Source organism: Nicotiana tabacum, chromosome 22, assembly GCF_000715075.1.
Source record: "Nicotiana tabacum cultivar K326 chromosome 22, ASM71507v2, whole genome shotgun sequence".
In the NCBI taxonomy this organism is placed as follows: domain Eukaryota; kingdom Viridiplantae; phylum Streptophyta; class Magnoliopsida; order Solanales; family Solanaceae; genus Nicotiana; species Nicotiana tabacum.
In genome coordinates, this window is record NC_134101.1 from 8,423,647 (window position 1) to 8,488,894 (window position 65,248).

At 34.5% G+C, this 65,248-nt stretch overlaps 6 protein-coding genes across 7 annotated transcripts; 5 read left to right on the forward strand and 1 right to left on the reverse strand.

Annotated features, from left to right (window-relative positions):
- The first annotated feature begins 8,388 nt into the window (after positions 1–8,388).
- On the forward strand, positions 8,389–13,700 carry LOC107822067 (serine carboxypeptidase-like 20). Its single transcript, XM_016648560.2, has 14 exons — positions 8,389–8,687; positions 8,796–8,941; positions 9,730–9,806; positions 9,904–10,026; positions 10,229–10,331; positions 10,411–10,448; positions 10,524–10,625; positions 10,755–10,835; positions 10,932–11,174; positions 11,929–11,994; positions 12,101–12,222; positions 12,988–13,101; positions 13,207–13,252; positions 13,432–13,700. The coding sequence occupies exons 1-14, from the start codon at positions 8,533–8,535 to the stop codon at positions 13,513–13,515; spliced, it is 1,500 nt and encodes a 499-aa protein (XP_016504046.1). The 5' UTR covers positions 8,389–8,532; the 3' UTR covers positions 13,516–13,700.
- Positions 13,701–32,089: 18,389 nt separating this feature from the next.
- LOC107768928 (uncharacterized) lies at positions 32,090–36,038 on the forward strand. Its single transcript, XM_016588100.2, has 2 exons — positions 32,090–32,644; positions 35,706–36,038. Exon 1 carries the CDS (start codon positions 32,147–32,149, stop codon positions 32,639–32,641), a length of 495 nt encoding a protein of 164 aa, XP_016443586.1. The 5' UTR covers positions 32,090–32,146; the 3' UTR covers positions 32,642–32,644; positions 35,706–36,038.
- Positions 36,039–37,313: 1,275 nt separating this feature from the next.
- Positions 37,314–42,228, forward strand: LOC107768930 (putative CRM domain-containing protein At3g25440, chloroplastic). 2 transcript variants are annotated; one of them, XM_075243587.1, is made up of 4 exons: positions 37,314–38,902; positions 39,056–39,383; positions 40,543–40,950; positions 41,059–42,228. In XM_075243587.1, the coding sequence occupies exons 1-4, from the start codon at positions 38,784–38,786 to the stop codon at positions 41,596–41,598; spliced, it is 1,395 nt and encodes a 464-aa protein (XP_075099688.1). In that variant the 5' UTR covers positions 37,314–38,783; the 3' UTR covers positions 41,599–42,228. The 2 variants fall into 2 exon arrangements, with proteins under 2 accessions (XP_075099688.1, XP_075099689.1); XM_075243588.1 differs by having other exon boundaries at positions 39,059–39,383.
- LOC107768927 (calmodulin-like protein 3) lies at positions 37,584–38,048 on the forward strand. Its single transcript, XM_075242680.1, has one exon. The coding sequence runs from the start codon at positions 37,584–37,586 to the stop codon at positions 38,046–38,048; it is 465 nt and encodes a 154-aa protein (XP_075098781.1).
- A 3,335-nt stretch (positions 42,229–45,563) lies between the features above and the next one.
- Positions 45,564–50,262, forward strand: LOC107768926 (putative 3-beta-hydroxysteroid-Delta(8),Delta(7)-isomerase). The gene is made up of 5 exons (XM_016588097.2): positions 45,564–45,689; positions 47,568–47,753; positions 48,810–48,956; positions 49,065–49,173; positions 49,834–50,262. The coding sequence occupies exons 2-5, from the start codon at positions 47,606–47,608 to the stop codon at positions 50,093–50,095; spliced, it is 666 nt and encodes a 221-aa protein (XP_016443583.1). The 5' UTR covers positions 45,564–45,689; positions 47,568–47,605; the 3' UTR covers positions 50,096–50,262.
- Positions 50,263–51,761: 1,499 nt separating this feature from the next.
- On the reverse strand, positions 51,762–55,150 carry LOC107768925 (photosystem I reaction center subunit XI, chloroplastic-like). The gene is made up of 3 exons (XM_016588096.2): positions 54,906–55,150; positions 52,709–52,934; positions 51,762–52,098 (listed from the first exon to the last, which is right to left on the reverse strand). The coding sequence occupies exons 1-3, from the start codon at positions 55,077–55,079 to the stop codon at positions 51,833–51,835; spliced, it is 666 nt and encodes a 221-aa protein (XP_016443582.1). The 5' UTR covers positions 55,080–55,150; the 3' UTR covers positions 51,762–51,832.
- Between the last annotated feature and the right edge of the window lie 10,098 nt (positions 55,151–65,248).

A 65,248-nucleotide genomic window follows, 5' to 3' on the forward strand; every position in this document is an offset into this window, starting at 1 on the left:
CCATCCAGAGCTTCCCTTCAGCCTTTATTAGTAGCCTTCTTAGCGCTTTTGTATTCTTCAAAGGCTTCTCCGTATTTTGAAAATTTTGAAAAAATGAGATGGAAAATCTTCAAAAGAAAATAAAATAAAGTTGATAAAATTTTCAAAAAATATCTCAAACAATCAATAAAAACTCGAAAACTAAGCTTTCAAAGTCAACCTTAAAACTCCAAACAAATGCCACAAATATTTTAGCGGTCCTCCAGAAAAATAACAATCAAAGTTCAGTTTATTAGGTTTGTTGTAGTTCCTACTTGGAAGTTGTATCAGGTAACAAATTAGCCTAAAAACAGGAGGAAAACATTGGTAGTTCAAATCCTGATGACCTATTGGAAACAAACAAATTTGTCGCCCTTTCGTTTTATTTTGAATATGTTTTGTTCTACTTTTTGAGTGTCTGTATTTGGTTCTGGAAAATGTTTTTAAGATTACCGTCAGAAAATATATGTTGTATTTTGATTTTTTTGTTTAGTATAAAAAATAAAGCAAAATAAAACCTATTTAGATAAGAAAATAAATCAATTGTGCGAGAAAACAAAATATTTTATTTTCGGAAACAGTCTCTCTGCCCTTTCCGGGTAGGGATAAAACTGCGTACATCCTACCCTCCCCAAACTCTACTTGTGTGATTACACTGAGTTATTGTTGTTGTCAAAAAAAGCAAGCATTTGGCTAACTATATATCGTGGGTAGGGATATACATAGGTCGGGATGGTTCGAATTTTCTAATTACCAAACCAAACCAATTGTATCAGGTTATTAAATCTAAATACCAAACCAAACCAACAAAAGTCGGATTTTTTAATTTCGGATTTTTGGGATTTTCGGGTTTTTTCACTTTTTTTTCATAATTCTTCATAGCACAAAACGTAAAATTTGTGCTCCAAATATTTCTTTAATCCTAGTAAGACAGAATTATATAAGGTATTTTTCAATAAAATAACATGAATATGAGATGAGTCATGACATTGTACTAAAATATTCAACAATAAAGATAATAAAATCGCATAAAATAAATATTATTAATAAGCCATAATGAAAACAAACATAATTTAAAATTACGACTAATAAGTACTATTATTTACATGACTAACCACTAAAAGAAAAATAAGTTATACATTTTATCTAAACCATGAAAAAACTAAAAAATAGATATTCAACACTATTTTCATTCATAGTACAATTGAATTGAATGTTTTTATTAGCATTAGTATTGATTTGATTTTAGTTTAGGATTTATTTGAGTTACTAACATTTATGGATTATAAAACTTATTGGAGCATCCAAAAATTATAAATTCAAGTTTGAAATAATATGTTAAAAGATAAAACTATGAAAAAGCTTAAGAAATATTTATAAATTACACGACAATAAATATTTTTATGTTTTAAATATATTTAAAACTTCTATACATATAATTTTGGGTTGGGTTGGGTTGACTTTTTTTAGTTAAAATCAAACCAAATTAAATATGGTCGGGTTTTTTTCAACACCAAACCAAATCATAATTGAATTTTTTTTCTCGTTTTGACTCGGATTATCGGGTTGACCCGGTTTATCAATTTTATTTGTACACCTAGGTATAAGTTAATGGTGGAAATTATTGTTGACAAAAGATAGTATATTCTCTGAAAAATAATTTGTGGGATTTCGTAATTTAAAGGTCCCACAATATTAGAAGAAGCATAAAATAAAGCTGCAGCAACAATGGTTTCTGGACCAAGTTCGAGGAATAGGTTTATTTATTGTGAATTTGCGATATGCATTTTATTTATTGGTTGGGTTTCATTGCAAACAGTTATGACGGTAGAATTCCTCCCTTCTTAATTAGAAGTTTGAGCTTTGAAAATAAAAGAAATTATAAGAACATTTCTTTCTTTAATAAATTTTATGCGGACAAATCCAAATAATCGGGGCCCTAATATGGACATCAAAATACAACAACAATAAATCTAGTATAATTTCACCAATGAATCTGAGAAGGATATTATATATATAGTTTTACCCTTACCTTACGAAATTAAAAAAAAAATACATGATATCGAAATATAAATAAGAAAAAGTTGGGTCCTCTTTATTCTTTTTTATTTATTTATGTGATAACCCAATTGGTGGCTTTTACATCATCTTTCTGTTGTGCCATGCCTATTCCTCATATGCACTGTCTATCTTTTGGACCAATTTGTATTTGACATAGATTGATGTGCAACCTAAGTCAATCAATGAGATTCATCTACCAAATATACACGTTATTCACGACTACAAATCTTTTGGAGATATTTTGGGTTTCTCTTCAACTTCAAGTACGGGGACTTGGACTAAAGAATACTCGTCAAAAGAGCCACAACATGTGATAGTCATTTTTCTTAATGATAATTGAAAAATAGCCACTATTTATTTTACGAGTTCATGCGTATAAATTTCCAGCATATTATGTTGGCACTCCAGAACATTATAAAATACATGTAAATATTTTATTCAGATTTTATTTTTACCTGAAAAAATGACTAAATTTTGATTACTTTTGAAACTAGGGCTAACTTTCAATTATCATTTGTAAATATAACTATTTTTGAATTTCTTCCGGAGTACTCCGTAGTTATTAAGACCAGTCAAAAACAGAGACAACCGTCAAAACCAGTCCCGTTTAGGGGACATGCAGTGTGATTTTTTTTTTGGTCAAATGAATATATTTGAAAAAACATATTTCTTCCATAATGAATTGCTCAAGATCGAGCGCGAAAAGCATATAAAGCTAGCATCCGATTCACCATATCATCTCACTCGATTCCAAAAAAAAAAAAATGCTATTTTTGATTATCCGAAGTCGTCCCCGACCGAGACGTAGATGGCTTGGTCTTACTAAGACAAGTGAAGTCGGGGCTCCCTTTGTTCGGTGTCCGGGGAAGAGAAACGTGATTTTAAATTAGAGAATGGTTGAAAAATTAAATAATACTAAAATTAAACAAAGTGGTTGGTGAAATGATTAATTTTATTTCCTTTTTTTGTTTCCATCATAATGGTCCTACAGCGTGAGATGGTTCAGATTTTTGTCCAAACTGAACTTCAAAACGGGAGACAAAAGTAGAAAGATGAGACTTGTTATTGTGAAACTTTGTGATTAATACTAAAATGCAAATGGTTAATTCTAAGTACCAATACTAAAAGTACCAAAGTTGTTATGGAAAAATCGTCATCATTAGATTTTAATTATTCAAACAAACAAACGTCCCATCCTAAAATAACTTATGGTCCTTTGATTTGTTTAAAGTAGAATGTTTTTCTATAAAAACATATTCTTGTGTTTTGATTGTTACGTGCGGATATTGTGTCAAATAAATTTATTCAATATGTGACACAATTTCAAATTTGTTTTTACGTATTTAACATAATAAAAAATGAAAAGTCACTTAATACTTTCTCGCGGTATATCATTAATGTTTTAACTAGTAGAGTATTAATTATGTAAGACGTTTAATATAATATAAAGGATAATTTGTACTAATACTTTTATCATTAAGATTATTAGATTCTTTTTTCAATTGGGGTATAAAAGACAAATAATATGAAACAAAAAAATACATAACAAGCACATGAATAAATCATACATCAATTCTTTTTCACCAAAGTCATTACATTGTGATTTACATTCTGACAATTTGACAATTAAGTGTCTTCTTGAGATATAAACATAACTAATCGACTGTAATGCATTATACATGACCAAAACATAACCAATTGACTATAATGCATTATACATGACACATACTACAATTTAGCTGACTAAGCTGAATATCATAAACTTCAAAATATTTTGCTTAGTGGAATTGTTACAGGAAATAAAAAACAATAAAAAGAAACACATTGATGTTGTATGTACAGTCACCCCTTCATTAGACTTCCAATAAGTTTATAATCTAAAGAGCAAAATGAGTTTTTTCTTCCTTTAAAAAAAGGGATCGCACATATGAGCTTTTTTGGACGAAGTCTTGAACTAGAGGTAAAGTTGTATGTGACTTATAAATTACATGTTTGAGTCGTAAAAGTAGTTACAAATGCTCGCATTATGATAGACTATTTATATCATATCCTTTGGAGCGCATTCCTTCCTCGAATTTTACATAAATGCGAGATGCTTTGTGCACTAGGCTGCCCTATTTTATCGTACATGCTAGCTTTTCAATGTTCTGATATACCATAAAACAAATATTTCATTCCTTTCAATGTATGTGACAAAATTTAACTCGAAACGAAATTTAAGAAATATTCAAGGGAGAGTGTTATAAATAGAGTTGTATTTAAGGTGAATGTTTATATTTTAGAGAGATCTTAGGGTTTGTTACTTGGTGGCTAAATCACTTTTTCCCTATAAATAGAGGGGTTCTATAATCTATATCATTGTAATTCATCCCAATCAATAAAATTTCTCTCTTTCTACTTTTCTCTGCAATACTCCTTCTTCTTTTATTGTTTTATAACACGTTATCAACATGAGACTCCAACCAACTGAGTAGAGGCTTTGGGATACGTGCATGGTACTCAATTAATATACAATATTGAGCATAATGATTGTCAATTGTTTCATGAACTTCCCTCATGAATAAATTCTGGATTTAAGGTTAGTATTTTACCTTATTTTTCTCTTTTAAATTCTTGACATTCTATAATTTAATTTTAAATACAAGTAAAAATAATAAATTTTGAATATAACTCTAATGGAGTTTGTAAGAAATTATAACCTCCCGAAGTGGTAAAATTTTTATGTCTTGCCATGATCAAATTCATGTATGATTGTGAGCACAAGAAGTGGAAACTCGTCCCATTGAATTTGCTTCATTCTCATTCCCTTAAGAAAATGTGATAGCAATACATGATAAGTCTAAAAGAAGACAAAATTATTACCGTAAATGTATCAATGGATGTGGACGTGGCAATAGATAAAATTATAATCGTCATAATTGTGATAATGAGAACAATAAGGATTCTCAAAATAATCCTTCACTCTGTGAAAGTGATGTTTGTCATAGATTTGACATGGTATTTGTAAAGTACATATAAATGATTATGGTCCATTTATGATGTGAATGTGATAACATGTGATTTATGAATACATATTCATTCTTGGAAGAATATGAACGAGCTAGTAATAGTGAATATACTACACTCATCTATAGAAGGAGGTTTGAGATGAAATTAAAAAATAATTTCATTATTATGGCATGAATGGTCACTGATCACTTGCCTATTGTGAATATGCCAAAATATTATGGCAATGTGATTATTACATGACAAAAGTAACAGAAGCAATATATTTTGCCTATAATGATTTTGGTCATGGCCATAATGGTATAACTTTCTCTTTGAAAGATATATTTATCATATGGATGTTGATGAATATGTTATAGTACAAAATTAATTGAGAGCTTTGGAAGAGCCAATTATATTATTTCGGAGAAATAAATTGATTATCAATAGTGTATTGTGTTATAGTAAGTATCAAAGAAACTTATTTAGTTTTTAAAGTTTTCGCGAAAGTGGTTGGTTATGTTGAGATTATAAATAAAAGAAAGATTTAATATCTTCTATTACTAGAACTTGTAGCGGGGTAATATGTATGTGAAAAATTACCCGCTTTATTCTCCCATTTGTACTACACAAATAAAAGAATAACACAGTAAAGTAGAAGTTTATTGATATAAAAATCCATATCATAATAAACTTGGAGTTTTATTGGTAATTGCACACGTCATGGAGTAAACCTGAAATTTATCAATATTGATAATTTATCCGGCTGATATAATTGATTTAGCCATGTTAATTTAAGTATGATGTGCACAAATAAAAGAGAATTCATATAGGTAAATAATAAAGAAGTAGAAAGTTCTTTACGAATTCTCTTACATTGCTTGTTCTCGTTAATTAATAGACCAACTAAAATTGGGATTGAATCCCGTGAAAACTAAAAATATCAAAGGTGAATATGGACCAATTCACATGTCATATATACCACATAAGATGCATATGTGAGATAGTTATATGTGTGATTATTATTAACCCGCAACCTGATGTTTGCGAGGTAAATTGCTCAATAGAGCATAATTTTCAGATTTTCTATTCAAGACAGTTTATCTTGATAAGTTGATTTATATCATATTTGGTTTAGCAAAATTATTTATTGAGTGCCTCCACTTAATATCTAAACTGTTGCTTATGAGAATAAATTATCTATATAAGTTGATATACGTTATATACGAAAATATATTACATTCTTTCCTCATAAGTAGTTCAGGGTCATGAACCAAATAATTCCATCTTATTATTATAGATGTGCGGTGTATATTTTGATTAACAACGTAACGCACAAAGGTGGATTTTTAAAGTTGTGGAAGCAAGTTAGTTTTCTAATATGAGGGGGAGACATGATAAATGATTGAGAAAAAATTGCGTGGAATGAATTATCATTTGTATATCTAGATCCTCGAATAAGATAATATGAACTTGAAGTTCATAAAAAGATAATTCATTTGCAAAGCGTGCCAAACGTATTTGCTGTTCCAAAGAAAGTAACTATACTCTCACTGCAAATTTTTCTATTGAAATAAGTCCTAGAAGGACAAAATCTTTGGTAAACTTAAAGCGTATAGACAAATCGGTTTCAAATAAAATTCTTGATAAAAAAGATGAGCAAATGAACAAAATGATCATAACAATGAGGCAAGTGATCTAGAAGATCACATGACATAACACTTCATAAAATCTCGGGAGAGGTTGAGGTACATGAAAATATGAATGAAGTGATCTCTATGTTATGTCTTTATGAAAAAAAAGAGGTTAGAACCGATATAAAATGTTCGCCGACTACATCTATGATAGCGCCAAGTATAGATGAGGATCTTAAGTCTGTCGAATACAAACAAAAAATATTGGCCAAATGGAAGTGACACAATTCGAATATAATTGTTTTCATACGAAGGACATATAGTTCAAACACTTGAAAGTATAAAGTCAACCGAGTGTGCAATCACTTTTATCTATCTTATATGTCTAGCATGACATGAAAACTTGATATGCATCTAAACTCTATTATATGGCTTATATGACAATCTCTGAAAGATTTAAATCGCTTAAAGCATATATAATTGTTGGTCATGAAGTACCACATCCTAAGTACAATTTGTGCACATATGTATCTTGCTATAACTATAAGCATGATAATGTGATAGCGAGAATTTTTACCTTTATAGAGATATTGAAAAGATCATTCCACGACATTATATAAAGACATTACATATTTACCAAGAATGATGATTTCAAGGTGTAACGTATTCATTCAAATCAATATGGCTGATTTGTTTATCAAATATCTACCAACGATCTTTTAAAGATAGTGCACAAGATTGGAATGCGAAAGCTCAAAGACGTGAATTGATTGCCTAATCAGGGGGAGTTAACACGCGTTGTACTCTTTTTTCCTTACAAGGAATTTTGTCTCAATGGATTTTCCTTGCAAGGTTTTTAACGAGGCAACAAAAAAGCATATTGTTAGATATGTGTACTCTTTTTCCTTCACAAAAATATTTTTTCCTCTTGGTTTTATTTTAGTTAAGCTTTTAACGAGGCACATTATTTGTTGAATAGACAATCAAGGGGAAGTGTTATAAATAGAATTGTATTTAAGGTGAATGTTTATATTTTAAAGAGATCTTAGAGTTTGTTAATTGGTGGCGAAGTCATTTTTTCCCTATAAATAGAGAGGTTCTATACCATTATAATTTATCGCAATCAATAAAATTTCTCTCAATATTTTTATGGACTAATTCGACAAGAGTGAGTTGATCTAGTGGTGAGCACCCTCCACTTTCAACCAAGAGGTTGTGAGTTCGAGTCACCCCAAGAGTAAGGTGGGGAGTTTTTGGAGAGAGGGAGCCGAGGGTCTATAAGAAACAAACTCTCTATCCCAGGGTAGAAGTAAGGTCTGCGTACCCACTAGTAGAATTATACTGGATTGTTGTTGTTGTTACTTTTTATGAAATACTCCTCTTCTTTTATTGTTTTATAATTTATAATAAGGAGTAATTTTCGGAATATTTGGTTCTTGATATATCATGAGATATATGTAGCTGTAAAAAAGGAAGTTCTCTCAACAACAATGATTGAATACCAGAGCATCTTTCATTAATAAATTCATACCAACAACCAAAAGACTTCAAATTATTTTCAGTACTCAATTTAGTAATTAAAAAAAAAACCACTGAACTATATAACAATCAGATAATAACTAATTTCCTATATAAACTGACTTTACTATATGTTGAAAAGTAAAAAGTACCTTATCTTCTCTCCTAATCTTGCCTTATAAGCAATGAAAGGATCAAATAGATTAATAAGTAGTTATGATTGTACAGTACATTTTATCAAAGTATAAAACCCATCATTTTGTGTGTTTTTTTGAGGAAACATCAAACACTTTTCTTTAGCTTTCTCATACCAAACATGGCAAGAAAAAACTCTTATTTTTTACACTATAATATATTACTGTTAAGTTTCTTGGCATTTTCATTTCTGGTAATAGAAGGTGTACCTGAGAATGCATTGATAACTCAAATTCCTGGCTTCAATGGCACTTTCCAGTCAAAGCATTATGCTGGGTTAGTATTTCTTTTCTTTCAAAAAAAAAATAAATCTGAACTTTTGCTTGAGTTATAGTGATTTATATATTTAGTCTGAATATTTTTTTTTTCCAAATGGGTTTTCAGATATGTTACCATAGATGAAAATCATGGTAAGAAATTGTTTTACTATTTTGTTGAGTCTGAAAAAGATCCAACAGAAGATCCAGTTGTTCTTTGGCTCAATGGTGGGCCTGGCTGCTCAAGTTTTGATGGCTTTGTCTATGAGCATGGTATGAACTCTACTACTATTGTTTCAAATTTAAGAATGAGGATGTAATAATGTGTTTGCTTAATCTTTAGGGTAAAGAATTTTTACGCTATCAATGTATTTTCACTTGTTGTAGCCGATAACTTGCCTTATTCTTTAGGTTATTAGTCTCAGTTTTCATGGACGATTATATGTAGTTATCTTTTTATGGATGGTTACCTATAGTTATCTTTTAGGTGATTTGATAGTGTAAAAGCTTTTTTACACGGGCAATATGTAGAAGTTAGAACCGTTTTTAGTCTTTTACATTGATAATAGGCAGGGGCGGAGTTAGAAGCATGTGTGTGGGTTCGGCCGAACCTAATAACTTTTGCTCAGACAATATATTTGTGTTGAAAAGTTCATTAAATATGTACAAATATTAGATTTAGAAGCCAGTTATTAATACTTGAAGTCGTTATTCTAACAATCGGAACCCATAAAGTTTATAGCAGCGTGTTATAACTTTTTCTCTGACATTGTCATAAAAATGTTGATTTTTTCTTGAAAAATTTGAAAATTCTTTTAACCGGCTCAAGTAAAAGATGTTATTAGCAAATGTAGTTCTTATTCTTTTAACCGGCTCAAGTAAAAGATGTTATTAGCAAATGTAGTTCTTACTTGTGAGAATTAGGATCATATATTTGGACAAATTAAAAGATCCATGGAGATGCAGTTGCTAATTCTCATTTATCATAAGCAAATTAAAGGATTTCTTTCATTATATTTCTTGTCTTCTATAATAAGAAAGGGTATTTCTTTACATTGCAGGACCTTTTAATTTTGAGTTGGGAAAGACAAGTGAGAGCCTGCCTATTCTGCATAATAATCCACACAGTTGGTCCAAGGTTATTATTTGTGTTAATTCTACTTGTTCATATGCTTGCATTCATTAATTAATTAGGCACACATTATGAATATAAGGAAAAGATTTGATTTTTCCAGGTTTCCAGTGTAATATATCTGGACTCTCCTGTTGGCGTTGGGTTTTCTTACTCAGGAAATGAATCTGACTACAAGACAGGAGACTTAAAGACTGCATCTGATACCCACTCGTTTCTCCTCAAGGTAACATTATAGAAACTGACTAGTTTTACGCTGGCTATCAACCTATCTGAATACTCCTTTCTTCCGGTCTTGGGACCGGATACGTGAGCAGCTCACATAGGCGGAGTTCTAAGTTTGATAGTTTTACCTAATAATACAATTCATTTATTTTCTATATCGTTCTAAACTCATTTATGGTTCTACTAAATGATGTTATCGCTAGTGGTTTGAGATCTACCCGGAGTATCTCAAGAACCCATTCTACATATCTGGAGAGTCTTATGCTGGAATATATGTGCCAACTCTGTCTTATGAAGTAGCAAAAGGTAATCTGGATCTTAAATGAGCATGTATTGGTTGGTATGGCGGGGGAGCTAAACAAACTAACCTTCTGCTTGTTTTTAGGTATTGATGCTGGAGTAGTGCCTGTTATCAACTTTAAGGTATATATCATTTCAAGATTTTGCGTGTTATAACTAGTTGTTTGGGCTGTAAATTCTTTATGTTGTATTGCACAGGGTTACATGGTGGGAAATGGCGTGACGGATGACATAATAGACGGTAATGCTCTTGTTCCATTTGCACATGGTATGGGCCTCATTTCAGATGAATTGTTTGAGGTATTTGCTTCTTCTTGTTTAATTTTTTAAGTGCTTGGATCATTTGACTTCTGAATTATCAGTAAAAACCTAATTGTTGCCTCTTTGTCTATTAGTAACTGGTCTCTGATTATTCTTTCTCATGCTCAGGAAGTTACTACTTTATGCAATGGAAATTTCTATGAACCAGCGAGTAATAATTGTTCAGACAAACTAAACCAAGTTGATCAGGCAAGATGTTTTTCTATCATTCTTGATTCATTTTGTCGACACTGTAATTCATTGCACTGCTTTATAGACCCAAATTCACCTTACCACATATTGCAGGATGTTGCGGATCTAAACTTGTATGACATTTTAGAACCGTGTTACCACAGTAAAGATTCTAGTGTAATTTCCACTGGTAACTCAAGATTGCCAATGAGCTTTCGGAAACTAGGTGAGACAGAAAGGCCTCTTCCTGTCAGAAAAAGAATGTTTGGTCGCGCATGGCCTTTTAGAGCTCCTGTAAGAGAGGGACATGTCCCAACTTGGCCGGAGATTCTCAATGGTGCCCACGTCCCTTGCACTGTAAGTCACTCTTCATTCTTTGTTTCCTTTTGTTTGTTCTCGAGTGGTTCTCCATTGAATTCTCAACTTAACTAATTTTATATCAAAGCAAGTCCATGAAATTTACTTGTTTATCTTTTTAGTATTCTTATCTAGTTGCTCTACTGTCTGACTGTTGTCTTCCCAATATTAAATTCCATCTTTCTAACTCTGCTTACCTATTTACGACAACACTCTCATATCCAAAAAAATTCAACAAAATTCTAGATAGAGGATAATTTAAAAATTGTAATGCCACAGCATTAATAGAGTCAGAGCGACCCTGGAAAGCTGTTAGTAGTAATAGATAGTAATGATTTGCTTACTATATGCCGAAGGGTCTAATAATTTGAATTTACACTGTCTTCTGAGAGTTTCTGTTGTATACAGTTAATAGCCTTATATGAGTGTCAATAAGCTTTTTATGCATATTTGCTGTGTTAAAAGTGGTTCTTATCAATTGATGAGTGGAAAGTATAGCTTTACGGGCTTTTCATGGTTTAAGCTGTTTGTCTATTTTGTAATTTTCCAATGAAAAGCATGAACTTCAACACTAAATGAGTAAGCTCAGACAAATTTAGCTCAAGAAGAGGTAGGCATGGTAACCTTCCTGTTAATCTTGAATGAATTGGATGTTCCAATGATATAAATTTTAAGTTCTTTTACACTTATTTTATTCCCTCTTTGAGGAATTCATGTCTTGATTCAGTCACATAATCTGAGATGAAATATGCAGGATGATCGTGTTGCTACTGCATGGCTCAACAATGAAGAAGTTCGTAAAGCAATTCATGCCAAAGAAGTAAGAGATTATTTTCTCATCTGTACTTTGCTTTAAAGATGGCGATTTACCTATTTCCGGAGATATTTTCTTGGAGATATATGATTTAGCGTTACTGGTACAACAGACAACTGTCACAGGTCCCTGGGAGTTATGCACAGGCAAAATACATCTAATTCATGATTCCGGAAGCATGATTAAGTATCACAAAAATCTCACAGCTCGGGGATATCGAGCACTCATATACAGGTTTAACAGATAACAAAGTCCCTAGCTTCTTTCTATGCATTTTTCTATCCTTTTTGAATTACTCGTATATTATTGTGTAAGCACCCGGCTTCTTTCTAACTTTCAACCTTTACTTCAACATTTCTTCTACAAGTATGCTACAGTATGTAAGTCAAACCAGCATCTTAAACACCTCAATTACCATCATATAAAACGAGATTGGGAGAGTATCAAATTAGTTTCTGATTTATATGTAATGAAGGTGATACATATGGACTTTTTTGTGACTGGTTGCTGTATAATAATGAGTTTGAATTTTCGATCATTTTACCGGGGATATTCTATGTTCCTATCTAGCAGGTTGCAACTATCAGAATGCTTTTTTATGTGCTTATAATTTATGATTTTAAGATGTCCTTAAAAATCTTATACTATGATTTATCAAATACAAACTAGCTGTTGGGAACCCTGTGCAAAGTCTACTGACTATTCAAAGGCTGTTTAACAATATCCAAAGAAAAAGTGTGTTGATATTTTGAGATAGCTGATTGCTGCATTGAGCCGATGGTCTATCGGAAACAAACAACCTCTCTACCTTCTTGAGGTAGGGGTAACGTCTGCGTACACACTACCCTCCATTGACCCCACTTGTGGAATTACACTGGACTTGTTGTTGATTACTGCATTGACTGTAGTGACCCTGGACCTGATCACATGCAAATTATGTGGAGATTTTTTTGATGCTATAATCCGAAGGATTATATTCATTTTTAATATTTCTTGCAGCGGGGATCACGATATGTGTGTACCATTCACTGGTTCAGAAAAATGGACAAGATCGCTTGGATATAAGATTGTTGATGAATGGAGGCCTTGGTATGTAAATGAACAAGTTGCAGGGTAAGTCTGTATCTTCATCTTCTAATTCCTATTCATGTTTAACTTTTCTAATGTATTGCATTTCTGAAAAAAAAACCATTTTTAATGCTTAAACTTTTTGTGCAGTTTCATACAAGGTTATGACAACAACCTCATTTTTCTAACTATTAAGGTATGTTCATATCAAGATTTTTTTTCATTATGTATCTTTTTTCTTTGATTTAATAATAATAAAAGATTTCTACAACATGCTGTTTCCACGGCTCGAACCCATGACCTCTTGGTTACACGGCAGTAACTTTATGCCAAGGCTCCCCTTCTTTTCATTTAATTAATTTCCGAAAATTTCAGGGAGCTGGACACACCGTGCCAGAGTACAAACCACGAGAGGCCTTGGCGTTTTATGCGCGCTGGCTAGAGGGCAAGAACATATGATTATATGAAATTATGAAATAGACATTAAGTCCAATTGTTTCAGAGATACAAGAGAATTTTTCTTTTCCCTGTGCATAATGGGAGAATTTTCTATAAGGAAAAAAGGGAAAAGAGTATTGGATTTTTACCATGTATTTAAAGATGGATAAATCTCAAGCCTGCAATAAGAAATGACAATTTCTCCATTATTCAGCATATTTTTGTCATCTTTCCATGCAAATTCGTTTCCTAAACTGTTGTACTGGTGTTTTAAACAAACTATATGAAACAAAACTCATATCGGAATAAAATAATAAAGGGCAAATGACATTGCTATAGGATTGCGTGGAGGTGTTCATAACACGCAGCGGAAGACAATAACAATTCTAGGCATATTTTTTCGTGTTTAAAATTTATTTTGCATGTCAAAGATCGGATCTAAGACGTACCTAGTGAAAAAAGTCTTATTTTAAATTTCTTCGATAGTGCGAAGACTCTATACGTATTCACACCGAGACTGATCCTTGCTATCAATTCTTTGATCAATAAAATCCCGCGAACAAATTGAATAAAAATATTGTATTAAAATTTTTCTCAAAAATCTCAACTCAAAGGTAGGAGAACAAGAAATAATTTTTTTGTACTAGTATTTTCTATCTTGGCTTTGTATTGCACTATTACTTTCTCAAAGCAATTTTCTTCTCAAGAATAACTCTCTTGGTTTTTACATGACTTTACAATATGTGTAAGATCTATTTGTCACTAATTCTTAATTAGGACACTCTCTCTCTCTCTCTCTCTCTCTCTCTCTCTCTCTCTCTCTCTCTCTCTCTCTCACACACACACACACACACACACACACACACACATATATATATATATATATACATATACATAATTTTTATTGGAAAAATACAAATCACATGTTTTATGGCAAATATTTAAAAAAAAATATGTAACTAATTTATGGATATATATATATATACACACATATACATAATTTTCATTGGAAAAATACAAATCACATGTTTTATGGCAAATATTTTAAAAAAAAATATGTAACTAATTTATGGAATTCAATTCTAAATTAAATTCTACAACTTAGTCATACTTTTAAAATAAAAACATGTAACTCATTTATGCAATTGAATTCTATTACTTAGTCAATATTTTAAAATAAAAATATGTAACTCATTTATGGAATTCAATTCTAAATTGAATTCTACAACTTAGTCAACATTTTAAAATAAAAACATGTAACTCATTTATGGAATTCAATTCTAAATTGAATTTTACAAATATTAATTATAATTATCAAGTGAGTATGTGTGTGTGATTTATATCAACACAAATATTAATTATAATTACCAAGTGCATATATATCAACCAAGAGATGTAATTTAATTTTTTTATTTAAAATAGAAAACTTCAACTTGTCCACAATATTAATTATATCCTTTGTGCTAGCAAAGAATATAATAATATTTTATTTGGACTAATAACTAAATTTATTTGACTAATTAAATTCTTTAATTTAATTATCAAATAATAAAGTAATTAATCCTTTAGCAAAGATCAGAACACTCGTTAGTGTGCGACCCCATAGGTTCAATACTAAGCCGGTAGTAAATTGATCACATCAATATACTAATCAAAGGTGGCGTCTAGCAACACTCCTTAACGACCGGATAGCATGAAGTATACAATTTACTCTCAAGAACCTGTAAAAGAATAATGTATTAATTTCTTTTGTCCTTATAGCTCTGGGTCACCCTAGGATATGGTTCAACTGTTAAATCATAATAGGCGGCCGACTATGTGTTCATGTCAAAAATAATCGACCATTGAATGACCTAAAAAATTATTTTCTTCTTTCATTCAATCGCCTTGGCCAAGGTCTTAATTTGGTCGGTTATAATTTATGACAACATGGAGTTTAAACTCATTACCAAGAGTTGACAGATTCCATCTTGATCAATCATTAATTCTACCAGTAGTTAATCGTACCCAATATCCTTTCAACTATCGCCCTAGGGCCATAGATGTCTAGTATCAAAGCACAATAAATAACTTGTCAATTACTATGATGATATCAGGTCAAAGGAAACTCTTACATCACATTCTTCAAGAGAATATCCTATTGACAGTTTATGGTAATTCTAACCATTAGGAATTATCCAATGAATCGGTTCAATGATCATATCTCTATATGCATCATCTATTTATGTTATTTAGTTAATGAGATCAACTAATCTTTATCCCATAAATACAATCACATAAATATTGATCTAACCGGATTACTAATGTCCAAATTAATAATCCTACGATCAAGAACAAAATTTAGATTAAATTGTAAGAGACTTTACTCTCATTACCATGATCTCCATCATGATGACAAGTCTCAAAATTTAATCAAAGACCTTATTAAATTAATCAAGCAATTAATAATAACTATGATAAACGAATATCAAATCCCATATATTTTTATATCAAATAACATTCACAAAAATATGTTCAAATCATCAAATATGAGATTGGATCTAGGGCATATCTAATATATCCCTAATAATCTCACACTTGCACTAGAGCCAATTGTTCTTGTACTTCATTCCCAATTTTCACTTGTGCTTGTTAAACGCCTTTGCTCCAAGTGTTTTTTTTTTTTTGAACAACATATCCCAAATTTTTTTTTGCCTAGTGACTAATATATAAATAAAATCCCAAAATGGGTCCAAAGCTTACAAGATGTCCAAACCAAAATAGAAGTTGAAGTTGCATGAAGCTACTAGCTATTAAAAAGATAGAAAAGCTAAAATCTAATGAACTAGCTATTACAACATGATAAGTTGAATGCTTCCTTCTCCTATTGGTGTATGTGAATCTAATTGTCATTGAAAAATATCAAGCAACACCTATCAAACTCTCACCAGGCGCCAGGATATATTGTCCATAGGCTAAAATGAATTTCAAACATCTCCGCCACAGAGTTGAAGCCAGCATAGTCTTCCAAGTGTAGCTACTATATGATCTCCATATGCAGTGGACTGATTTTGTTCAAGTATTAATCATGTGCTATCTCACCAAGATTAATGTGTAGAAGAGGAGCCTGGCTTTAGGCAGGCTTTGCAAGGCAAAGTCCAGGCATGAGCTAGCTTTAGGCAGGCTTTGCAAGGCAAAAGCCAGGCAAAAGCCAGGCTTTACAAGGCAAAAGCCAGGCATGAGCTGGCTTTAGGCTGGCTTTGCAAGGCAAAAACCAGGAATTAAGCAGGCTTTGCAAGGCAAAGGACAACCTTTGAAATTGTGCCTTTTTGTGATCTTGTAAGCTCAAATCCTTCCCTACTAGAACCTTTAATGTAGACATCATTATAAACATTGCTAAACCATCCTCATATTGAGCATGAAAGCATGCTAATACCACTGAGAAATGATTCAACAATCTCCAAAAATACCATATGATGAGTTCAACATTTTCCTTAGCATTTGGACATATCAGTTTGTGCAGAGTCCAATCCTGTGAAGCCATCAGTCTGGGTTCTTCTCTTTGCTATCCTAACCCTAAGGTTAGGTGATTGAGATTTGTCTAGATTGTCAACCTCCTCCCTGCACTAGGCAGTTCATAGAATGAATGAAACTCAGATGTACCTGCAAAAGAGAACACAATGTTAGCTATAAAATCTGCCACTGAGTTGCCTTCTCTGAACACATGTTGAAATATCACATTGAAGTTGTCCTTCATCTCTATAATTTTCTTCACATCTTGTGCAATTACCCAAGGAGGATCCCATTCCCCTTCTATCGCCTTCTTCATCACCAATGAATCAGTCTCCAGTATGATAGGGTGAAGATCATGCTCCACACAATATTCCAACCCTTGAAGAATAGCCTTAGCTTCAGCCACCACATTAGTTTTCACTCCCAGGTCTACTGCCCTAGCATACACCACATCACCTTCATCATCCCTCACATAAAAGCCTAGGGAGCTAGGTCCAGGATTGCCTTTTGAAGCTCTATCCGTATTACATTTGTACCAACCATGAAAAAGAAGTTGTCATGTTACTCTTGTAGTGATTAATATAGGTTTATATTCTTCAAAGTATTGAATCATGTCTGGCCATAACAATAGAATATTAGGGATCCAAGCATACCTCACCCTTGCCAGTTGATGCAATGTCCTATTTATCTCATGAATCACCCTATTTGTGGACATTGAACCACCATGTTTACCTGCATTTCTTCTCTTCCAAAGCTCCCAAGTGATGATAGCTGGTACTGCTTGAAATAGTGGCTTTAATTTTGGACAACACTGAGCATACCACCAATGGGTTATAATCTGCTTCAATTGAATCAATTGCACAGAAATTTCAGCAGCCTCCATGAACAAGTTCCATACCTTAGAGGCAGTAGGACTTGTGACAAATATATGCTCAATGGATTCCTCTTGGGGCTGCTAACAACACCAACACCTAGACATCACCATTTGCCCTTGCCTCCTCCACATGTCATCGGTGGCTATTTTCTGCCTCCACAATCTCCACAAGAAGAAGGATATCTTGAATGGCAAATCTTTAATCCACATTAACTTGAATTCCTGATTAGGATTAGCCCTATGCCTTAATATTTTCCAAGCACTGCAAACACTAAACTTGCCCGAAGGAGTTGGCATCCAGTATGGCATATCCCAATATCCCTCACTGCCTTCATAGCGCACATTTAGCCTTATATGTTCTGCAATTTCCTCATTGAAAGTTTGATCTAGCAGCTGATCATCCCATGTTTCCCCTTGCCGCAGTTCTGCCACCTCCTGAAGACCTTCATTGATTGGAAAGTCTTCAGGTAATACGTGATAAAGTGTACCCAATCCAGTCCAATTTTCATGCCAAATATTAGTTGTTCCACTCTTCAATTCCCATACGATCTCATGTTCTACTGCTCCAAGTGCTTTAGTGAATAGGTCTGCACCATTTTCCTTTCCATCAACCTTTTGAATTTCGAAGTCTCCACGTTCAATGATCTCTCTTATCAAGTGATACCTTCACAGGACGTGTTTGGATTTTTGGTGTGATATTGGTTCTTTTGCTTGAGCAATGGATCCATTATTGTCACACAATAATAGAACTGCACCTTCTATTGAAGGAACCACACTAAGTTTATTTAAGAACTTTTTCATCCATACAGCTTCCTTAGCAGCTTCACTAGCTGCTATATATTCTGCTTCAGTCACTGAATCAGCTACTGTAGCTTGTTTGGAACTTTTCCAACTCACTGCCCCACCATTTAAGGTGAATACATAACCAGAAATAGATTTGCTATCATCTCTATCTGAAGAGAAACTTGCATCAGTATAACCTTCAAGTTTCTACTCAGAATCTCCATAAATGAGGAATTGGTCTTTTAGTCCTTCTTAAGTACTTAAGAATGGTCTTCACCACCTTCTAATGTTCCTCACCAGGATTTGCCTGATATCGGCTAGTCACTCCTAGTGCATAAGCCACATTAGGACGTGTACATGTCATAGTACATATGATAGCTCCCACTGCACTAGCGTATGGGATCCTACTCATGCGTTCTCTCTCTTCAGGTGTTTTAGGACAATCCTCCATGCTGAGAGTAATTCCAGTGCCTACCGGTAGATAGCCTCTTTTGAAATTATCCATGTTATACCTCTTTAAGATGCTATCAATATACAAAGACCGGGAAAGCCCAAGCCGCTTCCTAGATCTATCTCTATAGATCTTTATTCCCAATATATAAGCTGTTTCTCCCAAGTCTTTCATGGAGAATTGTTCAGATAGCCAAATCTTGGTACTTTGCAATGCTGGTATATCATTTCCTATGAGCAATATATCATCAACATAAAGTATTAAGAATATAATTGTGCTCCCACTAACCTTTTTATACACACAAGGTTCTTTTTCGCATTTAACAAAATTAAACTTATCAATTGTCTTGTTAAAGCGAATATTCCAACTTCGAGAAGCTTGCTTTAGTCCATAAATGGATCTTTGTAGCTTGCAAATTTTATTATGATCAGATGGAGATGTGTAACCTTCAGGTTGTGTCAGGTACACATCCTCTTCTAGCTCACCATTAAGGAAAGTTATTTTCACATCTATTTGCCATATTTCATAATCATAGTAGGCTGCTATAGCAAGCAAAATCCGAATTGATTTGAGCATTGCCATGGGAGAGGTCTTGTCATAGTCGACTCCTTCTTTCTGACGATATCCCTTGGCAACAAGACGGGCTTTGTAGGTCTCCACCTTTCCGTCTGCTCCAATCTTTTTCTTAAAAACCTATTTATAACCTATAGGTTTTATATCCTTTGAAGGTTCAACTAAAGTCCATACTTTATTTTCCTCCATGGATTCCATTTCGGATTCCATGGCCTTTTGCCATTTCTCATAATCAGAACTTTGTATAGCCTCTTCATAGGTCTTAGGGTCATCATCATTATGATCAACCTCATTTGATGCATCATCTTGTACCATTAGATTTAATCTAGTTGGTACATGACGTTCTCGTGTAGACCTTCTAAGAGGTGCTTGTACAACGTGTTCACCTTGTGCTGGATTTAGTTGTTGTTCAATTTGGTTTGGAACCGGTTCATTCACCTGTTCTTGAACTACATTTAGTTCTTGAACTTCAACCGTTGAAGATGGCAACTTCCTTGTCAACTTCAAAGCATCCAATAAAGGTTCTTTAACTTGTGTCTCATGATCTTTATTTTGTGTTGATTCATTAGTTTCTTGAACTTCATCAAGTTCTATTTCTCCACTATAATTTTCTTCCAAAAGAAATTCCCTTTCCAAAAAGGTTGCTCCTCTAGCCACAAACACTTTATAGTCAGAAGGGTGATAAAAATAATATTGTCACGACCCGAAATTTCCACCTTCGGACCGTGATGGCGCCTAATATTTCACTTGCTAGGCAAGCCAATGTTAGAATAATATTAACTATTTTAAAAATAATTTTAAATTTATTAATAACAAGAAAACAAATGCGGAAGCAAAGTTTGAAATATAGTGAAATAATCCATCAAAACAATGGTGTCTAAATACCATCCCATAATTGGTGTCACAGGTGCACGAGCTTCTAAAATAAATGCAAATAAAGGTCTGAATAAAATAAAGTTGTCTGGAAACAAACACACAGCTAAAGTAAAGTAGACGGGGACTTCAGAACTGCGAACGTCGTGCAGTTATACCTCAAGTCTCCTCTGAATAGCTGAAATCCGAGCAAGTCTACGGTACGCTGCTAGGACCAACTCCAAAATCTGCACAAGAAGTGCAGAGTGTAGTATTAGTACAACCGACCCCATGTACTGATAAGTGCTGAGCCTAACCTCGACGAAGTAGTGACGAGACTAAGGCGGGCTACTTACATTAGCTGTACGCAATATTAGAAACAACAACAATAATAGAAATAAATCAAGTAACTCATTTATAATAATTGAAGCCAACTCAGCAGTCATAATCCATTATTATTTCAGCCAATTCTGTTGCAGCGTACAACCCGCTCTCACAGTATATTCACATTCAATTCTGTTGTAGCGTGAATCCCGCTCTCCCAATATATTCCTTTTAATCAAGTCTGTCATGTATTTATTTCAATCCAAGTATATATATAGACTTTTAAATAAGTCTGTTGCGGCGTGCAATCCTATCCCCCAATATTGACTTTTTAATAAGTCTGTTGTGGCATGCAATCCGATCCTCCAATATTGATTTTTTAATAAGTCTGTTGTGGCGTACAACCTGATCCTCAAATATTGACTTTTTAATAAGTCTGTTGCGGCGTGCAACCCGATCCTCCAATATTGATCCATTTCAATCAATTTTGTTGTGGCGTGCAACCCGCTCCTCCAGCATATTCATTTACCAATTCTTATAGAAGAAATTTTCCCGATAAATACAACAATTAATATAAAACTATAAGACAGCAAGCATATAATAATTATGATTTAATTATGAAACAAACAATGACAAATAGCAAATTATTATAGAAATTAGGAAAAAAATATGTAGTTTAATATTTAATATGCTAAATGTCAAATAACAATTAAAACACATAATTCAAATAACATGTAACAATTAATGCAGGAATTCAAGAATTAATATTTGATAGAGAATAAGAGAGAAATAATTATTATAATAATTATTTTATGATTAAAAATAATTTATAATTTTTCAAGTAAGCAGGCAAACAATTAATTTGACGACGTATAGACACTCGTCACCTCACCTATACGTCGTTCACATACAATTCACATAACAAATAATTTAAGGGTTCTATTCCCTCAAGTCAAGGTTAACCCCGACACTTACCTAGCTTTGCAAATTTCAATCAATTACTCAACCACAACTTTTTCTTTTAAATTTGCCTCTGAAATCTTCAAATCTATTTACAAACAATTCAATATATTCAATACTAATCATAGGAATTAATTCCATATGAATTTACATATTTTCCGGATAAAAATTCAAAATTCATTAAAATATTTGACAATGGGACCCACATCTCAAATCCCGAAAAAACTTACAAAATTCGAACACCCGTTCCGATACGAGTTCAACCATACAAAATTTGTCCAATTCCAATATCAAATGGACCTTCAAATCTTAATTTTTTATTTTTGGAAGATTTTATAAAAATCTGATTTTTCTTCCATAAATTCACGGATTAATGATATAAACGAGTATGGAATCATGAAATATAATCAATATAGGATAAAGAACACTTACCTCAATATTTTTTCGTAAAAATCGCCCAAAAATTGCCTTACCTGAGCTCAAAAATGGAAAAGAGTTGAAAATGGGTCGAAATCCCATTTCCAGAACTTAAGTTCTATTTCTGGGATTTTTACCCTTCGCGAACGCGGTCACTGCCTCGAGTTCGCAAAGCACAAATTTGTGCTGTCCAATTTTACTCTTCGCGAACGTGAGGGCTACCTCGCGAACGTGATGCTTGCCTGGCTTGGCCTTCGCGAACGCGAAGCTTTGCACCTCGACCCTTCGCGAACGCGTTCCCTTAGTCGCGAACACGAAGCACAAAAAGTGCTAGTCCAAATTTCCTCTTCGCGAACGCGAAGAAGGAAACCAGAAGCAGATTTCTGCAGTTTTCTTAAGTCCAACAATGATCCGTTAACCACCCAAAATCAACCCGAGCCCTCGGGGCTCCAAACCAAACATGCACCCAAGTCCTAAAACATCATACAAATTTGCTCGCATGATCAAATCTCCAAAATAACACCTAGAACTATGAATCAGACACCAACTCAAAGGAAGTTTTTAAGAAAATTTTAAAACTAATATTTTTACAACCGGGCGTCCGAATCACGTCATATCAACTCCGATTCTCACCAAATTTTGCAGACAAGTCATAAATATTATAGTGGACCTATACCGGGCTCCAGAACCAAAGTACGCACCCGAGGTCAATAAATCCAATATCAGAAATTTCTTAGAAATCATTAAGCTTTCAAGCGCTTAATTTTTCATCAAAAATTCATATCTCAGGTTAGGGACCTCAGAATTCGATTCCGGGCATACGCCCAAGTCCCAAATCACGATACGGACCTACCGAAATTGTCAAAACACTAATCCGGGTCCGTTTGCTCAAAATGTTGACCAAAGTCAACTTAATTGAGTTTTAAAGCTATATTTCATATTTTAATCCATTTTTCACATAAAAACTTTTCAAAAAATTATATGGACTGCACGCAAGTCGAGGAATGATAAATGGTGCTCTTTGAGTTCTTAGAACATAAAATTACTTATTAAATTAAAAGATGACATTTTGGGTCATCACATTCTCCACCTCTAAAACAACTGTTCGTCCTCAAACGGAGTTAGAAAAAAAGTACCTGAGCTGGTGAATAAGTGTGGATATTTACTCTGCATGTCCGGCTCGGACTCCCAGGTAGATGCCTCTAACGGCTGACCTCTCCATTGCACCCGAACTGAAGGATGACTCTTAGACCTCAACTGTCAGACCTGCCGGGCTAGAATAGCCACCGGCTCCTCCTCGTAAGTCAAATCTTTGTCCAATTGGACAGAGATGAAATCTAACACATGGGACGGATCACCATGATATTTCCGGAGTATAGACACATGGAACACCGGATGAACCGATGATAAACTAGGTGGTAATGCAAGCTTGTAGGCTACTTCGCCCACCCTTTCAAGAATTTTAAAGGGTCCGATATACCTAGGGCTCAACTTGCCCTTCTTTCCGAACCTCATTACACCTTTCATAGGTGAAACCCGGAGCAATATTCTTTCTCCAACCATGAATGAAATATCACGAACTTTACGGTCGGCATAACTCTTTTGCCTAGACTGAGCTGTGCGAAGTCGATCCTGAATAATCTTGACCTTATCCAAGGCATCCTGTACCAAATCGGTACCCAACAACTGAGCCTCTCCCGGTTCAAACCAACCAACTGGCGATCGGCATCGCCTTCCGTATAATGCCTCATATGGAGCCATCTAAATACTCGACTGATAGCTATTATTATAAGCAAACTCCGTAAGTAGCAAGAAATGATCCCAAGAACCTCCAAAGTCTATAACACAAGCGCGAAGCATATCTTCCAATATCTGAATAGTGTGCTCTGACTGTCCGTCTGTGTGTGGATGAAAGGATGTGCTCAACTCCACCCGCGTGCCTAACTCACGTTGTACAACCCTCCAGAAATGTGAGGTATATTGCGTACCTCGATCTGAAATAATAGACACGGGCACACCGTGAAGGCGGACAATCTCACGAATGTAAATTTCAGCTAACCTCTCTGAAGAATAGGTAACTGCCACTGGAATGAAATGTGCTGACTTGGTCAACCTGTCCACAATGACCCAAAATGCGTCAAATTTTCTCTGATCCATGGGAGCCCAATAACAAAATCCATAGTGATACGCTCCCACTTCCACTCAGGAATTTCTAACTTCTGAAGCAAACCACCAGGTCTCTGATGCTCGTACTTAACTTGCTGACAATTCAGACACCGAGCTACATATGCAACTATATCCTTTTTTATTCTCCTCCACCAATAATGTTGCCGCAAATCTTGATACATTTTAGCGGTACCTGGATGAATAGAATACCTGGAGCTGTGAGCCTCTTCAAGAATTAATTCACGAAGCCCATCCACATTAGGCACACAAATACGGCGCTGCATTCGCAGAACTCCATCTTCCCCTACAGTAACCTGTTTGGCATCACCGTGCTGCACTGTGTCCTTAAGGACAAGTAAATGAGGATCATCATACTGCCTCTCTCTCTGATACGCCCATATAAAGAAGATCGAGCGACTATACAAGCTAGAACCTGACTGGGTTCTGAAACATCTAACCTCACGAACTGATTAGCCAAAGTCTGAACATCTACAGCTAATGGCCTCTCACCAACCGGAATATACGTAAGACTGCACATACTCACAGCCTTTCTACTCAAAGCATTGGCCACTACATTGGCCTTTCCGGGGTGATACAAAATGGTGATATCATAGTCTTTCAACAACTCCAACCATCTTCTCTTCCTCAAATTAAGATCCTTTTGTTTGAACAGATATTAAAGGCTACGATGATCAGTAAATACCTCACACGAGACACCGTAGATGTAATGCCTCCAAATCTTCAGTGCATGAACAATGGCTGCCAATTCTAAGTCATGAACATGATAATTCTTCTCGTGAACTTTCAACTACCTCGACGCATATACAATTACCTTGCCATCTTGCATTAATACTGCACCAAGCCTAATGTGTGATGTGTCACAATATACCGTATACGATCCTGAACCTGTAGGTAATACCAATATTGGCGTCGTAGTCAAAGTGATCTTGAGCTTCTGAAAGCTCAACTCATACTTGTCTGACCATCTGAATGGGACACCTTTCTGGGTCAATCTGGTCAATGGGCTTGCTATAGATGAAAATCCTTCCACGAACCGATGATAATAACCTGCTAAACCCAGGAAACTCTCGATCTCTGTAACTAAAGTAGGTCTAGGACAATTCCGAACAGCCTCAATCTTCTTAGGATCCACCTTTATGCCTTTTGCTGATACAACATGCCCCAAAAAGGCAACTGAGTCTAACCAAAACTCACATTTTGAAAACTTGGCATATAACTGATTATTCTTCAAGGTGTGATGCACACTTCAAAGATGCTGCTCATGTTCCTCTCGACTGCTAGAGTAAATCAAGATATCATCAATGAATACAACCACACAAGAATCCAAATAAGGCTTGAACACCCAATTCATCAAATCCATATGTAACGACCCGGCCGGTCATTTTGAGAATTTAAGTCCCGTCCGATGGCATAAGGCCCTGAGCAGCTTCATATTATGTGTATTAACTTGCGTGTGTGGTTGAATTTGGTTTTCGGATGTTTCAGAGTGATTTGGAATACTTAGTCCCTAAAACGGAAGCTTAGTCATAGGATTTTGACCGTAGTCGGAACTATGTGAAGACGACTCTGGAATGGAGTTCCATTAGTTCCATTAGCTCTGATGGGTGATTTTGGAATTAGGAGCGTGTCCGGACTGTAAATCTGAGGTCTGTAGCTGATTTAGGCTTGAAATGGCGAAAGTCGAATTTTTGGAGATTTGGACCGGAAGTGGACTTTTTGATATCGGGGTCAGAATGTGATTCCGAGAGTTGGAACAACTCCGTTATGTTATTTGGGACTTGCCTGCAAAATTTGACGTCATTCCGGGTTGATCTGATAGGTTTCGGTACGGGTTTTAGAAGTTGGAAGATTTAAAAATTTATAAGTTTGATTCATGGTGCGATTCGTAGTTTCGATGTTGTTTGATGTGATTTGAGACCTCGAGCGAGTCCATATTAGGGTATGGAACTTGTTGGCATGCTTGGACGAGGTCCCGGGGGGTCTCGGGTGTGTTTCGGACGAGTTTCAGATGTTTTTCATAGTTTTGAACAAGTTTGGTTCTGGTGTTTTCGCACCTGCGACGCTTGGAGCACAGGTGCGGCTCCACTTCTGTGTGAGCCTGGTCACTTCTGCGATCCTTGAGGCCTGGGAACTTGCTCGCTTCTGCGGAATCTTGCACGCAGGTGTGAAGGCCGCCTCTGCGGTCCCTCGATCGCATCTGCAGAGAAGCTCGCTTTTGCATCCCCCCCTTTCGCTTCTGCGGTGCCGCTGGTGCGGCTGTAAATCTGCAGATGCGGTTTCAGGCCTAGCCAGCTGAGTTCGCAGATGCGGACTCTTTCTCGCAAATGCGAGTGCGCAGGTGCGTCTCCTAGTCTGCAGATGCAGAAATCCTCGCATAAATATTAAGTCGAGGGTTTGGCCATTTTCTTCATATTCTGAGTTTTAGACTTCGGTTTTGGGAGCTTCCTTACGGGTTTTTTCAAGCAAATCGATTGGGTAAGTATTCTTCAACTCGAATTTATTCATTTCCATGATTCTATCTTTATTATTATCATTTAATTTGTGTTTTGAGTTGATGAAAGGAGTGGTTTTTGAAGAAAATTTTCAAAATGAAAAAAATCACGATTTGAGTGACGAAATGGTATCAGAATTTGAGGATTTTAGTATGGTTGGACTCGTGAGTGAATGGATGTTCGTATTTTGTGACTTTTATCCGATTCCGAGATGTGGTCCCGGGTCGACTTTTTAGGGTGGATTTCGGAATTTTTGTTAAAATATTGATTTCACTAGTTAGATGAGTCTATTATGGTTGTATCCATGATATGCAATTTGCGTTTAGCTAGATTTGGGCCATTTGGAGTCTGATAATCGAGGAAAGAGCATTCTTACGGACTGATTGAGCTTGGTTCGAGGTAAGTATCTTGCCTAACCTTGTGTGGGGGATTTCTCCTTAGGATTTGAGTCTTCTATGTTGATTGTAGTCCGTGTACACGAGGTGACGAGTGCGTGCACAGACTTATTTGTAGGAAGTTGGCCTTTTAGGGTTCTTAGGTCCTTGTATTCATTGAATATGCAGTTGTTCTTATTATGATTATATATCTTAATTACCAGATTTATATCTACCTGCTTAATTAGAATCAATTGCTTCATGATCCACTATTATTGTTACTTGATTCATATGTGCCTTAATTAAAACAGTTATCTCTTTTATAGCCATGCTATCTTTTCATAACTGCTTATCTTTATTTGAAATTTATATTATTTCATCCTATAATTGTTCAGTCTTAATTGAGGTTATGATTATTTTTCCGTTGCTTATCCTTAATTGAATTGTTGAATATCCTTCGTAATCCCCTCAACCTTAAAAGAAGTTTAGATATCCTATATCTTAGTCGACTTATTTTATTTGGAATTATTGGATTCGTGTTAGCTTCCCTATTGTTGAAATGTATATTGTGGGATCGTTGCTACACCTTAGTTTTCCCTTTGTTGAGATGTTCTCTTTACGCCTAGCATTCTTTACTATGGTTATAAAAACGAAATTCAATATCTTCTAACATGTTTATCTTATATGTCACATAAAATAATTCATGCTAGAACATTATTATTAATTTATATCTCATAAACTAATAATAATTAAAAATAGTATAATCTAATAACCAATTATAGATTACCGTCGTATCTTGTACGAAATTTCAAATTCAAGTTACGAACTATCTCAATAGTTTAATTTATATGAATACATATTTTATTCACAATAAAATAATATCAATCCATATGCATTCAAACAATTTGACTATTGCACAAGACACATGTGATTTGAACTCTTCAAATATAATCTTAAAATAATTCGTAAATAAATTTTAGACACAATAAATCACCGCTCTGATACCACTGTAGGATTGCGTAAAGGTGTTAATAACACGCAACGGAAGACAATAACAATCCTAGGCAGAACTTTTCGTATTTAAAATTTATTTTGCATGTCAAAGATCGGATCTAAGACGTACCTGGTGAAGAGAGTCTCATTTTAAATTTTTTTGATAGTGCGAAAACTTTATGCGTATCCACACTGAGACTGATCCTTGCTATCAACTCTTTGATCAATGAAATCCAGTTAACAAATTGAATAAAAAATTTGTGTTAAAATTTTTCTCAAAAATCTCAACTCAAAGGTAGAAGAACAAGAAATAATTTTCTTATACTAGTATTTTTTATCTTGGCTTTGTATTGCACTATTACTTTCTCAAAGCAATTTTCTTCTCAAGAATAACTCTCTTGGTTTTTTACATGACTTTACAATATGTGTAAGATCTATATGTCCTTAATTCTTAATTAGGACTCACACATATATACACACATAATTTCCATTGGAAAATACAAATCATATGCTTTATAGTAAATATTTAAAAAACATGTAACTCATTTTTATTGGAAAAATACAAATTACATGCTTTATGGTTAATATTTAAAAAAACATGTAACTAATTTATGGAATTAATTCTAAATTGAATTCTACAATTTAGTCATACTTTTAAAATAAAAACATGTAACTCGTTTATGGAATTTAATTCTAAATTGAATTCTATAACTTAGTCAATATTTTAAAATAAAAACATGTAATTCATTTATGGAATTCAATTCTAAATTGAATTCTAGAACTTATTCATACTTTTAAAATAAAAATATGTAACTCATTTATATATATATATATATATATATATATATATATATATATATATATATATATATATATATATATATATATATATATATATATATATATATATATATATATATATATATATATATATATATATATATATATATATATATATATATATATATATATATATATATATATATATATATATATATATATATATATATATATATATATATATATATATATATATATATATATATATATATATATATATATACTTCAACTTGTCCACAATATTAATTATATCCTCTGTGCTAGCAAAAGAATATAATAATATTTTATTTGAACTAATAACTAAATTTATTTGACTAATTAAATTCTTTAATTTAATTATCAAATAATAAAGTAATTAATCCTTTAGCAAAGATCAGAACACTCGTTAGTGTGCGACCCCATAGGTTCATTACTAAACTGGTAGTAAATTGAGCACATCAATATACTATTCAAGGGTGGCGTCTAGCAACACTCCATAACGTCCGGATATCATGAAGTATACAATTTACTCTCAAGAACCTGTAGAAGAATAATGTATTAATTCCTTTTGTCCTTATAGCTCTGGGTCACCCTAGGATATGGTTCAACTGTCAAATCCTAATAGGCGGCCGATTATGTGTTCATGTAAAAAATAATCGACCATTGAATGACCTAAGAAACTCTTTTCTTCTTTCATTCAATCGCCTTGGCCAAGGTCTTAATTTGGTCGGTTATAATTTATGACAACATGAAGCTTAAACTCATTACCAAGAGTTGACAGATTCCATATTGATCAATCACTAATTCTACCAGTATTTAATCGTACCCAATATCCTTTCAACTATCGCTCTAGGGACATATGTGTCTAGTATCAAAGCACAATAAATAACTTGTCAATTACTATGATGATATCAGGTCAAAGGAAACTCTTACATCACATTTTTCAAGAGAATATCCTATTGACAGTTTATGGTAATTCTAACCATTAGGAATTATCCAATGAATTAGTTCAATGATCATATCTCTATATAGATCATCTATTTATGTTATTTAGTTAATGAGATCAACTAATCTTTATCCCATAAAGACGATCACATAAATATTGATCTAACCGGATTACTAATGTCCAAATTAATAATCCTACGATCAAGAACAAAATTTTGATTAAATTGTAAGAGACTTTACTCTCATTATCATGATCTCCATCATGATGAAAAGTCTCAAAATTTAATCAAGGACCTTATTAAATTAATCAAGCAATTAATAATAACTATGATAAACGAATATCAAATGCCATATATTTTTATATCAAATAACATTCACAAAAATAAATTCAAATCATCAAATATGAGATTGGATCTAGGGCATATCTAATATATCCCTAACAATTGTATAGCCGTTCTTGAAATAATAGCCGAAAATATATATATTTTTTGTATATATACATTTTGTATGTTATATACAAACTTTATACACCTTTTCGGCCACCAAATATAAATAATTTTTGGCGCAAGCTAAAAGTGAAAAAGAACCTAAATAAAACGGATTTCTTTAGTTTGAGCAACGACACTTCACGGGGTAATCTTTGTTTCTTAGTCTAATAATGCAATCAAGAATTTATTTAACTATAATTATCTCTGACCGTATGTTTTCAAAAAAAAGCGGCAAAATATCCATTGAGAATTACCATTCTCTATCCATTTGAAAACTAGTTACAATATATAACTACCCAATTAAAACTAATTACCCAACCTACCTACCCATCTCACTTTTCTTATACATTTGGCTTAACATAGTTTGATTTGACTTGGTTTAGATTGAATTGTCTTGGCTTGATTTGATTTGGTTTGACTTGGCTTGGTATGAATTGGCTTGATTTGAATTGAATTGACTTAGCTCGATTTGATTTGGTTTGACTTGGCTTGGTATGAATTGACTTGGCTTGGCTTGATTTTAGTTGCTTAGTTTGACTATTTGGTTGGAAGGGCTGGCATTAAAAAAAAATTGGGTAGGGGAAAAACTTTATGGGTAGGGACTAGTGGCGGAGGCATGATCTCTCCGCTAAGATAGTTCAAAAAAAGAAAAAAAAAGATTATAGCTAGTGACAATTGAACCAAAGATCTTACAAAAGTTTTGAACTCCTTGACCACGAACTATGTTTTTTGCTATGCCAAGGAGATTCAAAACATAATATATAGAAGTAAAAAATATATTTTACCCTATATATATATAGCATAATTTTTCGACGACCCCCTTCCGCCCTCTAAATTCGCCCCTAATAGAAATGGGTAAATAATTTGTAGTGGGCGGGTATTTACAAAAGATCCCATTGTATAAGAAGTATGTATACATTTAGATTTTAGATCAGTTATAAACTAACTGAAGCGTCTACATTAAATATAGGTTAATATGCTGATAAGTTTAGTAACAAAGTAGTACTCCTTGTGTCCAACTTTCATTTTTCGAGATTCAAATTTCTTAATTTTGATCGAGTATTTAGACATAAATTTTTTAAATTTCTCGAAATAAGATTTATATATTTGTAAACTGCGTAAAAAGTACTATAGGTCACGATAATTAATAATTCGAAATACTTAAAATGCATATAAAAAAAATACGATCAAATAATATTTTTTTTACTCTTGAAATTAGAATAACTTCACATAACATTTAACCATAAATTGAGAAAGAGGGAGATATTAGCAAGTCATATAACATTTAACCTTAAATTATTATATTCCCGGTAAAGAGAATGTTAATCACCCAATCCAAACAACAACCTCCTTTTTACTAAAATTTTGTTTGCCAACATATAGCTGTAGCCAATATTTCCTTTTTCACGGTTAATTAACAGTCAGAGTTTGTTAAATATTGGATGGAAATAAAAAAATATTGAATTTTGATAAATTTTAAGGACCAAAAGTGCTCAAAAATATATTTAAATAGGCTATTTTAAACCTACCTCAAACATGATGGATTATTTTTGACATTTTCTCCACCTCCTTCGTTCTACTCAAAATCACTCATTTTCCCTGAAGTCTCCATTTGCCAACTTCGAAAAATGGCTATCGCTAATCTGCAGAGATTCGCTTCACGAATCGCTCGAAACCCTTCAATTTCTTCCTCCTTCAGAGCTACAATCGCTCGATCCTCCGCCACTGCGTCCTCATCTCCATCCCGCTGCGGTTCCGCCAAAGTCTCCGATCGGATCGTCAAGCTCTTCGCCGTTGACCCGGACGGCCATAAACGTGAGATTATCGGACTCTCGGGTCAAACACTCCTCAAAGCCCTAACAAATCACGGGTTAATTGATCCGGATTCTCATCGCCTTGAAGATATCGACGCGTGCTCTTCCGAGTGTGAGGTGCACATTGCTCAGGAATGGCTCGAGAAGCTTCCAGAAGCTTCCTATGATGAACAGTATGTTCTCAAGAGGAATTCTAGGGCTAGGGTTTTGAACAAGCATTCGAGGCTCGGTTGTCAGGTGGTACTCTCACAAGAGCTTCAAGGAATGGTTGTGGCAATTCCTGAGGCTAAGCCATGGGATATTCCATAAAAGGTGAAATTAAATACTTTTCGAAGTCTATGAATTGGAATTTTATTGGTTTGAGTTAATATTATGTGGAACTTATGGACTTGATAAGCAATTTCTGTCAAAATTGTCTGAAACTTGTCAACTTTGTTCTTTTTTAGATGAATGCTGTCTTTGAACTGGAAATTTAGTGCTTTGAGTTAATAATTGTGGAACTTTATGGCACTTGAGAGGCAATTTGTGTCAGAATTGTCTGAAAGTTGACAGCTTTGTTCTGTCATATGAGTGCTACTGGAATTTTAGTGGTATGAGTTAACAATATGTGGAACTTAAGGACATTGAAAGGCAAATTTCTGTCGAAATTGTCTGAAAGTTGAGAACTTTGTTCATTTTAAATTAATGCATGAATATCTTTCTTGGTTTATGAACTAGAAGTTTTAGTGCTTTGAATTAATAATATGTGGAACGTATGGTACTTGATTGGAAATTTCTAAAACTCTTTGAAAGTTTACGACTTCTGTTCGTTTTAAACGAATACTTTCCCGTTTCCTGTATGAGTTTTCTCTAATATGAGGATAAGTTAATTTACTGGTAAAAGAATGAAATTGGTTTGATAGAGCGGAATGTGTATACAAGATTCATATAGCTGATGCCAACTAACTAATTAGTGATTAAGGCATAGTTGTGCTGCTGGATGTGCCTATAACTATTTATAATCTATCCTCTATTCATTGTCTATTACCATAGTATGTGCTCATTTAGCCATATGTTCATTGCATAATTCTCTATTTAATGAATATTGGCATCTCCTCCCAAGTCCTTTTTTGCTCGTACTTATGTCTATCTACCTTTGATATGCTTCTTATTACCAGCCTCCTTTTCATTGTGCCACCTCTGAAAGGCACTCAGACTTACTTGGAAGTACGTAAACTTTATAGTTCATCAAGAAACTAGGTCAAGAAGTTAAAGTGTGCAACAAAGTCTGTTGCCTGCAATTGTAATTTCCGCATACGCTTGAGAGAAAAGCTTGAACTAGCAAATTCAATTACAGAAGCCAGAAAGACTTCAAAGTTCCAGCATACTTACCTTTTCTCAAAAGAAAAGAGAGACTCAAAAGTTCCACCTTTTAGTGTTCATTAATGATTCACCTAAAGCTCTTTAGTAGTGATTGATACGTAACGAATGAGGTGATAACATTGAGTTCAATATAGTTCCTAGCAAATGTCTTAGGGCTTAGGGATTATCAGTCTAATGTTTTTGAACTTCTGTTGAGATGTACATCAGTACATCTCCCCAGAAAAATTGTGTTAGTAGTTCTGATCAAAATCTTGTCGAGAAGTAACTGTAAGACCTTCAAGTTCCATTATTACCAATATTAATTTAAGTCGAGTTCTTGGTTGTTCCGTCCAAGAGCCATCACGGGAGACGTAATGATGGCTCTTGGACGGAAGAAAAGTAGAGTTTCTCCTTTGATGGTACTTTCCATGTGCTACTGCTCCTTGTGTGTAGACACCCAATAACGTCTCTCCCTCTTCCAAATCTTTTTCTTTCAGGCTCCTATAATTACACAAATTTACTTTATTAGTAAGATTTTATCTACTGTATTCTTCGTATTTTTACTAGAATTACTATAGTATTTTATTGTCATTATTTTGATTATAAGTATTTTATTTTACTACCATAATATCATTCTTAAGACTTTATGTTTATATATTATTCAGCTGTTTTTTTGATACTATAATCACTAGTATTTTCACTATTATGGTTATTTTACCATTACCATATATTTTGGTATCATTTACAACCCTACCACTATTTTAATTTTACTACAATTGAGTATTACTATGTTATTGAAATAATAAAGTTAAATAATTATTGATGTACTGTCATTTGAAACATTTGTTATACTTATCAAATACAATACTATATTTAATTAAGTTTTCTTGTTTGTAAAAGCCCAAAGAAAATAGAAGTCCAATCTGGTCAAGCCCAGACAAAATTGCCACGGATTTAACAAATTCATATGAAATCAGCATTTAATGCTTTATTTCCCAAATCCCATGAAATCCTCTCCGGGTTGTAAAAATGTTGATGTCATTACGGCTATATTACTGTTTCCAGCTATGAAACCACTCAACCCCATCCTTGAAGTGGCTTCTATAAAGCCTCTATGAAGAGCAAGGGATCATCGGAAAATGCTTCACTGATCGGGAAACTTTCCTGGCAACCTTGTTTATCGCAATCCTCCTCTCTTTTCACTGTCTCAAAACCCTCACTAAAAAGAAACCTTCGGTTTCGTGAAATCCGTTTGTGTAGCTTCTATTTTCAAATGAAAGATTTATCTTCGACAACTTTCTATTTCTGTTCTATCATGATATATTCTACAAAGTTGATATGACTTTTGATGGTGTTGAATGGGACCATCGTCTTGATTGGAATATTTTTGAAAAAAAAAATTCACAAAGGATAAACTTCTTGATCATTGCCATTCTTAGACAAGCTTCTGGAGGCTAGTACTTGGGGAGAACCCTCTGAAGAAGCAGAAGCATCATTGGCTTTTTGTTGTACTTCCCCATCAAAAAATTTATCCTTCGTGGATTTTCAGCAAAAAAATCCAATCGAGGCGGTGGTCTCATTCAACACCATCAAAACTTGTATCAACTTTGTAGAATATATCATGATAATCCATCAATTTGTGACGGTGTTGATCAAGAATCTTGAAGATTCTACAGAAAATGAAAGCTGTCGTAGATAAATCTTTCACAAAAATTTAAGCTACATGAGCAGATTTCACGAAGACACACAGATAGGAAATAAGAAGCATAGCTTTATATGAGAAATGATTCTTCGATACAAAATAAAAAGATAGGAGATGGAGGTGAGTTGTTCTCTGAAGGTATGGGCTGTTTGAGCAATGGCCAAGTGTAGATGATAGATATAAATATGCAGAGTCACTGTTTATGAAGTCCATCTCTAGTAGGAAATCAGCCTGGTACTAAAGTCATAACAACCACTAGCTTCGTGGCAGCTCCATTCTTTTATAAGATTCTTTTCCTGTGCAAATAAAAGTCTGCTGCTGTGTTTGCAGGTTACATTACCCCCTCCTTCTCAAAGTTTGATTCTACTTTTGCAATACGCCAATACCATGAATTGGGAAATAAATAGGTCAGCTTGGGTGGATTTGTCAACTCAATGATCCACTCCATCCTATGACACAAGCTTGCAAGAAAGACTTGTACTGGGACATCTCATCAACCATTTTAGCATAGCAACTTATAATATGCTATCAAATTTTTCATTGAGTTTCCTATTTGCTTGGGATCTTGTTCTGGTGCTTATCTATTTCAGTATTCTACTTTCTGTTTTCCGAATACTTGGAGCAAAAGCACTCTATCCAAAACCAATCATGTTTTTTAGGCAATATCTTTGTTTTCAAGAGCAATGAGATTTCATTTCATGTAGACTCGTGCATTAGATCTTTAGTTTCGTAATCTTGGAGGGGACACAGTTTGATACATTCTTATTCTTCTCTATCTCCAACAAAAATTATTGTGGAATAGTCCAGTGGTCAGTAGGTTGATATGAACTCCAGTTGTCCGTTGCTGTTTAGTTGGGTCCCCCCCCCCCCCCTAAGTATGTAAAGAATATCTGCAGAGAAGAAAAAACTTCAGGAAATATATAAAATATTTGTGATTTGAAGAGTTTGAGCCAGTCTGTAAGTACTAATTCAATGCCTCCAGAATTCAGATATAGATTTTGATTCATTCTGGCTATAACATAAGGTATGAGTTCAGTCCATGTTACTTGTTAGTGCTTTTAGTCGGAGTGCATTACTTGTAAACAAGTCAACAATGGAATGAATAATTACTGGAACTTGTATTAGATTTGGAAATCTATTAATGGCTTCCATGCCAAGTGAAATACCGTGACCAATGCCAGTAGCTGTAATAGAAACTTTATCCTCTCTTGCCTCCTATTTATCAACTAATTTAATTGACTAGATTCCGAAATGTCTCTGGATTAGCAAATTTTATTTTGGTTCTTGGTTTTGTTAGACTGAAAATATTATTGGTATATGGTGAACGTTCTTAAATTGTAAGTATGAATTACTGCAAAACACAAACCTGTCACTATCTTTTGCAGCTGGGCATGAACAACATTAGTACATGTGAACCATACCTTCGGTAACTTACACCACCCTTGAACGAAAAATTACACTGTATATATATGTAAAATATTAGATTTTAATGGTATATAATATAAATTGAACACCCTTTATAGAGATTTTTCTACTTATTACATTTGTAGATAGGAGAGAAAGGGTCTTTCTGTCTGCTAAGTGCTATCCAATCAAATATTTGCAAAACATCCGCCACAAACCAAGGAGTATCTCAAAATCAGATTCAATACATAGTCTTTCCAGTTATCCAACAGCCACTTCTTACGAATTCATCGCTGAATCAATCAATTTCTCCAACCTATATTTAGCTGGATACTATTTTTAGTATATTTTAAGTGGTCCAATCCATATTAACCCCCCCCCCCCAACAAACCCAATCTCACCTCACGTCTACAGACATGAGATCCACATATAACATACTTTCATAGATACCCACCAATTTTGAGACCCTTTTAGAGGTCCACCTTTTGCCTTTAGTCTTAATTATATATAGACAGTAAAGTCACAAAACCAACCAAGAAAACAGAGGTCCTATATATTTTGAGAGGTTTTTTATCTTATAAGAGAACCTCAAACAAAATCCAGTCATTCAACCAAATCAGTGGGTGTCCTAAAACCATATTTGTTTTGCTCCATCTTTGTTCTTTCGTTTATATCATTCAAGATCATAAATCTTGACCAAACCTCAAATCCTTTTCCTTTTATACTAAAACCTACGAGGTTTTAAATCATTCTCTTTTTAATTTCCTTTATTTCATTATTACTAGCTCTATCTCATCCTAGAAAATGGACTCCGTAGAACTACACAGAATTTTTCAAATGTTTGATCGTAATGGAGACGGAAATATTACAAAAAAGGAGCTTAGCATCTCGTTACAAAACTTGGGAATACACATTGAGGAAAAAGAACTTGTACAAATGATCGAAAAAATAGACGTAAACGGAGACGGATACGTAGACATAGATGAATTTGGAACATTGTACAAGAATATAATGGACGAGAAAGATGAAGAGGAAGATATGAGAGAAGCTTTTAATGTGTTTGATCAAAATGGTGATGGATATATTACAGTGGAAGAGTTGAGGTCAGTTTTGGGATCACTAGGTTTGAAACACGGCAAAACTTTAGAAGATTGTAAGAGGATGATAATGAAAGTGGATGTGGATGGTGATGGAATGGTTGATTTCAAGGAATTTAGACAAATGATGAAAGGTGGTGGATTTGCTTCCTTGAGCTCACGAAGTTTATGAAATTAAAAATGAAAAGAGAGAAAAAAGAAAAGGATATATAACTAGTGCCACCCTTTTTGTATAATGTGTCCTTTAATGAATCAATGCATGTCATATTTCTTCAATCTTGCGATCATATACTTGTTAAGACTTTTGGCATCTTTTCCTTTTTCGGTTTCATCTCTCCCACGATGATGTAATATCTTTTTAAGAATTCTTAAAATCAATCAATTAACTAACTGCATCTCAGTATCAAATCAGGTTAGAGCCGTTCCTTTATATCTATCAAACAATTTAAACTGCAGCGCCATGAGGTTAGATTCCCAACATTTTCTATTTATGCTATTTGTACCAATTAACTATGTCCAAAAGATTGTAGAAAAATGACACTAGGTAACCACTTTGAGCACTCCTATTTAAAACTTATTCAGATTTTAAAAATTATTTAAAGTTATAGCCAGTTTTGGCAAACTTCAAATTCATGCATACTGCTGCAGCTTCTTTTTCTCCATCTGACTGTATGAAGTTAACTTTGAGGTGGCTAAACTTTGAACTTTATAAGTTTAGGTTATTTCTTAAATTGTGTGGGGGGGGGGGGGGCTAAAACGGCTATTTGTGCACTTTTTACCAAAAGGTAGTGATGGTTTGGGCCTTTAGCGAAAGCCGTACTAGCACAGTCCATTTACCTTGTTCATTTTATCTCAAAAAGGCCTGCTCTGTTCCCCGTCGGCGGTCGGACACCAGAAAGAGTGAAAAATGCTAGGAAGAAGTTTTGTTCCGGCGATGCTCTGCAAATCACGGCAGCTTCAACATCTCTTCTTCTACCCATTCATTTTCCAACCCGTTTTAGCCCATTCCTCTCCCCATCAAACCAGGTAATTCTCCCTCACTCACTCTCTCTCTCTCTCTGGTATGTGTGTGTGTGTGTGTGTGTGTTCTGTTCTCCTATAAATGTTAATTCGAACTCATGCATTTACACTGACAATTGCTTAGCTCGAAGTAATAATTGTGCTAATCTCATGATATAGTAGTCTTTATAATGCAATGTGCAAGGTTTTTAAGAGAGCAGTCACAATTGGGCCAAATTTTAGAGTACAAAAATGTGATCTTAGATTGGTAAATTCGGGTCGGTATTTCTGCACGAGTGGCAAATCCGGGGAAACGTCGAATGGCGGTAGAAATGATGCTGTTGCAGTTGCAGAGAGTTCTGGTGAGTTTAAAGAAGATAAAATCAAGAGGAAGAAACTAAAGGGTAAAAGAGAGGTTGTGAAGTGGTTGAAGTTCTTCAGGTGGAAGAAGAAGAAAGAGCTCCAAAGGATGACTGCAGAAGAGAAAATCCTCTTCAAATTGAGCAAGGTAATGTTTTTCTTGTAGCATGTTACTTAGATTAGTGGAAGTTTTGTAACATGATGTTTGAAATACCATTCTCCTTTTCTTTTGACAACTCCATTTTAAATTGTCTTTGCATGTTTATTTTCTTTGAATCGATCGATAAACCATACTCTGCCCCCGGACTTTGGTCTAGTGGTAAGAGTGTAGCAAGTGATGTGTGGTTTGGCGCACGTCATGGGTTCAAACTATAGGGCAGACAAAGCTTGGTATTTAAGTAGAGAAAGATAGAGGGGTGGGCCCTATTATCCATCGAGTTTCAAACCGTGCGTGCACCATTGGTTCTTGGGGATCTCGCGTTTATCAACGAAAGGAAAAAAAAAGAGAGGAAACAATACCTTAATCTCAAGCTAATTAAGGTCGGCTACGCGAATCTTCTATGTCTATTCCACTATGTCCAACAGCATTTCATTCCAACACTGGTAAGTATGTGTTTCTAAGGCAAATAAGGATTCTATAAACCTAGTGGTTCTCTAACACTCACAGTTATCCCTACACTGACATTCAAGTCTTGAACGTGCCTAAAAGAATCTCTTGAAAAATATGGATCTAATGTAAGTTTAACAACAAATGACTCTTGATTTCCCAACTAGTTGATATCACCAATATAGATCTTTTGATTCCATAATGTTCTGTTTTTAGTTTAGGCCGCATTTCTTCCAAGAGATTGTGGGTCTTTTGGTTTATTTTCTTTTTTCTGAATAAAGTTTATGTGAAAGGACTAGTTATCTAGATATGCCTGTTCTAATATGTTGTTTCTCGAATGTATTACTCTTTTCCATTTCCGAACGTATAAATTATGTGTACCTAATGTACATCTTTGTTGAGGTTGAATAATTTAATGGACTGCTGGTATTAATCTAGTTATGTCAGATGGATATACGAGTTGTGCTGGTTGTGGAGTCATTTGCAAATTTGGAACTGTATTTGCTGTAACTCAAGTCTCTTCTCCTATATGCTTACCAAGATATGTTGAGGACTTGATCACTGTATGTTCAATTGCTCTATGTTAATTTTGGATCCAACAAAATATTTAATGATGTATGGATGGGGTTTACTGTCTCTTTAATGTGTACTTTTAAATACAATTCAAGCTCTTATGAGATGGCAAATTTCATCTTTCTAGGCAAGGAAAAAAGAGGAAAGGCTTCTTGAAGCTCTGAAGAAAGTTGAGCCCAAGGAGATATCAGAAGCTACTCACGACCCAGAAATATTGACACCAGAAGAACACTTCTACTTTTTGAAAATGGGGGAGAAGTGCAAGAATTATGTACCAGTTGGGAGACGTGGGATATACCAGGGTGTGATCCTTAATATGCATCTACATTGGAAGAAGCACCAAACTCTGAAAGTGGTGGTGAAAACATTCTCTCCAGAGGAGGTTAAGGAAATTGCTGCAGAGCTTGCAAGATTAAGTGGTGGGATCGTTCTTGATATCCAGGATGATAACACCATTATAATGTACAGGGGAAAAAACTACTCCCAACCACCAACCGAGATAATGTCTCCAAGAAGTACTCTTTCTAGGAAAAAGGTTCTCTTACTCGTCTGCTAATTTTTGTGTATGCAATGTTTTGGTGTTTGTCCTGAATGACCCCCATCGTTTCTTTCTCTCTTATTTGTTATTGCTCTTTGTGTACAGGCCTTAGATAAATCTAAATACAGAGATTCCTTAAAAGCTGTTAAGAGATACATTCCACGGCTTGAGCAAGATCTCGAGCTGCTTCGATTGCAAGCTGAAAACAAAACTGGTGCTCCTGACAATAATCAAGAGACTGGCTTTGAGAATTTTAGCCATGCACACTGTCCCGACCAGCAAATTGGGGCATCTGATAAGCTCAAACGGCTAATGATTGAAAATGAAGAACAGGGTGAAGAAGATGATTCCATGGTAGATACAGATATAGGATCGGCTTCTGAAGATCTTTCAGATATTTTTGAGACAGACTCTGAGGAAGAGGATAAGGAGAAGATTGAAGAACCTCTTTACTTGGATGTGTTCGAAAAGTTTCCAGTGCAGGGCAATGGAGATGCACATGATTTTGAGGAGGATTTGCTTCAGATATCTTCTAACTCGAGGAGAGAGAAATCACCAGGTAAAGATGTCGATACACCAGCACTTGATGAGGTTGATAGGATAATTCTGCAAGCTGCATCGCTTTTGAAGAAAAGGAGGAGATGAGTAGTGGTTCATTAGCTAAACTTGGAGGCTCTGTCCAGGGATTCCGTCTCCCCAGTGGGGTTCGTTGAGTGAGAGGGATTGTGAGCCGGTTATAGTCTACAGTTTTGCAGCAGGTGAGAAGCAGCAATTACATCCAGGTTCATCATCTAGTTCAGCTCTTGTCCCTGTCAACAGAACTCTTAGGACTGAAGTGGAGAAAATGAGCAGTCGCAGCTGTTAACTGGGCTTCAACAAGAGCCTAGACAAGTGTGATAGAAAATCACATATGAAAAAGTTGTTCTGGGAAACAAAGACGATTACAACATTAGCAATCTAGACTTCTCACAATGACCAGCAGTGATGGCGACGGCGAACTAAATATCACAGCTATTATATAATACTGGGATCACTCACTGATTAGCTGCAATTCATTGTGGGATTCCTGCACAATGGGATTACTGTTTTCCAATTGTTGATTCTTCTCTAATCCAGAGTGGAATTTAACATGTTTGAGCAGAAAAGAAATGCTTACTAGTACTCTTTCTGTGAATTCTTCAGCGAGGTAGCAGTAGCCTGGTTTTAAGCTCTTGCTGACACCAGAAAATAGTTTTATACAGTTCATTCATCCCTTACAATAATCATCATTTCAAAGTCTTAGTGGCCATTTGCAAAAGCTTTACCTTTTCAGTCTAGACAAGAGAAAAAAAACTTGCTCAAATCTGATATTTACATTGTGACTACAATGGACTAATATGATTTGGTTCCGAGCACTTCAAGCGTGTAACCAATGTTCTTTCTTTTTTCAAAAATGTTTTTAGTATGTCAGAAAGTATTTCAACTCAAGACATATTTGTCCTGAAAAATTTAACTGAAATTTTAAAATTGACAAATTTTTAAATAGCAACCCTTTAGAATGGGGGTCATTTATACACTGAAGTCGAACCTTACTGGTTGCAAATCAATTGGGTGTAAGATTCATATCTCAGAGAAAACTTTTTTTCTCTTTATTTCTTTCTTTACTCTTCGAACAAATTATATTGGGTGATGAGACAAAAAAAAATTGTCAATCATGTTTTCCATGTGAAAAATAGAAGAAAAATGCAAAAGTGACAACATTAAGGGGTCGTTTGGTATGGTATATAAGAATAGTACTGAATAAAATGTATTAGTAATGCAGAGATTAGTAATGTAAGCGTTAGTAATTCAAGCATTAGTTATGCAGATATTATTTCTTATTCACTGTTTAGTGTAGTGTGTTAAAAATTAAAATACATTGCATAATTTTTAAGAAAATTAGTTGTTTACAAAAATACCTTCCATATTCTTTAGTTTTAAGGGACTTTAAGGATATGCTAATGCATGCATTAATTGCCTTGGTATTGCTAATACCATGGTTTAGGACGAGACTTATAACGCTCAATTGTTCCATTTGATTTGTATTGATTTTGTAAACCCATTTGCAACCAATGGGTTTTTGACAGGCAGGAAGTGAAACTAAGTTCCAAGTCTTATTTTTTCTAATGCATCTTATTTTGCATTCATAGCTTGTTGTCAATGTGGATCAAGGATAGCCTGAGCATATGAAGAAGGCTCAAAAAAAGCTCTCTAGAAAATAAGTCATTTTATAATAACTGATTGCCATTAAAAAAAATTGGGAAAACAATTTTCAACATGTAGGAAAAATGACTTCACTCACTTTTCGGCCTCATTATCCTTTACAACTATTTTAACTCTTAATACATAATTTTTTTTAATCAAAACACTATTTGCTAACATTATAATCAGTTTTTAAGAAATAATTTAAAAAATAATATTTTCTGTTATATCAAACACTCATCAGTATGTGTCACCTGCATTGTGGTCCTTTCTTCACGTGACTCCACTGCTCTGCCCCAAACTAGGGGTGTCAATGGTTCAGTTCGGTCAGTCATTTTATAAAATTTGTACCATATTAATTTTTCGATTATTTTATTATATATAACTAAAATTAGACTTTCGAAATCGTCTTAATCATGTCGGTTTCTCTTCGGTATCGGTACAGTTCGGTTAATTTTCAGTATTTTTTTAAATATCATATAAAAGTCACTAGTAGAAATAGAATGCAATAACATACGTACTTTTATAGGACTTCGTAAAACTCTTTAGACATTTTTGGATGATGAATTTAGAAAATATGAAAGATGGTTAGAGTATAGATCTATCAACTATTCTACATCAGCGTAAAAGAGACTAATGAAAGACAAAAAAATAATATAAATCACATGAATGAAAAGATATTAACTAAGCTGGGACTCAAGAAAAGGTTTATGGAAGATTAATATTCAAAAAGATAAATCTAAATCATACGGAAGGAAACATATTTAATACATTGCAGTTTGATACTCATAATCGCTAGAATACCTTGTGTCTTGCTAGCGAATATGCTGGAAATAATTTAGTTTCAATAGGAGTAGCATAATAGGTTTAGGAATTAGGATTTTGAGTTTAATTACTCGTTGACTTGTAATAATTTTTATAATTCCAAGATCCGAGAAAAAAATTAAATACTTTATTATTTTTAAACTTAATACTATATAAATATATTTTCTACATGTAACTTAATACCCTAATTATCAATTCGGTTACAAATTTATATAAAAAAAATTACGATTTTATTAAAAAACATGAAAATCAGTTCAAAACAATAAACAACATCGGTATATTAAATTTACGGAAAATATCCAAATATGCCCTTATACTATACGAAATTGAGCACATTTGCCCTTCGTTAATACTTTAGCTCAAATATGCTCTTACCGTCACATGGTTCGTCCATATATGCCCTTAGAGTTACACAGTTGGCTCATATATGCCCTTTTTGAAACGGAATCCACCCAAACTAATTAGCTATTTCGTTAATTATTTTAAAGTGTATTACAAATACTATTTTCTTTTTATTAGTATTTTTTTCTTTACCTTTCTCTTTTCTTTCTTCTTTTTTCTGTTCTTCTCTTCTTCTTTTTTTTCTTTCTCCCTTATCCGATTTCCTCCATTACTGATGTCTTCTCCATTTTCGTCACCAATTTCACTTGACAAAACTAATAAATTCTAATTACTAAGAAAATTCTCCCATAAGAATATTTTTATAGTTCATATGTTTGTCAATTTTTTAATTTTTACTGAACATATATTTAGTTCTAAAAAATTTAACAAAGTAAGATTGAAATAATATTTATATAACAAAAAACCTGAAAACTCCAACAAAATCGAACAATCCAAACCGATATAATTGGTTTGGTTTGGTTTTGATAAAAATCGAACCAACCCGTTCCATGTACACCCCTAATTTACATAGTTAATAAAATAAAAAATAAAAAATATCCAGCTGAAAAAAGATGAAAAAAGACTAACAACTCAAATTTATAACACTATAACTTGAATTCTAGGTTTTTAATCATTAAATTATATTTTTGGAAATAATTTAAATATTTTGGTCTTTTGAGTATTGTTAAAGGTTGAGATATTTTTATTATTTTAAAGTTTAAACCATAATTTTTGGAACAATTTAATTTCGTTTATTTAGAGGGCCAGTGAAATTGGAACTTGATTACCTTATGGGAGAATTTTCTTAGTAATTGGAATTCATGAGTTTTGTCAAGTGATATTGGTGACGAAAATGGAGAAGATATCAGTAATGGAGGAAATGGATAAGGGAGAAAGAAAAAGAAAAAAAAAGAAAACAAAAGAAAAAAGAAGAAAGAAAAGAGAAAGGTAAAGAAGAAAAAGTACTAATAAAAAGAAAATAGTATTTGTAATAAACTTTAATACAATTAATGAAAGAGCTAATTACTTTGGGTGAATTCTGTTTCGAAAAGGGCATATATGGACCAACTATGTGACGGTAAGGGCATATTTGACGTAAAGTATTAACGAATGGAAAATGTAGTCAATTCCGTGCAGTAGAATGACATATTTGCACCTTTGCCCTTTTAAATATCTATTCGCACCCTATACCTTTCATTTCCCACTACTCAGAACTTCTTAAATTCACTTTACAGTACTCGCTACTTTTTCTACTTCATATCGCCAGCAAGTCAACTCTCACTGAATCTGAATCTCCGTCAGATTAAACCGTGAGTACACTTATGAGCCCATTTAAATTCTGTGTTTCTAATTGAATGTTTTGAATAATTTACTGATTTACTTTGAAACCAACCTCATTTGTGTACATGCATATCTCAAGAATTATGTACATCTTGGATTTAATAGTTATGTTAATACAAGTGGCTGAAATTTTTTAAACTTTCCTCCTTTGGGGTAATTGCTATGTTTTATTTGTACTTCTATTTTGCGCTACATTTGCCTGAAATTAAAAAGGGATTTTTTGTGTGTTAATTGGATTTCTATTGTTATAGCCTTAATTTAGTGTTTTGAACTATTTTAATGGTTTACTGAAATGGGGTGACCTCATTTTTGTATATGCATGTCTCAAGAATTATGTATATCTTGGATTTAATATTTATCATACTCCTATATGTTAATAAAAGTGACTGAAAAGTTTGAAAGTTTCGTAATTGCTATGTTTTATTTGTACTTATGATTTGTGCGACATTTGCCTGAAATTAAAAAGGGATCTTTTTGTGTGTTAATTTGATTTTTAGAGATATGCCCTTAATGTAGTGTTTTGAACTATTTTAATGGTTTACTCAAACGGGGTGACCTCATTTTTGTATATGCATGTCTCAAGAATTATGTATATCTTGGATTTAATAGTTATTTTACTCCTTTATGTAAATATTAGTGACTGAAAAGTGTGAAAGTCTCCTCCTTTAGGGTAATTACTGTGTTTTATTTGTACTTCTGTTTTGTGCTACATTTGCCTGAAAGTAAAAAAGGGATCTATCTGTGTGTTAATTTGATTTTTGGAGATATGCCCTTAATATTTCATCTCTAGGTATTCTTGGGTTTCTGACCTTTTTATGCCCTTTTGAAAAATTTACTCGTTCTTTCTAATGGAGTGTTTTGAACTATTTTAATGATTTACCCAAATGTGGTGCCACCAGCCTCATATTTGTATATGCATGTCTCAAGAATTATGTATATATTGGATTTAATAGTTATTGTAATCCTATATGTAGATATTGGTGATTGAGAAGTGTGAAAGCTTCCTCCTTTAGGGTAATCACTAATATCTTTTAGTTATACTTCTGTTTTATGCTACATTTGCCTGAAAGTAAAAGGGATCTATTTTGTTAATTGGATTTTTAGAGATATGCCCTTAATTTTTCATCTCTATGTATTCTTGGGTTTGTGCCCTTTGAAGAATTGGCTCATTCTTTTCAATTTTTTACCAGCATTACTTTCCCCGAGTTAGGCACCTAGTTGTGTTTGGTATTAAGGGAAATGTTTTGGAAATGATTTCCTGGAAAATGTTTTCACGGTGTTTGGTTGGTGAGTGGAAAATGTTTTCGGGAAAATATTTGTTAAGGTTTGATAATAAGTGTTGAGAATTGGATAATGTTTTGCTCTGGAAATTTAATGGAATTTCTTAGTGTTAAAGATTGATAATAATGTCTAAGTATTGGTTGGAGCAAGTATATGGATTAAGAGTTGCGATATTTTTAAAGGAAGATATTTTACGCCATAGGTGCAGAAATTGTTTCTTCCATCAGAAGTGTTGTCCAGTAAATTCATCATGGAAATATTTTCTAGGAAATTGTTTTCCTCCGTACCAAACACACCGGTGTTGTCATTTTCATTAGAATGAAATACAGCTGAATAGAGTGGAAGACGTAGTTGATTAATCACTTCCCCTGATTTCACTATGATTCTTGTATTTGCTTTTAGTGCCCCTTTTCCTTAAAAAGTAATAGGTGTATGACAGTTTCCCTTTCTAATTTTTGATAGATCATCAATTAGAGTTCAACTAATCTTTACAAATGAAGTAAAATGGGAATTTATAAACCGTGGAATAGTTCATTGAGTAACTCCACTCTTTCTGCTAATTGCAGATCACAGGAAAGGGTCCTCAAGTCAAGCAGTTGAAGAAATGGTAGCCCAGGGAGAAGCTCACCCCTACGTTCCGCAGGATCTAAAATTGCCCGATTTTGTTCCCATATTCCTCTCACAGTCACACATTGTTGGTGTATATGGCCTCTCATCCTTCCTTGTTGTCTTGTTCATGTGGATACTCTCAGGTTATTATTCAATGGTCATTGCATTACTTATTGCAAGCAGTTCACCCTGCTTTTTTCTGATATGCTTTTAATTTTAGAAGCAGTTAGATTTCTCGTTATTCTTTTTCTGAAGTATACTCTAGTAACTGCTTAGAAGTAGAAACGAAAGAAGTTGAATTGAGTATGAAAGAGTATTCTGGCAATTGAGGCAACCTTGATCAAACATTTCATTGTTCAGAGTAAATATTTACTGCAAAATCATGCTTCCAGCTCCATGTTTTAAGATTCAAATGACTTCTTTACTCAAATTAGATATTCCTTTGAAAATTTGTAAGTAGAGATTCTATAATAGATGTATGTTGGTGTCTGATGTACTTGTAACCTAACCAGGTACCAATGCCCTAGTTGAATCACTATTTTTGTCAGTTCTTTTCCCTTTAGAGATAATAATTGCCGTTGACATGCTTCCAAAAGTATCATTCACAAGTGAAAATAGAGAAGGAAAAAAGAGAAGCTAGTTTGATGTTAATGCCAATCCACAACTTTGCTGACTAGTGAATGTGATTAAAGAAGATATAGAACCATAATCTCAAGTTGTACAGTTTATTCTATGCCTCAGCCAGGACTTCAAGCGGTCTCAACCATTTTTTCATTCTTCAATTAAGCACATCCAACCCCTTGGTGTTGGTTTCTTGTTCTCAAAATTTAGTTAATGATAAATATACCAACAACAATAACAACTATGCCTCAGTCCCAAACAAGTGGGAGTCGGCTGTGTGAATCCTCACTGATCATGTTTCTCCATTTAAGCTCAGTAGTGAATGATAAATGAGGACATAAAGTAATATCTTGTTGGCATGGGTTCAGAGATTTCTATCTCTACAAGTTTTGAAAAAATTATGATCTAAGTGAAAAGATTTCTTTACAAATTCTATAATAGTTCAAAACTTTCAGCTGCATTAGTGTTATAAATTTCTACATGTTAAGTGCATCCTAGCTGCTTGTGTGGTGCTTTTGTTTCCCCATTGTGTCCACGCCTTGTTTTCTAACGTCATTTCTCCATCTTTTACTTGCTAGGGTTTGTTCCTAAAATATCAAAGACTGATAGGGTGCTCATGTGTTGGTGGATCTTCACGGGCCTAACCCACATGGTCCTTGAGGGGTATTTTGTTTTTACTCCAGATTTCTACAAAAAGACTTCTCCGGTTTACCTAGCTGAAGTCTGTAAGTAACAATTTAGCAAGTCTTTCATCCAAATGAGACAGTTTACTTCAATTAGGAAATATTGTTCATTTGTCCTGTAAAAGTACCAACAAAAACAATATTTTGCAGGGAAAGAATACAGCAAAGGTGATTCAAGGTACGTAGGGCGGGATTCTGGAGTTGTTAGTGTTGAAGGAATTACAGCTGTCATAGAGGGGCCAGCATGCCTTCTTGCAGTGTAAGTATCGTTGTCGAGAGATATTAACTTGTCATGCACTTTGAGATTGGCACAATTAATGTTTTTATCCTAAGGGGTCGTTTGGTTCACATACTAGTTTATGCATGGATTATAATGCAAGGTGTTTTATGCGGGAAACAACAATGAAGGGATTATTATGCATTGAATAAATTTTGTAGGATTATTTTGCGGTGAGTAATTATAATACATGGAATAACTTATCAAAAAAGTAAATAATTCAGGGAATATAAAGTAAGGATTACTTACTTTAAGCGAATTTTGTCTTTAAATACTTTTATGCCCGTAATGCGAATACACTATTCTTATTCCACATTCTATCCCTCATAAAATAACACATAAATTCTCATATAACTTAGTGCAGGTATTTTTGATAGCGTCAACTAAACACTGCATTAGTTTATCTGATGATTATTTTTTTCTTATACAACCATCCAAATGCTGCATTAACTATGCGGAAGATTATTTTTTCCAATTTCTTTAGCCAAATATTTTACTATTATTTTATGTGAGATTTGATGCTGGGATTACTTTTGCTAATCCATTCAACCAAACGACCCCTAAAAGTATATGGACAGAGCATATGTATTCATCTCTACTTCTATAAAACTCAGTGTGATTTTGTTTATTGGCATTGGACAGGTATGCTATAGCTGCTAAGAAGTCATACAGATATGTACTTCAAATAGCCATTTGTTTGGGACAGCTCTATGGCACGGCCGTATACTTCATAACAGCTGTATTGGAAGGCGATAATTTTGCTGCAAGCCCCTTCTACTACTATGCTTACTATGTTTTCGCAAATCATTTCTGGGTTTGGATACCAACTCTCATAGTGATCCATTGCTGGAAGAAAATATGTGCTGCAGTCAAGGTCCACGAGCAGAAGACCAAGACTCGCTGAGGTGATTCTAAATATTTGCATACGAATGCCTCAACTGAATAACATTGTCACAGTTTTCTTCTCCTGGTTCTTTTTTATGGTTGTTGAATTTAATTGGCTGCATCAGAAACAATGCTGGAATATTATTTAGATGAGATGTCCTAAAAGTCTGATCATTCCTGCAGAAATGTTGCCATTCTTGCTTCACATCATTCAAAAAAGCAGTTGCATTTTGAAAACTAAGACCAAAGTTATTATATTTCTTTGTCCTCCGTCCATATTTTTTAGTTTGGCGTATTGTTTACCAATACTACCGGGTTGCATGAAACAAAACAACATACCCAGTATATACCTGTATATTCCCAACAGGTAGGGTCTGGGGAGGGTAGTCTGTACGCAGACCTTAGCCCTACCTAATGAAGGTAAAGAGGTTGTTTCCAATAGACCCTCGGCTCGGAAAGAAATTGGGTTGCATGAAAGAAAAGATAAAAATAGTATAATGCGAACACAAATTTAGCATTTGCGCAACTTGCAAAAACAAATAAAATCTATCTTAATAATCAAATATAAGACACTGCACTATGCATTAGTGCGAAAATTATCTATACATTACTATATTTCATATCTTAGGCAACAGATTTTCCAGTGTGGACTTTCCTGTCTATAAGAAGACCAAATGATAAAAAACATAAAAAATTTAAGCAACTGTTCCCCTTACGAGGGTATATGACTTAGCTGTAAATTTGGCCTACCAGACCAAAGATGAAAATCAAGCTCCAGTAACCTTTTCTTGTGATGGCAAAAGAAGAAAAAAAAAGGAAGCTCTTGTTGAGTTATTGCCTGGTACCGTACTGGTCATAGTTATCTGGTATTTGTGTTTGTAAGACGTAGCGTCTGATACAATAGACAGTTGAGGTACACACAAACTAATCCGGTCACCTCTTGTTGAGTTAGTGCCTTGGTCCGGTCATAGTTATTTGGTACTTATGTTGGTGGGAGATAGCAAATATCTGGTAGAATAGTTGTGGCACACGTAAACTAATCTAGACACCACTCGTATTGATATAGCTACAGAAGCTTGAAAAATCAAGCGGAGGGAAAACAACTATCGACCAGTCCCGTCTTCGTGGGGGGGGGGGGACGTGTGCATGGGTAAATGCATACCATGCAGCAGAAATATAGACCAGAAACCACCAGGACTATGAGGAAAGTAACTGAAACAGTAGTAGATTTAGCCCCACAGAATAGCATCCCAGTCTTGATCTCAACCACACTCAACATAGAAACCATGAGAAACAAGACCACATAACTGGTAGTGAGAGATAATTAATACACATAACAAGTGAAAGTAATAACCTGTAAGTAACATACGGCAGCATATTAAATTGTAAAAGGGCAGCCCAGTGCATGAAGCATCCCGCTTTTACGCAGGGTCTGGGAAGGGTCGCACCCCAAGAGGGTGTGATGTAGGCGGCCTACCCTGATGCGAGTATCAGTGGCTGATTCCACGGTTCAAACCCGCGGCCTATATGTCACATGGAGACAACTTTACCGTTGCTCCAAGGCTCTCCTTCGCAGCATATTAAATTGTACATGTAGCTTAAAAATTCACTTACGCTGATGTCTAGCTGCGTTAATCCGATCAATGGAGAAAAATGCTTCAGATGTATTCATTGAAGAGCTCAGATGTCCAATATACAACTTTCATTTCCAATTTAACATTCAGAATAGTTACATCAATTGCAAGATTTAAAAGATCTACTTAACATAGTAAGGAAGATCAAGGACATAAAGGAGGAAATAAGCCCAAGTAACACCAGAAATTCCACCAAAAAAGAATCCACCTGTGAACTTTGACCATCCCTCTGCAGTTTGCAATTGGTCTGGCACTTTTTTCCTCCCAGTCAATGTTAATGCTGGTGCTGTTGAAGCCTCTCCTTCTTTGAATGATGATATTCCATAAATAGTCAAACACATGCTAAGAATCACTACAAGTCCTGCTGCTGCCAAAGAACCAGCTCCCCCTACATTAACAGTGGCGGATCTAGTTAGCGGTATCAAATGAGCGGGCTAGGCTGAATTTGAGCAGGTCAAAATGGGTTGAGTTAATAAATAGGACGGTCATTAACTTGCCCAAACTTGAACGGGTTGTGTCACTTGTGCGAGTCATATTTTCATGGGCTAGTTAAGAAGATATAGATTTAGAAAAGCGCTGACATCTTTGACACAGAGCTCAATCAATAAGGTCAAAATGTAATATGTGTTTATGTAGCTATTGGGCTCAAAGTCACTAAACTGCTCTCTTCCACCCGATTTAAACTGAACCTCCCTTTTTTAAATTGAAACTCAGTTGCCTATCTGTTCCTTGGTCTAATTGGGCCTTTCTCTATAGCTCGAATTGAATAGCTCCCTTGGTTTGGTTGGTTATATAATAGAATCCCGGGAGAAAGTAAGTTAGACCTTATTTAGGGCGAAAGATTTATTGGATGGTGACACATATATATTAGCAAAATATCACTAAAATTTTAACAAATATTAAATTTTGAGTCTATATTTTTTGAAGTACAATAAGTTCATCATTAAGAATGTATAAAGATAGAATGCATGAAGTTAAAATTTTGAATCCGACTTTACCTGCATATTCAGTGTTTCTTAATGGACCAGCCTTTACAAATGGGCCAACAATTAGGAATCCATGGGCCAGGCCCACTTCAACTCCTCTGAGAAGTGGGTTCACAGCGGTCCGGTAGGCTGGTAAGTTGGACAAGTACCAAGCAATTAATGGGCTTGAGGTCACTGGAGTTTCAAGACTTCCAATGAAAGGATCACCATTCAGAGGCTGAATCACTTGGTAAGTAGGCTGCATAACCAAAAAAGAAGAAGAAAAGAAGATGAAGTAAAGGAGAGTTGTTGAGAATTATGGGAAAATGATACCGTATATCCGGTATCAAAATAATAGCCGGAAAAATATATATTTTTTGTATATATATACATTTTGTATGCTATATACAAAATTTATATAAATTTTATATACTTTTTGAGCTACCGAATATAAATAGCTTCTGGCGTGGGCTAAAAGTGATAATACCCCGAGAATTATTGACATCGAACAAACCAAAAGTGGGCAGAGCTATATGGTTTGAAGTTTAATCGAATGCCTTTTGTCAACAATATCGTGTATATAGATAATAAGTTTTTTAAGAGAACATATATAAAAATTGGTGAATCTTTTGTTAGTACGATATAAACTTCTAGCATAATGGCAAATGTGAATCAAAATAGTGTTGTTTTACATCGCCAATAAACTACGAGAGGCTCATGTAGCCTATGTTGGATTAATCACTTTCTAGGCCGAGGCAAAAGGTTGAGAATTAACTCATTCTTGACTAACATTTATGACTTAGGATTACGAATCAAGAAGCTTTCATCAACAAGAGTGGCCGCTTCCTCTTGTTAAATCGACGAATAACATGAATTTCTTCTACTTGTCTTGGACGTACAAAAATAAAAAGGCAGTCCAGTGCATAAATCATCCCGCGTTCACACAGAATTTAGGGAAGATCCGCACCTCAAAGGAACATAATCTAGGCAGCCTGCCCTGATACAAGTATCAGTGGCTAGCTTTGTGCACCGGAGAATATAATTTGACATTTAAATAGAAATAGGATTTATGTATTTTTCTCTATCTCCGGGAGAAAAGGAGATATAAGGTGATTAGCTTAGTAACTTATTCAATTGAAGGTTGTTATATTCTTTGCTCTGGCACTTGGCCAAGAAATCACACTTTTTTTATTACTCTGTTTCAAAAAGATTGATATATTTCTATATTTAGAAATAATTTGCCTTTAAACTTTTCATTCTACTCACCTTACCCTTAATGAAAAACGTTTATAGCCACATAAATATCATGGCCCCACTAAACTTTTCTTTTAGTACCACATTTCAAAAGTCCTGCATATTTTTTTCTTAAACTTTGTGCTAAGTCAAACTAAGGGCCCTTTTGGATTGGCTTAAAAAAATAACTTTTAAGTTAAGTGCTTAAAAGCACTTTATACGTGCTGAAACTTATTTTATAAATAAGCAGTTACGTGTTTGGATAAAAGTGCTGAAACTTAAAACAAGCTGATGAAATGTTTGGTAAACAATGACTGGTAAACACTTTTTCTTGTTAAAATGACTGAAATATTCTTAAAGTTGTTAACATTATAAAGAAGATGATGACTATAATATTATATTTTCCGTTCATAGCTTCAAATTCAGGGGTAACACGTAAATTCATTTAATGATTTGATTTTAGAATATAGTTACACCAATTAAAAAAAAAAAGGAAGGATTCAACGACCAAAAAAAATTAAATGTTATGGAACCAAAAAAAGAAGCTAAAAGAACAATATTTACAAAATATTGGAATGTATCAAACATTATTTAAAAAATTATTGTTTGCTTCACGTTAAGAACTTCAAGAAATTGACAAATATCGGAGAATGGAGAAAAAAAAATAGTATGTTGTAGGGTTTTTACTTAGGGGTAATTTCGGAATTAAAAAAATTTATAAGGGAATGTAATATCCTTGATCAAAGCAATATGGCTTTTAAGTCAATTTAGAAAAAGTTGGATTTTCCAACTTGTTGGTTTTGACTTTTTTTAAAGCAGATTTTAACTTTTTTTAAGCTCATTTTTTTGTTGACAAACACTTCCACAAGTTAACTGCTTGACGAGCTTTTAAGCCCATCCAAACAGGCTCTAAATCATCTAAATTGAAACAGAAGACGTATTACTAGTGAAATTCAAGAACATTACAAGAATGAAGAGAAGTGAATTGCTATCTTACTTTGTCTGTTTGGACAGCTTTGATAGTGAAGTAAGACTTTCTAGTTGAAGGAAAGAATTTAAAAGGAGCACCAGAAATGCCTTTGGGAGTGACAAGTCCACTGCCTCTTGTTAAAGAAGAAGCAAAGCTGCTCTTGAGTTGGCTAGCCATTGTGGTGGAAGCAGCAGTAGCCATTTTGGAAGTTTTGTTGGTCACTGTTTTTGGTCAGTTAGGAAATATAGCAATAACAAGGGGATGTCATGTGACTGACAAAGAAAATCTTTTTGCTCACTAAAATTCGTGGTTCTGAGGGTTCAAGATGACTTACGTGGAAGCTTGTCATTGGTCATATATAGAACGTTATCCCTTATCCGAACTGCATTGGTTAAGAATGGATAGCTGAGTCACGAGGCTGAACCAAGATCTGGAGGTAGCGACTACATATTTATATTCAACTAAAATTTGAGTTATATATAGGGTGACCCCTCATTTTATAACATAGGTCCGCCTCTATAACTCACTTTGGAACACGATTTTAACTTTAAGAGTCACAAATTAAAAATTATGGCTGTATGATAAAAGTTTATATGCAAGATATAAACTATGCATTAATTGATTTGGTGCAAATATCATGCTTTAATATAAATTATGCTCTGAATCCTTTCTTCATATAGACTTTTCACAATAGAACTCAAATTCGAGATATCTAGCTAAAATAGGAGGACCAATCATCCTATAGATTCAACGTTTTATGTTATACAAAAAAATATATAAATTTTGTACATTTTTTTGGTTACTAGATATAAATAGTTTCAACCACAAGCTAAAAGTGATATTTGCCCTAGTTTGATTGCAATATCATAATTAATTAATTTAGATCTTTATTCCCCTCCAATTAACACTTGAAAAGCAGGAACTAGTTTGCTGCGAAGTGAAAATATGAACCATTCTGCTGTTGAGGCGAAAGTACGAGGGAACCTTTTTATGCGGATCTATAATCTATTGAATTGAGGTTTAATTAGTAATTAATTAATATGAGCTTATATATTGAAATTGAAAACCTAAAAGCATTTTTACATTTGTATATGGGTAAAGCCGGGGTTAATAAGCACCCCGATTTCCAGGTGGGGCAAACAAAGCAAGGACGTAACTACAAGGAATCGAAATCGAAGTTGGGAGCCTCTCGTATCAAGGCCCGAACAAAATACCTGCCATCGAGACCATGCCCCCCGGATCCGGTTCGAGCTCTAAGACCTCGGAAAGCATTACCAAACGTCCGCACACGAATAATAAAGAGCTGTGATATCAGTGCCCGACCGGATATCACGGCATGGATCTCGGTCCGTATCGGCAGCAGATCAGTGATTAACGAAAAAGAAGATTTTTTACTTTTCTTAGAATTGTACTAGGGGTAGAACTCTCCTACTATATAAATGAGATAATTTTTATTCAAGGGACACACTGTAACACGCATACCAAAGCAATATACATTTGTTTTCTCTGCTTCTAAAATTTATTCAAAGTTCTTAATTTCGCTCATAGCTCTTCATAAATGTTTGGCTCCGAACTGAAGGCAGGCTAATTATTAAGCTCATAACCGAGCCCGGACTCAATACTACTACTGGTTTGGTTGTTTATTCTATTTTTAATTTCAATTGTTATTCATTTTTAAGGGTAAACAGTTTGGCGCCCACCGAAGGACTAAGGATAATAGTGGTAGTTTGATACAAATTTCCATAACACACTCTATTTTATGCTTGTTCTTTGAGATTTTAATTACAAATCTACCTAAGAATGTCAAACTCTCAGTTTGCTCACTTGAACGTTGATGCTGAGTCTGGCCATCATGGCGAAAACAACAATATAGTACCTAGCAACGAGGTGCCTCTGTTGATCCCAATGGAATCCCAGTTACAGATCTAATCGACGCCAACTCACATGTGGCCATCGGTGCCATCCTATCGACCAACCCTGAGAATAGTGTTCGCGGAGGAGCCCGACCAACGACTCGAGGTATGCCCGAAGGTGAAGGCAACGGGATCAATCATCGGGTGATATTCGAAATGTTACAGGCCCAATAGGCGGCGATAGCACAACTGCAGAATCAAAGTCGCGCCCCCAGCAGAGTTGAGCCCGAACATCCCCGGAAAACACCCGAAGAAATGAGCAAGTCACAGAAAGGCCGTGTGAAGCTGAGCCCGGGACCAACCCCGAAATAATAAAAATGCTTGAGGAACTGACAAAGCGGGTGGAATCGGAGAGAAGAAAATTGAGGCCAATGACAAAAAAGTGGAGACCTATAACTCCAGAGTTGATCAAATCCCATGAGCACCCCCGATATTGAAAGGCCTGGATTCCAAAAAATTTATCCAAAATCCTTTTCCTCTGAGTACGGCACCAAAGCCAATCCTGAAGAAGTTCCGTATGCCCGATATTCCGAAGTATAACAAAACCACATATCCAAATGAGCACGTGACCTCGTACATGTGTGCCATCAAGTCGAGCCCAAGGGCTACCCCTATCCGGGAATTATCGAGCCCAAGGCCTACCCCTGCTCGTGAACAACTCTTTGAGGTGTGAGCACCTAATTTTTGACTATATTTAAATTTTTACCACCTTCTACTATGTAAATATTTTTAGAAATTTAATATATATATATTTTTAACTTTGTTATATTTTTTTAAATATAGGGTAAGAATTAAAAATAAATTAAAAGGTCAAATTATTACTATTAGTATTATTTTATTTTTTATCTTTATTTTAAAATAAATTAAATTAAAAAAACAGAAAAAATTAAATATTTTTTTTTTAATTTTCGGATGAAAATAAAATAATAAGAAAATTAAAAGTATGGAATAAAAAATTAAAAGTAAAAGTAGGTGGAAATTATTTTTTTTAAAAAGTAAAAGAAAGAAAAAAATTTTAAAAAATAAAAGTAAAAGAATGTGAAAATTTAAAAAAAAAAAAAAGTAAAAGAAAGATAAAATTTAAAAATAAAAGTAAAGGTAGCTGAAATTTTGTTTAAAAAAAGTAAAAGAAAGTAAAAATTTAAAAAAGAAAAGTAAAATAAGTGGAAATTAAAAAAGAAAAACTAAAATAAGTGGAAAATAAAAAAAAGTAAAGTAAAAAAAGTGAGAAATTAAAAAATAAAAGTAAAGGAAAGTGGGGAATTATTTTTTTTAAAAAAGAAGAAAAATGGGAAGTGAGAATTCTTTTTAATTAAAAAAAAAATCTGATAAAAATACGATTTTCTTTTTCTATAAATAGAAGAGAAATGTGTGGAGAAAAGGAGGGGGAGAAGGAGAAAAAAATAAGGGAGTAGGGAATTGAGAGAAATTATTTTTTCTTCTTCTACGCTAAGGAAATTTGTACTCGTGTCATTCTTTTTTCGTCTTTCTTTCAAACAATCCAGTAAGTAATCACCCAAAACCCAACAAAAATACTTCATAACATCATTTTTTACACGCCAAAAAGTGGAGTCAATAGTCGAGGTCGAGGATTCTGTTGGAGCTTCGTTCACTAGGTTTGATGTTATTCGTCGCTTATGCTTGTTCGACGTTCGTCTGAGTTACATGTTCTTGGAGACTCATTTAATTGGAAATTTTGCATTAAAGGTTTATTCTTCCCTCTGTCCTTTTTATCTTATTTCATGTGATTTTATTTATTTGCCTTTAAATTTTATAAATAATAATGTAAGTTAGTCCTTAAATGCTATATGCTTAATCATATTTTTGGAAATATGGTATTCAAACTTGCTTTAAAGTTGGGATGATTTAGACCCTAATGAGTTTGGGCTTCAATTATTAGGTTGTATGGTATTGTTATATGATGGTTTATTTATTCAAATATCTAAAATCATACACTTCTTCCACAAGTAATTCCATAATTCATGGCCATCACAATAATCTCAAACTTTAGGAAAGAAACAAATAATGAATGCATTAGAATGCTTTAGGCGTACTCATAATTAATTGAATCATCGTGATTATGTATACGTTCACGTGACATAATTACGATTCCCAAAACTAAAATCAAGGTATGCGTTCGTGCAACTTTGGGCGAAACAACCTTAAATATAATAAAAATGCTATTAATTGCGTGCATGTACACGTGACATGATTTTGGCACAATAAACAAAATGGATTCACACACATGATTCATTTCAAAGATAATTCCATATTTTAATATAAAAGCGGACACATAAACACATGGAAACCAATAAATCACAGTCTATCTAAAATTAATTCAAGCCAAGTTGTAGTCAATAAAGCGACTGTGCTAGAACCACGGGACTCGGGGAATGCCTTACACCTTCTCCCCGGTCAACAGAATTCCTTACCCGGACTTTATTTTCGCAAATCAATAATAATAGAGTCAAACCTTCCTTTGACTAGGGATTCAAATAAATCAATTCCAAGTGGCGACTCTATAAATAAAATAATCCTTATTCAAATTTGTCACTTTAATTGAAAAACTCTTTAACCCACAATAATCCATAACACATATATCTTTTGGGGCAAAAAGATGTGTGACAGCTCTGGCGACTCTACTGGGGAAAATAACCCAGAACTTCTGGTTTAGGGTTTAGAATTCGAGCTTGTAATGTGATCTATACTTGAATTTCTTGATTATTGATATTACTGTGTTTGTGGGCCTAATGTGCTAATTGTCGCTCATTTACCGCTTTGAGATTATTTCAACTATATAAACTGCCTTCTTACGCCTCCCTTTTGAGTCTTCTGAATTTATGGTGCACACGTGCGTGTGGCCCACTATTCTGTTAGAGGTCATCCCAAATAGAACGAGGCTGGATCAGTAACTAGGTCGGGTAGACTTTCGTGCTCCCGGTACGTTGCCCTCACCCCAGCTCAAGTTGTCCGCTTGGGTAAGCCAGGTCTAAAATATCCCTCCCCCTCCCCCTCCCCAGGATTTTAAACCTATAATAACATAGCCTCATGCCGGATCCCTAGTAGGAACGTTTGTTTGCATCACGTGCATTTGACTTTGGGGACTCAACACAGTGATTGGGTCCATCTAGGATAGGTGTACCCAAAAATAAAAAACCATCATGATGCATCCTACGTGCTATTTGTGCATTTTGTTTGATCTGATTTGTATGTTGACCGACTGCTAGAATAAATACAGAAAATTGAGAAAAGGCAAAAGTGAGAAGTAGAAGAGAGAAAATTTATCCAGTTTCCAAAAATCTCGGTATTTGAAAAATCTAGAAACTCTGCCGAATTTTTTTTAAAAAAAAAAGAGAATAACAAAAGTCATTTCAAAATGAGTCAAAAAATCATGTTTTCTCTGTTGTGTCAACACCGACCGAACTACACGGGTCTAATTCTTAACGGATGTGAGATACGTAGGCAAGCCTCATCGGTTCCAGTTCCAATTTTCAAAATATCCAAAAATATTTTCCTTTAATTCCTTCTTTAGAAGTCTTTTCTTAAAAAATTCCAAATAAAAAAAATTTTTTAAAACCCAAAAAATATTTTCTTTCTTTTTAGAAGTCTCTCATTTGAAAAACAAAATCAAATCAAAATCCACAAATATTTTCTTCTTTTTTTAAAAAATTCTTTCTCCCAAAAATTCAAAAAAAAAAAATTCAAAATCCAAAAAAAAAATATTTTCTTTCTTTCGAAAAATACAAAAAACAAAAAACATAAAAATATATATTAAAAAAAATTAAAATTCAAAAATATTTTCTTTATTCTTAAAGAAGTTTTCCTTTCAAAAATTTCCCCCCCCAAAAAAAATTATTAAAAATAATATTCAAAATTCAAAACTATTTTCCTTGTTAGAAGATTTCGTGGTTTGTTTCGTATATGAGTACAAAACAAATAAAGGAAAAAGAGTTAGTTTATTTACTATTCCTGATCTTTTCCTGAACTACGTAATGATCTGATTCATGTGGCGTCATGATACGTAGGCAATCCCCATCGGATTCGATCATAGTCATAAACAAATTGAGTGAAAAAATAAATCGAAAAAAAAGAAGAAGAAAATTGATTGGAAAAGAAAGAAAAGAGTGACAAAAAAAAAACAAAGAAAAACAAAGAGCGAAAAATAACAAAAAGAGAAAGAAAAAAGAAATCAAGGTATGAAAAAAAAATTCAAAAAAAAAATTAGAAAAAATAGAGAGCCTCCCGAAAAGGAATCAGTTCACCCCTGTTGGTGAATCATACTCGAGCTTATTCCAAAAAGCTAGTCAGGCTAGGTCTACTGCAGCCAGTAGCCCCGAACCGGTGCACCGGGCTAATGCTAGATGTGAATACCACTCTGGAGTAGTGAGACATGATACAGAAGACTGTTGGATTCTTAAGAGAGCAGTGGAAGACCTCATCGAGGTCAAGGCAATAATGCTTAGGGATAAAGAGGCCCCTAATATGATGAACAATCCTCTGCCTACTCACACCAATGTGCCAGTAGTCGGAATGATCTGTAAAGATGAGGAATTTGATCCAGCACTGAAAGCCACAGTAGCCATTTCCGCGGCAGAAGAGAAACCTAAAAACGGGCGCCAAACCTGAAAAGTTCTCTGTCAGATGGGAGTCTCGGTAGCCGGTCTTGCTATCTTTTCCGCGTCCGAATTATTTCAAGGTGTAATGCGGACGTTTTACTTTTATGGTCTTACTTTGTGATGTAAACCCTTCTATCTTTAAATATATTTTTTTTTAAAAAGAAAAAAATCAAATCAAATGAAATTAACATTTCATTGAATGTCCCTTTTCTTAATCTTGTCACCTTTCTTATTCTCTTTTCAGTTCTGTTAATGCAAATTTTAATGACATGACATGCTTGCGGACTTCATGCCTAAATCCTAAAATGCTGTCAGACATCGAAATAATGAATCAAGAAGCAGAATGTGTTGAAGATATGGCTTGTGAGAAAATAAACAAAGAATTGGAACAGTAGGCCTAGGCCAAGTCGGAATGAAATCAGAAGAAGTTGAAATTCCCTCTCTTCGGATCATTGTTGAAGCCGAGATTGAGGATAAAGATTAGGTGAAGAATCGATTGGAACAATTGACACTGATTGATGAAAAATGATTGGCCGCAGTTTGTCACGAGCAGTTGTACCAACAAAGAATGGCTAGTGCCTACAACAAGAAAGTGCGGCCTAGGAAATTTGAAGTGGGGCAACTCGTTCTGAGATGTATCCTCCCGCATCATGAAGAAGCTAAAGGAAATTGGCTCCAAATTGATGCAGTCAAAAAGGTACTATGTTTGACCCTTCACGCACTTTTAATACTCTTTAATTGAGATAACAAATATTTTCATTCTCGCTACCCAAACACCATTAACCCTTTTTGCCAACCCTTTGAGCCGGTTACCTTTCTTTGATTACCCTCTTTGGAACCTGAAGGAGTTATTAAAAAGAAAAAAAACAAGAAAAAAAAAAGAAGAAAAGAAAAGGAAAAGGAAAAAGAAAGAAAACAAAACAGATAGAAAGACAAAAAAAACAGTTCATGTTACATTGAACTACGTTTGACTTGATTCCGAAAGGATACGTAGGCAGCCTCTCTCTGGGGTTCAGTCACACCAAAACAAAAATTCACATTCCCCCAAAAGTTGAAACTGGGGCAGATGCTACAATGGTTCGGCGATGATTTCGCCTGAAAGGTTCCAAAGTTGTAATTCAATCCAAATCTTTTTTACCCAAATCCTTTTCAAGTCCTTCCAATCAATCAACGAGAATGTTCAAGAATTGAAGGATACAATTACTTGGATCTGATGCAACAAAATGAGAGAAGTAAAATGAGAGAGTCTTATTAGTGAAAATTCTCACGGGCACTGCAAGGCGATGGTGAGTAAAGAAACCAAAATGAGAGTCTTGTTAGTGAAAACTCGCAAAGAGCACTATAAGGAGATGGCGAGAAGGGAAATGAGAGAGGTCAATTGGTGAAAACCCGCAAAGGGCGCCACCGATCGAAAAGAGAATTCTCATACCCATTGGCATTGACACAGTCATAGGCAAGGTTTCTCGGTTTCAAGGCAAAAGTTGTGATGAATTTCTGAGAGTCATACAGTGGACACAGATCGGGCATCCAGTCCAAAAGGCATGTCATGTTCATTGAAGTCCGCATATACTCCAGATAAGTCCTTCTTTCCTTCCCCAGAAAGGGATATCTCTTGTCTAAATTCATTGTCCATTCCATTGTTTGTTGTTCTTTGAATCCCTTTCAGTATAACTCTGTTCCAAAACTAAGGCACAGAAAGGATAGCAAGACTTATTTACAGGGCTTTCGTTTGATACAAGCTAATATTCAAGAGGCACTCAGCCTTGGCAGGGGCATCAAGTCAACCCCGATTGGCCATGTTGGCTGATGCTTTGAAATCAAAAACTCTCAAAGGAGGAAATCGAATTAAAAGTGCCTACAAGGAAAAATGAAGTTGAATAGGTTAAGTCCCAAGTGGCTAACCATTTTGGCAAAGTTTGAAAAGCCAAAGGTTCCCTAATGCTCTGAAATTGAAAGTTTTGGAGGAAAGAAGTCGAAAATGAAATGCCATAAAGACAAAATAAAGTTGAAAAGGTTAAGTCCCACGCGACCAACCGTCATGTAAAAGTTTGAAAAGTCAAAGGCTCTTCGGGTCCAGAAATGCAAGTGGTATTCATAAAACATCTAGTGGCAGGTTGGAATCATCATCAAAAGAAGATGGGCACAAAGCCAAGCTGCGAAAGACATCAAGTCTACAAACCGACCACCACTTTTAAAACTCAAAATTTTTCTTTGTTTGCAGCAGGAACAAAGCAGTACAGAATGGTGATTCCTAAAGGACGAATGTCACCAAAGGTGAGTTTCGCAAAATCTCTATTTTCTTTTATTTTCAGCATGCATCACTATTATAGATTATTTTCGTAGCTTAACCCAAGTAGAACCTATTCGCCTAGGGAGATCCAACTCATATTTTCGGGTAAAAGTACTTTTCCTCCAGGCTTGTTTTTCGTAGCTTAACCTAGGTCGCCTAGGGGGATCTAGCCCATAGTTCCGGGTAAAAGTACTCTTCACCCATGCTGTTTTTCGTAGCTTAACCCAGGTAGAACCTTTTTGTCTAGGGGGATCCAGCTCATATTCCGGGTAGAAGTACTCTTCGCCCAGGCTGTTTTTCGTAGCTTAACCCAGGTAGAATCTTTTCGCCTAGGGGGATCTAGCCCATAGTTCCGGGTAAAAGTACTCTTCGCCCAGGTTATTTTTCGTAGCTTAACCCAGGTAGAACTTTTTCGCCTAGGTGGATCCAGCTAATTGTTCCGGATAGAAGTACTCTTCGCCCATGCTATTTTTCGTAGCTTAACCCAGGTAGAACCTTTTCGCCTAGGGGGATCCAGTCCATAGTTCCGGGTAAAAGTACTCTTCGCCCAGGTTATTTTTCGTAGCTTAACCCAGGTAAAACCTTTTTGCCTAGGGGGATCCAACTCATAGTTCCGGGTAGAAGTACTCTTCGCTCGGGTTGTTTTTCGTAGCTTAACCCAGATAGAACCTTTTTGCCTAGGGGGATCCAGCTCATATTCCGGGTAGAAGTACTCTTCGCTCAGGTTGTTTTACGTAGCTTAACCCAGGTAGAAACTTTTCGCCTAGGGGGATCCAACTCATATTCCGGGTAGAAGTACTCTTCGTCCAGGCTCGCTTTTCGCAGTTTAACCTAGGTATAACATTTTCGCCTAGGGGATTCATTTTCATTTCAGTAATACAGGGCATCAACCCCTGGTTACATTTCTTTTCCTTAATACAGGGTGTCATCCCCTAGTTATATTTTTTTTCAGTAATACAGGACGCCATCCCATGACTACATTCTTTTCAGTAATACAGGGTACCAACCCCTGATTACATTCTTTTTCCGTAATACAGGGTACCAACCCCTGGTTACATTTCCTTACCAGTATCAGGGTACACTAATACCCTAGTCACTTTTCCAATATAGGGTCTCCACTCCTTAGTTTCTTTCATTTTAGATATAGGGTCTCAATTCCCTAGTCTCTATTTTTTTTTTCGAGGTACACCATTCCCGACCTTTTATTACTTTCAATAAAGAAGTAGTTTAGAATTTTGTTACAATAACTCACGAAATTTTCCTAGTGCAAACCGGGGCAGAAAAAATTCGTTCGTTTGTTTGTTTTGGTGTCTGAGTAGGTTTTACCTCGAGGCACAGGGTTCGATATGACCAAAAGAAGAAGTCTCAATTTAAAATAAAAGAAAAGAAAAAATAGGTGAATCCAAAATGCAAAATCAGTTAAAAAGATGTGGAATGCTCAAGACATGACTGAAGCCACGAGCATTGGGGTCCTGTTTTGATTAGAAGAAACTATAGAACAATGAAACTAGCACCTACAGCTAGCAAGCATCAAGGTTTAGATCAGAGTCT

Bases quoted from the DNA above. Each gene is read 5' to 3' on its own strand.
- LOC107822067 (XM_016648560.2), top strand. From the start codon at position 8,533: ATGGCAAGAAAAAACTCTTATTTTTTACACTATAATATATTACTGTTA. The intron at 10,449-10,523 runs GTATATATCATT...TGTATTGCACAG, and splicing joins TGCCTGTTATCAACTTTAAG to GGTTACATGGTGGGAAATGG. The intron at 12,223-12,987 runs GTTTAACAGATA...TATTTCTTGCAG, and splicing joins TATCGAGCACTCATATACAG to CGGGGATCACGATATGTGTG.
- LOC107768928 (XM_016588100.2), top strand. From the start codon at position 32,147: ATGGCTATCGCTAATCTGCAGAGATTCGCTTCACGAATCGCTCGAAAC.
- LOC107768927 (XM_075242680.1), top strand. From the start codon at position 37,584: ATGGACTCCGTAGAACTACACAGAATTTTTCAAATGTTTGATCGTAAT.
- LOC107768930 (XM_075243587.1), top strand. From the start codon at position 38,784: ATGCTAGGAAGAAGTTTTGTTCCGGCGATGCTCTGCAAATCACGGCAG. The intron at 39,384-40,542 runs GTAATGTTTTTC...TCATCTTTCTAG, and splicing joins TCCTCTTCAAATTGAGCAAG to GCAAGGAAAAAAGAGGAAAG. The intron at 40,951-41,058 runs GTTCTCTTACTC...CTTTGTGTACAG, and splicing joins GTACTCTTTCTAGGAAAAAG to GCCTTAGATAAATCTAAATA.
- LOC107768926 (XM_016588097.2), top strand. From the start codon at position 47,606: ATGGTAGCCCAGGGAGAAGCTCACCCCTACGTTCCGCAGGATCTAAAA. The intron at 48,957-49,064 runs GTAAGTAACAAT...AATATTTTGCAG, and splicing joins GGTTTACCTAGCTGAAGTCT to GGAAAGAATACAGCAAAGGT. The intron at 49,174-49,833 runs GTAAGTATCGTT...GGCATTGGACAG, and splicing joins CCAGCATGCCTTCTTGCAGT to GTATGCTATAGCTGCTAAGA.
- LOC107768925 (XM_016588096.2), bottom strand. From the start codon at position 55,079: ATGGCTACTGCTGCTTCCACCACAATGGCTAGCCAACTCAAGAGCAGC. The intron at 52,935-54,905 runs GTAAGATAGCAA...TTGGTTATGCAG, and splicing joins AAGCTGTCCAAACAGACAAA to CCTACTTACCAAGTGATTCA. The intron at 52,099-52,708 runs GTAAAGTCGGAT...CTGTTAATGTAG, and splicing joins AAGAAACACTGAATATGCAG to GGGGAGCTGGTTCTTTGGCA.